At 36.0% G+C, this 72,089-nt stretch overlaps 2 protein-coding genes across 2 annotated transcripts in view; both read right to left on the bottom strand.

The window, feature by feature from the left end:
• Positions 1-16,073: 16,073 nt before the first annotated feature.
• Positions 16,074-17,834, bottom strand: LOC108994218 (pentatricopeptide repeat-containing protein PNM1, mitochondrial). The gene has a single exon (XM_018969350.2). The coding sequence runs from the start codon at positions 17,773-17,775 to the stop codon at positions 16,261-16,263; it is 1,515 nt and encodes a 504-aa protein (XP_018824895.1). The 5' UTR covers positions 17,776-17,834; the 3' UTR covers positions 16,074-16,260.
• Positions 17,835-69,542: 51,708 nt separating this feature from the next.
• The window catches only part of LOC108994220 (cytochrome P450 78A5), a 2,867-nt gene continuing 320 nt past the window's right edge, over positions 69,543-72,089 (bottom strand). Inside the window, exons 1-2 of the mRNA XM_018969352.2 lie at positions 71,182-72,089; positions 69,543-70,527 (exon numbers count right to left, since the gene is read on the bottom strand). The exon at positions 71,182-72,089 is cut by the window's right edge and continues 320 nt beyond it. Coding sequence (XP_018824897.1) covers positions 69,910-70,527; positions 71,182-72,089 — 1,526 coding nt within the window. The 3' untranslated portion in view covers positions 69,543-69,909. The remainder of the gene's footprint in view (positions 70,528-71,181) is intronic.

The following is a 72,089-nucleotide window of genomic DNA, read 5'->3' on the forward strand; positions in this document are numbered from 1 at the left end:
TTCTGAGATAACTTGAACATTTCTTTTTGTAACTTCTGCGAAGATAGTTGTGTCATCCGCAAATAGTAGGTGTGAGATGGGCGAACTGTTTCTATTAAGTTTTATCCCTTCAAGTGTACTTTGAGCTTCAGGTTTTAACAGAATTCTTGATAGTGCCTCTGTGACTAGTATGAAGAGGAAAGGCGAGAGCGAGTCTCCTTGTTTGAGTCATCGTTATGCTTTGAATAAGCCTCATGGTGAGCCATTGATGAGAATGGAGAAGATTGTTATTGTTACACATTCTCTTATCAGGTTTATCGATGCTTGATTGAACCTCAAAGCTTTCATTACCATGAAAAGAAAATCACAGATCGAAAGTCTCTTCCATGTCAAGTTTTATGGCCATCAACCAAATTTTCTCAATTTTTCTTTTGAGATGGTGGAATAGCTAATGTGCAATTATGGTATTTTCTTTTATATTGCGACCTGAGACAAAAGTCGTCTGAAGGGAGGAGATAATATTTAGTAACATGACTTTAAAGCGATTTGCCAATATCTTTGTAATGATTTTGTAGCTAACATTTGTGAGACTGATTGGGCGATATTGGCTTGGAAAATTCGGACTTGGGATCTTTGGAATGAGAGTTATGTTAGTATGATTCATCTACTTCAAGAGTTTGCCGCTTCTGAAAAAATTCTGAAATGCTTGGACGACCTCTTTATTTATGATGTTCCAATAATGTTTATAGAAGAGAGTCGTCATGCCATCTGGACCTAGCGGTTTGTAGATTGGGATTTGTTTTAGAGCTCCTAATATTTCTTCTTCACTTGGTATCGCGTTGAGTAACTCATTGTCATGTTTCGAAATTTGTTTGTCAAAAATATTTTCAAGTTGCTCCGGGATTTACAGATTAGAAGAAGAGTATATTGATCTGAAATGATTTATAAATGATGATTCAATAACGAGAGGGTCCATTGACCAGTTACCTAGTCCCAATTTGATGGAGTCTATGACGTTTCTTGTCCTTCGAATTGTTGTTATAAGATGGTAGAATTTTGTGTTGAGATCCGTGGAGGTGAGCTAGGTGATCCGTGATTTTTGACACCATAGTATTTCTGCATTTTCTCTTTGCTCGTGTAGTTTATGTTGCAGGGATCTTTCTTTTTCTTGATTGTGAGATGTCATTTGGCAGCTTTGAACTTCAAGTAACTCTCTTTCTAGATCTTGGACATTCTTCTGAATTTGCCCAAAGTGTATTTTGTTCCATAGTTTGAGTGCGCCTTTGGCTGCTTTGATTTTCTTGCAGAGAATGTAGGCTGGATTGACTTGATAGCTTTTACACCATGTTTCTTTTATTATTTGGTGGCTGAGCGGCTCTCGAATCCAAAATTCTTCAATTTTAAAAGATGAGACTTGACGAAGATTTGCTGGATGATCAATGATGGCTTGATGATGATGAGGCTAGATGTTGCAATGTTGCAATGATTTGCTATTCCCATATCTTTTATTTGACCATATAAATTTCGGACTCGTGAAACCAATGTCAATGAGATCGTTTCTACCCATGAGGGCTTTGAGGCCTTTGTTTGAGTTAATGATGGTTGGGCACCCATTGTGCTTCTCAGACTAGTCAATGAGATCATTAAAGTCGCCCATACATACCCAAGGGCCCAGAAAAACTTGGTATATTGAGTCTAGATGTTTCCAAAAATTAGCTTTGTAGTTCCATTGGGCTGGTGCATATACATAAGTAATTAACCATGGACGATGAGGAGGATCTGAGTAGACTAAAACTGAAATAACATTCATATTAATTTGTACATGTTCTAATTCTGCACTCGAATGCCATAAAAGTAAAAGGCCCCATTTTTTACAAGCTATTGGAAAATGAACAAAATGGTGAAAACCTAAACTATTTATTATAGATATGGTGCGTTCATCTAACACTAAGGTTTCCGACAAAAGATTACGTCTGGGTTATAAGTCCTAATATTAGTCATTAAGTTTCTGATTGTCTTGGATTGGGCTAGGCCCTGCAATTCCAAGCCAGTATCTTTATTCTACTGGGGGAGGCATTTTGAAGCTTGTCTCGCTTGCTTGTTTGGACTTTCCTGGAGGTGGTGGTGATGGTCTGCCATAAAGGGATATTCAAGTTTTCTCTTTGAATTTTTTTTCTTTTCCCATGAAGCCGGACTGCATTTCCAATGATGACTCTTCCATTTGTGATGCATTGGCTGAGAGTTTATCAGATGTTTGCTACTATTTTCATTATGCATTGGGATTTTCTCTTTGAGGGGTTTTGTTGTTTGAGGAGGCGGAGTGGTTATTGGGGATGGAGTGTTTGTCATGAAAGCAGATGGTGGTCTGGGTTTGTGGGATTGTTTGTGGGTTGTTTAGTGGAGGTTGAAGTTGATTTTTGTGGTGAGGTTTGACAGGGGTCTAGATTGAAGTGAGGTGGTGGGCTTCTGGGGTCTTGCTTATTTCTTGGGGATTGCTTGAGTGGCTGATCGTGTATGAGGCCTTGGTTTGGGGTGCGTTGGGCATTTGATTGCATTGAGTTTGGGGTATTTCACTGGCCTTAATCAGTGGATTGATTTGGGTGGGCTTTGTAGAGGATTGGCTGGACTTTGGAGAGTGGTCAGCCTAGCTTTCAAGGAGTGGAGTGGGTAGGTTTTGTGGGCCGATGGTTGTGGGCTTGGTAGAGAAAATGTTTTCCTTTTGCTTATCAATGAAAATGGGCCTTTGTGTAATTAAATTAGGGGATTTAGACTTGGGCTCACCTAGATGGGTTGAAGAAATCATGGCCCCATGTTTGATTAGTTATGTTTTGTAACTCTGCATTGCCGAGTATATTTGTCTCCACTGTGCCTTCAAGGTGTATGTGTTCTAGTTGACACAGATGCGATTGGTGGTGTGACTCCTGAGAGATTCTATGGCTTTACGGTCATTCTTTCTGCTGTTTTAAATCCTGATATAGCTTATAAAAGGGAAAGTTGGCTATGGATTGGATTGGACTAATTTGATTTGAGGCAGTGGTTGGTTCCACAGTGAAGATATTATTTTCGTTGGTGGGAAATTGAATGCACTTGATTCATTGAAGCTGAACAGTGGTGAAGAGCTGGATGGCATCGTTAGCATGGAGCTTTCTTTGTGTTGCTGGGTAGTCAGAGACAGTGGGAAGAACTGAAGAAGCTTTGGAGTTTCCTTTGCAAAGGGATTTCTTTTACCTCGGGTAAGTAGATTTTGGTTTAGGAAAGCTATTCGATAGCTTCCTTCTTGTTGATTTTTTTAGAGATGTATTCTTTTCCCCTTGTTGTTTCTGTCGTGAGCCAAGGGAGGTTGAGCTGCAATTTTCGAAGGGTCCATTTCTGTATCTTACTTTCCTTCTATTTGTTGAGATGTCCGAGAGAAACTTGTGTTATTGAAATCCGCTCTAAGCCAAGGTTCATAGTTATGCTTCATGGGAATTGATTTTAGATAGTTTCAAAAGATTTGGGAGTGACCCAATCTTCTACATGCATAGCAAAAATCAAACAGACGTTCATATTTTATGAAAACCCATATTTCGTGATTGATGTACCTTGGCATTGCAAATCCTTGTTGAATGGGTTTAGTGACATTGATCTCAACATTTATCCTAATGTATTTTATGTAGGCTATCCCATAGATTGGATTTTCTTCCACTTTGATCAAATTGCCTAATGCTTTCCCAATGTTGGTTTCATTCCTTAGTGTCATGGGGTCAAGGGGTAGGTTTAAGACTTGTTGAGAGACCTGGGGGGGCATGGCATGAGGATTAATAGGTGTCATTTGAAGTTTCATGGTGCTTGGTTTAAGACTTTTAGCTTGTCCTGGGGAGACCGAAATGTGAAGATGAACATATTTATTTCCAGATCTTCTAAAAGGAATTTTTGGATGAAGTTCCCTGTTTTCTTGATACTACAATGAATTGCATATTTGTTGAGAGACTTGTTTGCTACCAATCTTTCTACTAAAACTGTGTCTGATATGGCTTTTGCTCATTCTAATGCAAGTTCAAGATTTAAATCTTGCCAAGAGAGAGCTTAAGTTCATATGATGAGTGAATCCAAATCCATTCGACGCTTCTAAGGTTTGAGGTGTTTGTTGTGAATGGTTGGAGGTTCTCAACTTGTGAGGAAAAGGAGATTGTTTTGTGGTGGTTGGAAGGAAAACACTACAGTTTGCAGAGGGACTCTAGTGAGAGAGTGGCTAGCTTTGTACTTTTACTTATCAGGCCACCAGCTTTGTTTGTTTTGGCCCTTTCTCTCGTTTCTATTTTATTAGTGGGCTTCTATACACATGGGCTAGACATGTTATATCTTAACTCCGACGTACTTCTTTATCTTAAACTTAAAAATAATGAGTCATTTATTTATTTATAAATTATTTATGGATAATTGAGATGTGAAATTGAAATGCATAATATATAATTTGCATTAACATTAGCTAGTATAAGGTCAAAATGGATGCGAGAAATTGCTACCTTAGCTCTTACCCCATAGTTTATTACTCTTACTTCGATTTAAGTGATCCTCAAATTAAAAGAAAAATTAGTTTTAATTTTAATTTTCAAGATTCAAATGATCTGTTAAATAATGATGATTTTTTCTTTAATATAAATAACACGGAAAGTGGATACACATTTTATTCATTTACTTTCATTTTCCCCATCATGCATGCACTTTATTAATTTGTTTTCAAGTCATGGTACTCAACTATTGGGTTGTATGTTGAGCCTAGTTCGTGAGCAGAAAAGGCATAATCTGTGAGCTCACTAGAATGTCGCTCAACCTAGCGCTTGAGTGAAGCTCAACCCTTGAGTTCTGATGTGAGCTCGATAGTGGACTCGAGCGAAACTCAAACCGTGAATTTGCTCGAGTCTCGCACGACAGTGGGCTTGAACGAGACACAAATCCTAGTGTTCGTTCGAGCTGTGCTTGATACACCACTCAAGCCAATGTTCATTGGTTGTTCGCTCGAGGTGCACTTGACACTCCGCTCAAGCGAATGACGTATTTTTTGCCAATTAGGGTTTCCAGTGCCATTTTTTATAAATATGTAATATTTTGATCTTTTGTACACGTTTTTCAGCAATTTTTTGTGATAACAAAAGAGGCAAAGTGTGAGTGCATATTGTGAGAGTGAAAAAGCCCTAGTGTGAGTGAGTTGATATTGTGTGATTGTAATATCTTCTGAATTAATAAAATCTCTGCAGCTCTATAGACTTAGGCAAGTTGCCGAACTACGTAAATTGTGTGTGTTGTGTGATCTTGATTGTTGCTCTTTTATTTATTTGTCATCGTTGATGTGTATTTTTCACAACAACTGATACAAGAGCCAAGGTTTGGGTTCTGAAGAAGAATGATGGTTAGAGAAAAATTGAAAGCACTCAGGATCGAGAAGTTCAACAGCACTGACTTCGAGTATTAGAAGATGTAGATCGAGGACTATCTCTAAAGGAAGAGCCTCCATCTTCTATTGTTAGGAAAAAAGCCAGAGAGAATGGATGATACTGAGTGGAATCTTTTAGATCGACATGTTTTGGGGGTTGTTCAGCTGACTTAATCCAGAACAGTGGCACACAATGTTATTAAGAAGAGAACCACGATGGATCTCATGACGGCTTTGTCAGGTATGTATGAAAAGTCATCGGCAAATAATAAAGTGCACCTGATGAAAAAGTTGTTCAACTTGACGATGTGAGAAGGTATGTTTATGGCCCAACACTTAAATGACTTTAATACAGTCATAAATCAATTGTCTTCTGTAGAGATTGAGTTTGATGATGTTGGCATTGCTGCCAAATAGTTGGGAAGCCATGAGGATGGCAGAGAGCAGTTCAACCAGCAAGATGAAACTAAACTACGATGATATACATGACATGATCCTTATTGAAGAGATACGTAAAAGAGACCCTGGTGAGTTCTCGAGTTCGAGATTGGCCTTGAACGTTGACAATTGGGACAAAAGACATGATAAGTCAAGCTCTAAAAGTAGGGGTAAGAGTAAGATGAGATCTGGGTAGCAGCTTACTTGCTGGAGTTGTGGCAAGTCGGGCTAAAGTTTTAAAAATCGTTCTGTTCCGGTTAGAATGACCATAACAGTAACCGGCACGGGGTAAGTACCTATTCTGTCTAGGGTCAATTTCTGCCGGAATGGTAATTCCTGTCCAAAATTAAGTTTAATGTTTGAATGAAGTTAAAATAATGGTCTTTTTGTAAACCAGTTGAAGAATGATGGATAAAATTGTATTTTTATAGCCCAGTCAACTACCCAATCTTCTTATATGCCCTTCTTGTGCGAGACTCTATCCAGAAATCCCTGCCAAAACACTTTTGGATGTTTGACTTGTCATCCATGTCTGACACCTAATTGGACCAATTCCATTTCTCGCCTAGTAAAAATTTATATGTGTGTTTTCAAAATTCTGACACAAGACTCTTGGCAGAAGAATCCAAAAATTCAAAATTGGAACAAAAGTTCAATTTATAATGCTTTTTCAAAATTCTGCATCATGCAAGCAAGTCGGTGTGTTTACTATGATTTTAAAAATAAAATAATATATCAATAAATATGTGTTTTACATATATGTGTGTTTTTAAGATTTATATTAAAAAGTATTATTAAGTTTCTCAGTTATGTATATTTTTAAGACTTGTATTGACGTTATTTTGGAATATAGTTTTTTATATATAATTTATCCATTTAATGTCTATCTCGAAACGATACATCGAAATGTATCGGTACCGAAATATTCAGTTCCAGTGCTTCAACTGGAACTGATTTCAAAACTTTGAGCTAGGCCACATCAAGAGAGACTGTCAGAATAAGGAAAGTGATGAGAATGATGTTGTGAATGAAGTGGCTGAAGAAATATAGGATGCCCTAATCCTTGTCGTGCACAATCCGATTGATGATCAGGTGTTGGATTTAGAAGTTTTGTTCCATAGCACCTCACATTGAGAGATCATGCAGAACTACATTGCTAGTGATTTTGGAAATATGTACGCGGCTGATGGAGAGACACTGGATGTAGCGGGAGTGGGTGAAGTGCGCATCACACTTCCGAACAGGGCGTGTGGACTTTACAATAAGTCAGCACATTCCAGATTTGAAGAAAAACCTAATTTTAGTGAGACAACTTGATGACAACAGTTATGCAGTAGCATTTTTTGGAGGAGTGGGGAAGATCACTCAGGGTGCGCTGGTCTTGGCGCATAGTAAGAAATCTAACTCTTTGTATTTGACATTAGTGCCTAGTGATGTACAGGAAGATACAGGAGTGCAAAAAGGCAGGTTTGGTTTCGCGAATCAGATGAGGAAGTAAAAGAGAGTCAGTTTTGCCATTCCTCATGTAAGCTTGGGGAAGTTGGCTAAGGTTGCCAAGATCGGTTCGAAACCGGATACTTCTAGTGCAGTGGGAGTTGTGAATCACCCAGTGGATGTCTTGACTGAGGGCAATGCACGTGAGAGACTAAAGTTGGGCTCAATTTCAGTGTGTCTTCTGGCTTAAAGACGGGAACTGTAGAGGTGATAGAGCTTAACTGGAAATAGTGGCTCGCATGTGGAGAACCAGTCTCCAAGTGAGAGATTGTTGGGTTGTATGTGGAGCTTGGTTCATGAGCAGAAAAGGCCCGTGAGTTCACTCGACTGTCACTCGACTTAGCGCTCGAGTGAAGCTCAACCCATGAGTTTGCTAGAGGTGCACTCGATAGTGGGCTCGAGTGGAGCTCAACCCGTGAGTTCGCTCAAGTCTCATGTAATAGTGGACTCAAGCGAGACACAAACCCTAGTGTTCGCTCGAGTTATGCTCGACACACAGCTCGAGCCAATGTTCATTGGTTGTTCGCTCGAAGCACGCTCGACATGCCACTCGAGCGAAGGATGTATTTTTGGCTAATTAGGATTTCCGGCACCGTTTTCTATAAATATGTAATATTTTGATCTCTTGTACACGTTTTTAGCAGTTTTCAGTGAGAACAAAAGAGGCAAAGTGTGAGTGCTTATTGTGAGAGAGAAAAAGCCCTAGTGTGAGTGAGTTGAGATTATGTGATTGTAATCTTCTCTGAATTAATAAAATCTCTGCAGCTCTATGGATGTAGGCATATTAGCCAACCACATAAATTGTGTATGTATCGTGTGATCTTGATCATTGCTCTTTTATTTATTTATCATCGTTGGTATGTGTTTTTCACAACACTAAACAAAGAAATTGACAACCTTTTTCGATAGAATGAACATTTTTTGTTTAGTTTTTCCCTTTTTCAAATCCTTCTATTGTTTAGAAGAAATATTAGTTAGAGGAACTCTTTTTTATTTGAGTAATGCTAGATATAGTTTTAGAATGTGCAAGTTCCGCGTATTCATTTTAAAAAAAAGTAGGATCCACTATTAAAAATTATTATTATTATTTTTTTTCATGTGGATCTCAGATTTTTCTACTTTTTTTAAAGGCATGCACGAAACTTGCACACCTTAGAACTGCAAAGATAATTTCTCATTAAGAAAAAAGAAACTCCATTGTTGTCTTTCTTTTTTAAAGAAGAGCCAAGGTTCACCTGTCCATAAGTGACCCCGTCCCAAATTTTGCTAATAAACCCTCACTTGTGACGGAGGAAAATCGTGGTTACAGACCGGCACCTGGTGTTACAAGATAAACAAGAAAGTTCCTAAACCAGGTGTCAAAATTACTGGAAGCCTCTAACCAAAAAAAAAAAAAAAAAAACAACATCAAGACAAGACATACTAAAATGCTTAGAAAGAAAACCATTTTTGTAAAAGAACCACAAACAACTTTAACTCAAAAGCATAAAATCATAAAATCTTACCAATTCAACAAAAATGCCACATGAATAATGACGCTAACAGCAACGCAAAGATGGCAAACCCAGTATATCCAAACGGATTAATCTTCGAAGCAACCTAGGCACATCCTTGAGAAATCTCCATTCAAAGTTCAGTCCAGTCGCACCACTCCGTGCCAACCAATCAGCAACCTTATTTCCTCCCTATAAACATGTCTAACTATGCACACCAAAGAACCATAAGTGCTAGAGTATCTTCCTAAAATTCTTCCAGGTACCACACCCCACACCTTCGCCTATTCCACCATGGGATCACTACTTGAGAATCTAATTCAATTTCTACAAAATTAATCCCCAGATCTTTACAGGCTTTGAGACCCTACAAAATAGCTAACAATTCAGCTCTATTATTTGAACCGAAACCAATATAAGAATTGAAGGCGTAAACCAGATGGCGTCGATCATTTCTAATAATACCACCCACTCCTGAATAACCTGGGTTACCAAGACTACTATCATCTGTATTCAACTTAAACCACTCTTAGGCTGGCTTTTGCCAAGCAACTAGCTTTAAATACTTCCTATCGGGAACCAACGCCGGAATATTCAATATCTGTATAATCTGTAAGTCATGTCTAGAATATCTACTAACCTTTTTCATATCTCAACTTACTAAACCCATCCAACTTCTAATAGAAAGCCAGACCGAACTAATAGACTGAGTACTACCATCCATGCGTGCAGTACATCTTCTACGCCAAAGGTGCCAAATAATTATGGAAGGTAGAAGCCCCACTATGAGCCCCACTTGAGATACTGAGAACGCACGTCGAAACCAAATTATTACCGTATCCCTCCAAGTAAGACCAAGAGGAAGACCAAAGATAGCTCTATAATAATGCCATAATTCCTTAGCAAACTCACATTCGAAAAGTACGTGGTTTTGGTCTTCATACTTACCTTCGTCACAACAATCATAACGAGAAACTATCGGGATTCCAATACGTCGAAGACAATCATCTACTCTCAAAGCCATGTTCCATGCTTTCCACATCAACACCGAAATCTTAAGTGGGAGCAACTTATGCCACATCCAAGAATGCCACTCCATACTAGAACCTTGTATACGAATGCAATCCCAAGCGGATTTAGTAGAAAAATTCCCACTCTCATGCTTCATCCAGATCAATACATCATGCCCTCTCTTACATTCGGCCAAAGTCTCAATAATTTCCTCCACATTATCTTGTCCGACTATTGTACTCAACAGCTCCACATCCCAACTATTGGACAACTTGCACTCTTTAACTTTAAGCATCGGATTACCCACTATCTGGACCTCATCAATTAACGGACCCCCATCTCTCCATTTATCATACCAAAATAAAATATTCCTATCTCTAACTCTCCACTTTGCATTATTAAGGACACTAGAAATACTTTTAATAATCATTTTCCTAAACCTCGTTCCTTTTTTCATATCAATGAGACACCAAGGAGAAGAGCCCCATATTTTCCTTTAAAGAACCTATCCCACAGAGACTCTCCTTGAATTAAGTTCCATGCAAACCGCATAGGCAATGCTTTTTGCATATCCTCCAAATTATGCAAACCCATTCCTCCCTCCTCTATTGGCTTAAAAATATTATCCCATGCCACCCACTTTTTTTTTCCTTTACCATTCACCTCACCCCAAAAAAATGTGCTCATCATTCGGTTTAATTCTTTAATAATTGATTGAGGGACCTGCAACACGGCAAATATATGTAAAGCCATACTAGAAAGCACATGCCGAAGAAGAATCAAATGACCTCCTGATGAAAGGATTTTCCTTTTCCAACCACTAATTTTGTTCCAGACTTTGTTAACCATCTCCTCCAGGTGCTCATGCTTAAGACGCCCCAAGACAATCGGAACCCCTAGATATTTAAAAGGAAACGAGCCTTCCGAGAACCTTGTCAGCCTTTTAAGAGCTCTCTTTCAGACCAACGAAATTTTTGGAGAATAAAATATTGCTGTTTTTTCTTTATTAATTTTCTGTCCTGACCAATGTTCATACTTTTCAAACACCCATAACAGTTCCCTCACCGACTTCTTTCCTCCATTCAGAAAAATCACAATGTCATTAGCGTACATAAGATGTGAAATATGAGGAGTGTCTCTAGCTTGGACAAATTTTCCAATTTTTTTGACCGTAAAGCTATGTTTTAAAAAGTCTAGAGAGTACCTCCTAAAGAATAATAAAGAGATAAGGCAAAAGGGGATCCCCTGGCGTAATCCCCGACCCCCTTGAAAAAATCCTTTCGTCGTCCCGTTTAGTATCACAGAGTACCATATAATCAAAATACAAGCATGAATTAGTTCACAAAAAGGAGGAGGGAAACCAAAACTCCTCAATACCTCCAGCAAAAAATTCCACTCCACCCGATCCAATGCTTTTGCCATGTCAACTTTAATGATAATATTACCACCTTGTGACGTTCTCTTCAATGAATGAACCATTTCCTAAGTAAGACTAATATTCTCATACTCCTCCCAGGTATAAAATCTCATTGCTCAAGAGATACCAATTTGGGAAGAACACCTGTCAGACGATTCACAATAATTTTCGAGCAAATTTTATAGAAGACTGAACAAAGGCTTATCGGCCTAAATTTATCAAACGTCGAAGGTACATCTACCTTTGGAATAAGCACAATGAAAGAAGCCGAATAAAATCTCGGAAGACTTTTAGATAGAAAAAATTTTGAGATAGCTCCCAAAACATCCATTTTTACCACCTCCCCCAGCAGCTCATAAAAAAACTCGCACCAAAACCATCTGACCCTGAAGAACTATTTATAGGAATAGACGAGAGAGCCTCTTTAACTTCATCCAACGAAGTGATACAAACTCCATTGTTGTCGTTACTTCCCGGTTGGTACTAAACGCTAGCTGTAGTTTGTTAATCGTATGTCCATTACAAGTTATGTCTAACATTTAAGACTGTTCATCCGGGTCGGATTTTTTCCAGGCCCGGTCTGGAACCCGGATAACCGGGTTCCGGCCCGGAATACACCCGGGCCGGTACCCGCTGTTTAAAAGCCGGGCCCATCCGGCCCGGATGCGGTTTTGACACCCGGATACCGGTTTTAAACCCGGTACCCGGGTTTACACATAAAAATTCTAAAACCATCGAAAAGAAAACCCTAGCGCCCCCTCTTCCGAATCACACTCAACTCTCTCTCTCTCTCTCTCTCTCTCTCTCTCTCTCTCTCTCTCTCTCTCTCTCTCTCTCCCCCTCCTCTGCGAAGAGCGATGCCCTACGCCTCCATCCCGATTCCTTTCTCTCATCTGCTCTCTCTCTCGCTCTGCTCTGTGCCTGCGTCTACGTCTGGGTCTGCGTCTGCGTCTGCTTCTGCGATGCCCTAGTCCCTCCCGAAATCACTCTCTCATCTGCTCTATCTCTCTCTCTGCTATCTATGATGTCAAACGGTGGAAGTGCTTGAGCTTGGGATCCAAGAGATTAGAACGGATTTCTGTTTGGGTATGTTTTCTTTCTCCTCCCCTCTGTTTTCTTCTCTGTTTTGTTGATTTTGGGTTTTTTTTTTTTTTGAGAATGTTTGAATGTTTGAGTATTTTTATGGTAGATCTGTTTGAATGTTTGAGGAGTATCTGTTTAGATCTATTTAGCTGCAAAATGCTAGAGCCGTGGGTTATTATTATTTGGAAGATCTGTTTTTGGTCTTGGCTTGATTTCTGCGATTGGGTTTTTGTTCTCGCTGTTGTTTTTGGGTTTATTTTGATGTGGATGTTTGAATGGAGTAATATTTGTGTAGTATTTTTATGGGTTAGATCTGGGTTTGTGAGATCTAGATCGTGGGCATAAGTTTTCTTATAACAGATTTGATACTAAACTCGTGTCCTAGTAAAAAGGTAGCCTTCTCAAACATTTGTTCTACTGTTGATTATATTATTTATCTATAATGGCTTCTCTTTGCTTTGATTGGATGGTGCAACATGTGGATTGGACATTGGAGAAGGCTAGCTGAGAAGCCAATTATATCTGGTTTTAGGTCATTAATGTTTTAGGTAATATTTATTATGTAATGCCTCGAGACATTCTAACTTAGCTACATAGAGTATTTTTCATTTTATAAAGTTAGTTATTCCTGTGCATTGTGTTGATTTACAGAAAGTTATAATATAATTCATCAACCATCTAGAGTCATGTCTTTAATACATTCAAATTCATCTAGACTTCAGTTTATTGAATTGCTGTGAGAATTAGGTCCCAACAAAACGATGTCAGTGTTCGCTTAGTTTTTCTTTTTCCCACTGGATTATTTCCTCCATATGTAATTTATTTTCTAATCTATTTTTTTGAAAACAATTCCTCTTATAATGCTAAGATGCTGCAATGGCTGCGTAGAGAAAGCCAATTTGAAGAAAAGGAAAAAAAAATTTGGGGGAGAAATAGGGAAAACAAATTCTGAATTTCAGCATGCTGAAAACCTGTATCAAGAAAACAATGGCTTCTTGGATTTCCTTCCATCTGTGATAGCTGCATCAGCTGTATTTCTTGCGAGATGGACGTTAGATCAATCTAGTCACCCATGAGTTTGCATTTTCTCCTTTATTTGTTTGTCTACTTTCTGTGTAGTAGATTAGCTCCTGAATATGAATTCATTCATGCATCTTGCAGAATCCAACTCTAGAACACTATATCTCTTACAAAGCATCAGATTTGAAGTACACAGTTCTTGCTATGCAAGATTTACAGTTGAACACTGACTGTTGTCCTCTGAGTGCTATACGCATCATTGACTATGTTGACTGTTGCCTTTGGACTTGCCTTTTTTACATGAGTATCATTGACTATGTTGAAGAATTAGCTTTAAACACATACATGGAAGAACACTTTTTGACTTGATTTTTTTTTTTTTTTTTGCAGGATCTCTCAGTCCAATCGCTTGAAGTTGCTGTTTGGTTTTAGATTAAATCATTCTTACTGATTTTGTACTTCATATATTGTAATTTTGTATTTTCCAATGTAATGTAATGTGTAAATAACAAAATAGTGTAATATATAGTGGATTGCATGCATTTTAGTTTTTCATTTTTATATATTTTTATTATTCTGGAAAATGTTAGTATTATGTTTTTTAATTATGACTCAGAAATGTTTTTCATAAATATATGCTTTTAGAAAAAATTATGATTTTCAACACTTTTTAAAAAATGTTTTAATAAATATAGAAGAATTATGCTTTTCAACATTTTAATTATAGGCTTTTATAAAAAAAAAATATGCTTCTAGCCCTTTATATATATATAAAATTAAAAAAAAAAAAAAACGGGTACAACCCAGAACCCGGATTTCCAGTTTCAAAAACCCGGATTCATTCGGGTTCCGGCCCGAGTCTGACCCAGATCAACCCGGTCCGGGTTCCGGCCCGGGTCTGACCCGGATCAACCCGGTCCGGGTTTCGGCCCGGATTTGAAACCCGGGTTCCGATCTGGGTATATCCGGGTTCCCGGGTTGGAACCCGGATGAACACCCCTACTAACATTGTCATTTCTTCTAATTATTCTTGTGAAAAAACTTTAAAAGTTATTTCGATTCAAATTATATATATATTTTTTAAATTGATTTTTTTTTAATGGCTGATAGACAAGATTTATAATTGAGCAACCATTTATTAATCAACCTTAGCACATGGATTATTCGTCAAGAAATTAGCATTGAGTGCGAATTTTAGGTAAGCGAAAACACAGAAGGTACCAAAAGTTCTTTAAAATACAAAACTCTTTAATATTATGAGCTTAGAAGGTATTCCTTTCATTCTAGAGATTTTAGTTGCAGTTTGGATAGTGAGATAAAATAAGATAATTTTAGATGAAAGTTGAATAAAATATTGTTAGAATATTATTTTTTAATATTATTATTATTTTAAGATTTGAAAAAGTTAAATTATTTATTATATCTTATATGAATTTAAAATTTTTTTATAATGATAAGATAAGATGAAATAAAATAAAATAAAATACTTTTACTATTCAAACGAGACGAATGTAGATGATACTTAAGTTTGTTAGACAGGAAAGGTGTAACCATTGGTGATACGATCCTAGTATCGCATCTTTTGATGAAATTATGACACTAAATAATGCCGAAGGCAGTAATCTAACGTATTAATAAGCCCATGTATTCTATTTATAAAAGTTTACCAAGATAGATAGGTTAAGATTGTGTTTGGTTGTTGAATTAAATTTAAGTCATTTCAAATTAATTATTAATAGAACACACTATTTTTTCAACTTCTCAGAAAAAAGTTAAATTCATCTCAACTTATTTTATACATTTCAACCTAAAAAGTTAAATCTATCTCAATTTAAAAAAGTTAAACTCATCTCAATAGAATCTACAAAATAATCCTATTCAAAATTCAACTCAACTCAACTTATCTCAACATCCAAACATAGCTTCATTCACAAAATGAGATAGGATGAGAAATATGTAAATAGTACTAAAATAATTTGAATTAAAATATTTTATTGAGTTTTAAAAATAGAGAAAGGAAAAATTGAATAAAAATATTATAAAATTAGAAGGATAATGGTACCTTGCTAAATATTATTAGAATTTAGTTTGAACCGTTTTATGTAAAAATTACTGATGACATAATTTTTATTTGAGTTTTTTTATTTATTTAAACAGCTTTAATAAGAAAAAAAATATTTTGCATCTTGCACATCCCGTCACACTTTACTCATTTCATTTATATCCATTTCTATTTCATGTTCATCAACTTGCCGTGAACAAACTTCGGAACAAAAAACGTATTGGTTTGAAAGTAAGGAAAGAGAGATACTGATCTGCAATCACATGACCAACCAAATTGGGTCAAAGTTGATAACAGATTAACAGCAGAGCTTTGTTGCATCTTTATGTTGCCTACCATCATCTTCAGGTTGAACCTAAGAACACACTTCTCAACTAAAAAACTCGTAAGACAGGAAAAATGATGAAAAACAGGAGATTTGCACCCCCCCACCTCATCCTGAACATGCCATGGAGAAGTACAGCTGAATAGAAACATCATCCAGTTTCAAAAGTCCAGTGCAAAACTTATTACTAACTGCATATAGGATCAACCAAAATATTGCATACACAGGCTACGAAGTTCTGTGTTTTAAGTAGGTTCCATAGATGAAGATTGTTAAAAGAAAGAAAGAAAGAAAGAATAGTTCTAACAAGCTTAGTATGCTGACAAGAAGAAAAAAAGTACGATTGCCCATGTTGCAAGAACTTTTATTTCTAGTGTCGCTAACCATAAGATTAAAACAGCAAGAGAAAATCAGAACAACGTAATAATCATCAGACAAATGATTCAAACCTCAAAAAAATAAAACCTGATCACCATTTTTATAACACTTGATAATCCCAACATAGTGTGCTAAAAACACATGAGATCAGTAAGCTCGCCGCATCATTCGTTTAGGTTTCTTCACAAAACTCAATCTAATTTGCTTTAGCCGTCTCCTCTTCCTTGCCATCTTCTCCGGCAGTGTCTCCCTCTTCTTCTGACTCTTCACAACCTTCACCTTCTTCTTCACATATCTTGGGTCCACCGCATATGCCGTAGGCTCCATGGCTATACCTCTTTTTCTAGCCTCATTAAACAGCGCATTCGCCCTATCGAGACGATTATGAGCACACAATTTACCCATCAACAAATCATAAGTCTTGATCCCGGGCTCACAGCCATCCTCCTTCATCTTCTTGAAAACACTCAAAGCATGATCAATCCTCTCAATGCCACACAAAATCTTCAAGAACCCATAATATACCTTTTTATCAAGCTTGCCACCGTACCCGGCAGACCTCATCCCATCAATCATTTCATCCCCTTCTCCCACCCTCGCCGCCTGATACAAACTCCTAATTAAAACAAGAAACGTAGTCTCATCCGGATAACAACCCCACTCTCCCATCCTATAAAACAATTTCATGGCGTCCTCAGTCTTCCTAATCTTGCATAAGTTTGTGATCAACACGTTGAAGGTCTCCACATTTCTTGGAACCCCATGAACATCCATTTGGACCAGCACCTTCTCGGCCTCCGAATGAAGCCGAAACGGGTCCTTCTCCCTACAAATCTTACAAACACAATCAAGAATCGCGTTGTACGCCATTGTCCCAATCTCGAACCCTCCTCTATACATCTCCTCAGCCAATCTCTTGGCCTCGTCAAGCTTCCCATCCACGCACCAACCTTTCACCAACAAATCGCAAATTCTCTCGTCGGGGAAAAACTCTTTTGCCAAGTTTTTCACCATTCGTTCGGCGTAACTCGCATACCCATTACCGCAAAGCTTCTCCACCACCAGCAAAAGCGATTCTTTGTCTCGCTTGAGCCCGTAATCGATCTCCATCCTCTGGAAAAACGACACCACATCAGTCGGTCTCCCGGCACGGACGAGCCTGTCAATGGCAGATTCCAGGGTTTTAGGCCCAGCGAGTCCAACTCCATTCACGAGGACTTCGTGGATCGCCTTGAAATCCTTGCGTCGGCCGAAGTAATCGACAAAGTAGGACAGGGTTTCATCGGTGTGAGTGAAACTAGTTTTAGAGATGAGCCAGTGATTAAACCCCAGGACCGTACGGCCGGCATCGGGGCAGAGATTGAGTGTGGAGAGGACCAAGGAAGGTATTGGATTGATGTGCGAAAAGCTTAGGTGGAGTCTTTGGGAGATTGGAAGCGGTTCCGAGTCAGGGTTTTTGAGTAGCTCAGAGGAGAGGGAGAGGGGAATGGGATCTGGTTCTTGCGGCGTGGAGGAGGACGGCGACGAAGCAAAAGTTCTCAACAGAGAGAGAGACTGAGAGCTTTGCGGGTATTTGAAATGGCGGCAGAGATGGGAGAAGAAGGAAATGGGTTTATTGGGCAAAAGAAGCTGTCTTACAACCCTAGAACTAGGGTTTGCCATGTGAAGAGAGTCTGTGAAGTTCAGACAGAGGAAGGAGAACTCAGGAAGGAAGAGAACGCGTGACCTACCTTCACTCCTTAGTCAACTTTTGCTTTGATGGGCTGGGTTCGGTGGGCTTCGTGGGCTCAGACGATGGGCTGTGATGGTACAGAGTTTTACTAAAATCATACTAAAGGCGTAGGCATACAGAGACACTGAGGGTGAGTTTGAATGTTGAAGTTATTTGAATTGAGTTGAGTTGAGATAATAAAATATTATTAGAATATTACTTTTTAATATTATTATTATTTTGAGATTTAAAAAAGTTGAATTGTTTATTATATTTTGTGTTGAGATTTAAAAAAATTATAATGATGAGTTGAGAGTAATTTATGTTCCAAACGCACTCTGAATGACTCTAAAGAAAGCCTAACAAATTAGGTCGAGGCCATCCCCACAAAGATAAAACACATGGATATATAAAATGGAAAAAATTACTTTGCCTTCCAAATTTATCGTTCAAATTGACTGCTTGATAATTTTTTTATATTTAATAATTAAGGAATCATAACAATAATGTCAAAATTATTTGATAATATTAATTCATCTCATCTAATCATTATAACTTTTTAAAGGAAAAATGATATTTACAGTCGTAAAATGAGCAAGCGTCATGCAGTCGTTTTAAAAAAATGAATAAATATAATATCCACATAGAAAGAAATTAATTTTTTAATAGTATACCTCATTTTTTTTTCAAAACGACTGTACGGTATTTGCGCATTCCACAACTGTATGTAGCATTACTCATTATTACAACTTTTTTAAATTCTCAAATAAAATAAAATAAACAAATCAATTTTTTCTAATCTCAAAATAAAAATAATATTAAAAAAATATATTTTAATAATATTTTATTCAACTTTTAACTTTAATTTTAATTCATCTCATTTGTCAAAATAAACTAGGCCTAAGTTTGGACGTGGATTCCATGAGGGTGAAGGGGGCTTGCGGTATGGTTATAGAGTAAAAAGGAGCAATGGTGGCTAGGGGTGTCAATATGTGACACGATAAAAGAGGGTTAGAGTTTACCCTTAACGGGTTCGGGTCAAAATGGGTTGACCCGTTATGACCCATTAAGAAAGTTAAAATTATAATTATTCCCTTATACCTAAAAAATAAAATTATTGAGATTTTAATTTCGATATTTTTATTGTTTAGATTATAATTTTGGACTTGTAGTTAGTTTTATATTTTTTATAGATATTGTGATTTTAACATTTATATAAAATTATGCTAAACTTAACTAGATTAAAGAGGTTAATTTTGGGTTTGTTTTAATCCATTTATATAAATAAGTCAAAACGGGTTGACACGACACGACTCGTTATGTTATTGGATCGTGTTAGGGTTTGAGATTTTGACACGATAAGTTTAACGGGTTGGATTAGGATTGACCTATATAGTATAATATATATATCTTGACACGACACGAATACGACCCGTTAACACGATTTGACACCCCTAAATTGGTGGCTACTCCTGAAGTGAAAACCCTAGGGCAACACTATGTTACGTGAGTGGATATTGAAACCAAGTGGCTGGGTGCTTTATAGCATGTTTTCGGATCCTGTATCTAGGCCATTCGGGTCAAGGTTTTCTATAATGGGTCGTGGGCAACTTTGGGCAAATGGGTCACAATTTTGGGCCCTTTTTCCATGGGTCATGATATTAGTTCCTATCAACGCATAAGTTTGGGCTCGACCTATGGGTCCTTATTTGTGTTCTAACAAATAAGTTGGCCCATTTAGTGAGTCCATCTATATTATAGGGCTTGCATACAATTTTATGGGCTAAGTCACTTAACAACTCTAACGGGTCTATTTTAAACTCTAAATGAGGCTAACTTGTCCCATAAATATTTTTGGGCTTTTAAATAATTTATTTGACCTATCAAATGGATAAGGGCCCATTTGCTTATAAATATTAAATAGACTTTATCCTAATTATTGAGACCAACAGAAGTTTCATAATTCATCATAATAAATTTTGAACTCATGACCTATTTAAAATTATCCAATAAATCCCAATTGGGCTTCCCAAGAATATTAACCAAAATCACTAAATCTTAACAGGCTTTAAAATAAACTTTTGGGCTTATAGCTCTAATAAAGAATTCCTAACCAACCTTAATAAATTATAGCTCGTAGGCGTATATAAAATAGCCCATTAAACCTAATTTATACCTAGTAAAATTATTCATATTTCATCCTTAATAATATTGGATCGGATAGTTATACGAGTCACTTGACTATATCACTGGGAGATCATGTGGTTTGTTAGTGAGTTCTCAGGGATTGTATGGTTGAGAATAGGGCTGCACCTCCCTGCAGACTTGGGTGATTTTTCACATGGCAGGGTGTGATCATGTGATATTGGGCATAGATTGGTTGATCCAATGTTAGACTTGTTTTGAGTGTTATAGGAAGGAAGTGATATAGAAGAAGCAGAGTTTCAATTCAATGCAGTGCGTACGTACGTACGTAGGAGCTCTTCACCATTATCGAATATCTCAGCACAAAGTGATCATGGGCATGATATAAGTCGGAAGATATCTCAATAGTGAGGGAGTTTGATCCGTATGTCTTTCTAGAGGACTTGCTAGGGCCACCTTTAGTGGAGTTGAAAGAACTTAAGCAATAATACTTAATATGAACTTAAGTATAAATCCAGTCTTTCCAAAAAGTTATTCATGATTCGAACTCGAGAGCTCAAATCAAGGTCAACTCGATCGATCGGTTTCTAATTTGTTTTAACTTTAGATTTCAGATCAAATATATATAGCTCGAATTTAATTAGTTAATAATATATTATTAATCGAGTCATGAAGTTTGAATCAGGTGCCCCAGAGCATGATGCATGATGAAGGCCGTAGCTAGCTAGCTCGATTGTGCTGCTTTCATTCAATTGTAGTGATTTAATATTCTTCTAATTGGTACTGCATGTGTGTGGTACTCATTGGCCCATCAGTGATTGTCATAGTCATCTGCATTATCATCACACATGATCATAAAAAGATGATTAATTAAGGAAGATTCCTTCATATATATATAATTAGACCGCGTAGATCATGTCCTGTAAATACCATCCAATTACAATATGTCAGGACAACTTTAATAAAGGCTGCATATATATATATAATTATATAATTACATGATGGACCTGGCTACTTTAATATGGAAGAAAAAGCATGATATATTCCACAACCACATGAAGTATGAATTAAACCTTTCACACGCACCAGATGATATATGATGATCAACAGTCGTCATTAATAATCCTACTTTAATTTTGTTCTCTACAACAGATCATGATCGATGCAGATGATCTAGCTGGGTGGTCTTGCTCCTACCTGGAATCATCAATACAAGTTGATTCACTGTTCCATCCATCAACCTCACAGATTTAATAATAACAATTAAATATACAACATCTTTTGGTTGAATATGAATTATAAGCATCTTAGCTAGCTAGTTGATCTTCACTTGAACAAAATTGTCACTACAAGAAAACTGTTTATTTGTGGCCATTTAATTCCAGCAAAATGATTATTTACAGTCAAAATGAGTCTATTTTAGTCACAAATAACCTTTTCGCCGTAATTAAATGGCCTCAAAAATCCATTTTTCTTGTAGTGTGTTTATTTGTTGAAAGTTGTTTTCTGTAAAAAAAGATTATTTTCTGTTAAAATGAATCTATTTTTATTTTAAATAATCATTCTCGTTGTAAATAATCTGTCTCAAATGTTTATTTTTGACGTAGTGAGATGCGCTGCTAGCCTAGCTAACTTGTCAAATGTCTAGTAGCCTAACTTGTAATTATGTTCTAGCTAGCTAGCTAACTTTATTGATATAAATTAATTACACAAACTAATGTTGGAGAAGCATCATACAGATCAAGAATATTATTATATATGATGATGGGCAAGCTAGCCCCTTGCTCATTGATTACTACTTAATAAATTTTGTGACTACTTTAATACGTACGCATGCAATATAATAAAGGAGCTGGGCGGCGGGAGTAGTACTGTGCTTTACATGAAATCTTCCCAAGTGACATTAATTATTATAATTAAAATTCTATTCAAAAGGCCTTAATGCATGGGGTATAATTGGTTGATGACGATGATCTTCTAGCTCCATCGATCCTTAATTCGAACCCTAGGCTAGCATTAAGGTAGCTTGCTAGGGGTACTACTGTTTTCAATTATTATCGAACATGATGAGTTGAACATTAATTATATTCACTACAAGAAAAACGAGTATTTGTGATCATTTGTTTGCGACGAAAAGATTATTTGTGATCAAAACAGACTCATTTTAACTGTAAATAATCATTTCGTTAGAATTAACTGGTTATAAATAAACAGTTTTCTTGTAATGATTAATGCAGGGTTTGTGATTATTTCTTATAACTTGACCTAGCTAGCTAGCTAGCTGCCATGGATGCATCCACCTATCTATAGCTATATTAATAAACATCGATCAATTGACACCTAGTCATTTATAACGTGAGAAGGGAAAAAAAAATAAAAAAACAATAAGAAAAAGATAGAGAAGATGAACCTAGGCATGCCAAAAAAGCTCAAAACAATAATATATATACTCCTAATTAATTAATAGATGATCCGGTACAAGTCTTTTTTACAAGCAAGCATATAGCGGGATTTGGACGTAAACAGTGAAAATCTCAATCTGGGGTATCTGTCAGTACTGCATAATTAAAGTGGTATAAGATCATCTTGAGGTATATATAAAGTCATGAAATCCCACATTTTGCGATCAAAAGAATAACCAACCATTAAATATCTTTCAGGAATATATACATATATATATATATATAGCTGTTTGGTATCAAATTAATAAGCTGACGACGTACGAATTTATTTAATTCCTTTGCAACTGATCATGATCATGATCACAATATTGTTAGTAGTCGATTCCATTGGATAATTAAATATATTTTGTGCAGATATGCAAATTGTCCGATTGACATCATTTTCAATGATCTGTAAGATCATATATGCATGCATGGCCATGCATTACCACATTGATTCTTGATGCACTTATAGCTAGCTCGTTAGCCGGGTATTAATTTAAGAGAAATTCTATTTACAATCTTGAATAGAAGACTGCGTGTACAGTCTTATTAATGAATGATGATAAAAAAGAGAAAAAATTTTATTTTAAAAAAGATATTATTAAAATTTTAATTTTTTTTAAACATAACTGTATGGACTTATAAGAACAGTCTCCATTTAAAAAATGTATGTAAACTAACTCTTAATTTAATTTATTTTTTCAATTAATTAGAGTAATAATTAGATCAATTGGGAGAGAGGAAAGGAATATATTTAGGTAGAGATCGATGGATCGATGATCATGGCTGGTAACTGATCCCACATGCATGCAACCAGCTTCGACTTCAAAGGTGATAAAAAGGAGCAAAGCTTTTCAGAAGCAATGCTCGATCCTTAAAAAAAAAAAAAAATATTCTTGGATGGATTTGGATCCCCCATCATGCACAAAAAAGAGTAGCTCTAGCTAGCTAGTGAGCCATATCACTGTCTTGCTTAGGTTCTTATTCCTCAATCATTTAAAGACTCTCCATGTCATGATGACGATGATATAATCAAAAGAGCCGCCGGGTAAAGAGATTTTTTTTTTATTATTTTATAGCCACTAATTAATTAATTAATTAGCTTAGGAATCTTAGTTTATTTTACCGATTTAATTACTTTTCTTTCTAATTTGATTGATAAGGAACTTTCTTTCCCGGCCTCATCTATAAACATATATATATATATATATATAAAATATATTTATAATAATGAATTGTGCAACCGTCATATAATTATTTAAAAAAATAAAAATAAAATATGAAATCTATATAAAAAAAATTAATTTTTTAATAATAAATTTTATTATTTTTTAAAATAATTACGTGATATTTACGTATTTTATAATTATATATAAAATTATTCATATATTAATGTGCTATGTATGAAAGAATGAAAGAATAAAGATCATAAAAAGGAAAAGAGGAGAATTAAGGAGATATATATAGATCATGTCATGACCATAATGACAACCGATTAATGGATCATGAGCTTGAGAAATTGATTATATATATTAATTAAGAAAAGTGAGATTTCAGGAAGCTAGCTAGGATTGATACCCAGCGCCCCTAGCTAGCTTCTTTTTTGAAACTATACCTCTGCTCATTGAACTATAACCTCATTACAAGATTTTTTCTTACAGATGATACTCTTAATACAATTAGGAATCTCTTCAATTCAAACTATATCTGTATGTAAAAGTAAAGCTTCATGAGCTAAAGCATGAGCTGCATCATTTGCTTCCCTATAAACAAAATTAACACTCCAGTTCTCTGTAGCTTTTAACAACTTTTTGGCATCTTCAATTACACTCACATAAGAAGAATAATCCTCATCTCCTTTATTGACAGCATTCATTATAACTTGGGCATCACCCTCGAATAAAACTCCGTTGAAATTGAGCTCTCTACACACTTCTATGACTTTCCACAGTGCAAGACATTCAGCTGTTGCAGAATCTGTTAAGAAATTTTTCTGTTCTCTTGTAGCAACCAAAATCTCCCCTAGCGCCCCTAGCTAGCTAGCTGGGTATAAATTAATTAGCAGTAAGGGTGGGTGCGATTTCTAGCTATTCAGAACTTGGACCATCGTACGTGCCTATATGCGTGCAATCAACTCCACTTTGTATTAATCTAGCTATAACAAATTAAAGAAATGATACCTCCAGAGTATACAAGTGCTATATAATTATTTTAAAAAATAAATAAATATAAGAAACATATAAAAAGAAATTAATTTTTTAATAATAGATTTTACTATTTTTTAAAATGATTGTACGACGTTTGTGCATTCCACAACTGTATATAGCATTATTAAAAAAAAATTAATGAATTATATTGTTCTAGAGTATTGTAATTGTATATTTTTTTTTTAAAAATGTGAATAAATCTGACATCTATATAAAAAAAAAAAAAACTCATATTTTTATGATAGGTTGTGCTTTTTTTCAACAAGAGTATATAAAGCTTGCAGATCCTATCATACTAACATTAATACTCTGTTTTTTGTTTTACAATAATACTCTTTATTATTACCATTCCAAATAGATTAGATCATGGCGATATTGATCATCGATCATGATCCCCATAATATACACTTTAATTCTTTAATTTAAACTTAATATTGATCGATAATTAATGGCGGCTAGTTAATTAATTTTCTTTACTACTGCCATAATTTTCTAATCAAATCTGCTACGGACAACCGTCATGTGGAATCGGGAGGTAATCGGCTGTACATAAACCTTACGTGGAATTAAAAACAAAAAAAACAAAAAACAAAAAGTAAAAGGCAAAGGACACATGCCACTCCCTCTTCATTTCTTCACTCTCGCCGCTCGATCCGAAGCAACCCAGGCCCCTGCAATCCCTCAACATCCCAACCTTTGAGGACCCATGCCAAAGCAAGAACAATGCCACCCTCCTCTGTGACTCCTCCAAGCCCTTCCACCACCTCCTTTTCCTCTCCCTCTCCAACTGCTCTGCAGACGACGTTGTTCTTTCCTTCACTGCCCTCAAATCCCTCTCTTCCTTCCATTCTCTCTCCTTCCTCAACTACCCCATCTCTCCCATTCGTTTCCTTTCTAAATGATGTTTTGCCGATAATGGGTGCAGGAGATGCAGTCAAAAGAGCAACAACAAGTTACTAACAATCAACCACGAGAGAGATAGAGAGAGATAACTCAATTGCATTTTTAATTCAATAAATGATATTCATTTGCATCAGGTAAGATCTACATAAGAGAATCATGTCCCCTCAACTAGATTATATCCCCATTTTCCACGAAACTCCAATAAATCCTTTATTTGACTTAGGCATGACAAGATTTTGGCTGCGCTGAATATTATATCCCCATTTGCCATGAAACTCCACAGCATTCACCTCATGCGCTGAAGATTCATTCTCTGCCTTGTCAGTTTTGCTCTCTGACCGTTTATTTTCCTCATCATTTTCATCTACCTCATTTGAAACTTTCACCTCACTAGCAGCCTCTGCAACCAAAAATACAAAAATCACAAATTATTACTCTGTGTTTGTTGACAACCCCGCAACTAAAACTCGAAGCCTCTGCTTTTTCTCCTCCCACGAAAACTTGACCCCGTGACCAAAAAAGGACTGGAAGAAATGGGGGAGGCAGAGGATCGAAGGGAGAGGTAGAGCTTTCAGGTTCGAAGGGAGTGGGAAGATTTCGGTTTCGAAGGGGAACTGAGGTTATAGATTTCGGTTTCGTGGGTCGTCTCAAAGATTTCTGCCTCGTCAGTTTTGCTATTCTCTTTTGTTAGTTTTACGCGACTTAAAAGATTTTTGAAGAACAGATAGAGATGAAGAGTGGAGCTGAACGAAATGAAGAGAGAGAAGTAGAAAACATAATATATATATATATATTTTTTTTATAAAAAGTGGGCTCGGTTATGCAAGGGTTTCCCCAGCCGGTTGTAAGAAGAGTTTTTCTTTTCTAATTTACTTGTGCCTTAGTTTTCATTTTTGCACGTTCACATGTATATTTCCAATATCCATGCATGTGATTAAGTTCTGAATGACTAAAACATAACTGTACCAAGTAAGTAATCAATTATCAGCTTCAAGACTATTATTTTTTTTCTTTTTTAATTTTTAATCCCACAGCCTAGTCTGGTCAGTACTAATTTGCTGGGCGGGCACTACAAGAAAATCGCCATTTTCCAGCGATTTTGTCAATGCCACAAAAAATTTCGCCTCTGTTATCATGTAATAGCGACGATTTTGGTGTCGTTGCAAAATTTTGTTGCTAATTACGCTAAAGAGGTTTCATGAGCAGTGCCTTCACTTATTAAGGCAATTTTTTGATATTTTGTGATGATCTTATCGTCACAAATTCTCTTGGTCTAGTGCGTCTAAAAATATCCAATGGAAATAATACTATTATGACAATAAAAATTATACGCGACAATAAACTTGTTATTAATCTTATTCTTCCAGCGACATTTTGGGTGTTTTCTCTTCTGATTTTCAACATCCCCTTCTCGATCTAACCCTTCCTCTGTTTGTTGACGTTTCCATTTCCCCCACCAAAAGCACTTACAGAACTTGCTTCTCCTTTCACAAGATCTTCACTTCAACGATAAGTCTCTCTCTCGCCTTTTTAATTGCGTTGGACAAGTTTGGGTAGTGGTTTATCTCAGACATTGAACTCGGTATTGATGTTGGTATTGCAGTGAATTTGTTTTTCAATGCCTTCGTATAATGGAGCAGGATCCAAAAGCGGGCAATGAAAGAGTAGCAGTCAATCTGTAGTTTGCTTTGACGAGGAGTTGGAATATTTTGCTTTTTATCTCGCCTAAAGATTTGAAAAAATAGTTTTTAAAGATAAATATTAACATAAAAGGAAATTATCCCAAGCATATCGGAATTATCTAAAATGGAAGATTCAGTAATATGCGACTTGAATTGTGGAGTTCGGGATGATTTGGTTGTCAATAGATTGATTGCGGAACTTGAAAGGGACCCATCGGGTAGATGCCATGTGCGCTGAATATAATTGGTAGGAAGGTCCTACGAGCGTGGAGGTCTCAAAGACCACACGACCCTCTCCTCGACTACTGAGTGGAAAGACTCCCGATCGAGATGAAAGACTCCTCTCATATTTTCTAGTTGTTGCCCATGATGTTTAAGTTGGTCGTTTAGACTAGTCTCCCAATCTAACTGCTTAGAGCCTTGTCGCCAAGTCTTCGCGCCTTCTGGTCGAGCCTTCTGGTCACAAGTGTCCTCGCCTATCGAGAGGTATGTCTTCTTGCATTTGGGCGAGAGAAATCTCTTTGTTGCTCACGGGACAAGGCTCCTAGCCCAAATCTCATCGGCTCTCTTCAGATCTCATTGCCTGTCATCGATATGGATCCGTAATCTCTTCTTTTGTATCAAAATGCTATCTTTTTGCACTAAATCTTTTCATTCCTTCAAATCCAAGAAAATAAATAAAAATATGTAGAAATAAAATAAAATCAATAGTATTGAAGGGAAAATGACACTTTTCATAAATAAAAGAGTGATAAAAATTACATAAAAATAACACTTATGAAAGAGCAACGACCAAATGATGGCATCGATATGAGGCATCCTGCTGATTCTAAGGTTTGGAAGTCATTTGATAAAGAACATGGTTGGTTTGCTTAGGATGTTCGCAATGTCCGGTTGAGTCTAGCAAGTGATGACTTCAACCCTGTCAATAATATGGCTAATTCTTATAGTATATGGCCAGTAATCCTTGTTCGGTATAACTTGCCTTCGTGGTTATGCATGAAAGAGGCATTCTTTATGACGTCTCATTATTCTTGGTCCAAAATCACCGGGGAATGTAATAGAAGTGCACTTGCAGCTTTTGGTAGATGAATTGAACGATCTTTGGGAAAATGGGGTTGCTACATATGATGCCACCACCAAGGAAACATTCTTGCTGCATGTTGCTTTGTTGTGGACAATCAATGACTTTCCAGTATATGGTAACTTTTTCGAGTGGTCAACTAAAGGAAAATTGGCATGTCTGACGTGCAACCTGGGTCTAGATTCTATGTGGTTAACCTACAGCCAAAAGCATACATATATGGGGAATCGTCGATTCTTACCACCGAATCACATATGGACAACTAAAAAAAGTGTGTTCAATGGTAAAGAAGATCATCGCTTACCACCACATTTTTGAACGGGACCAAAGGTTATCAAATAACTAACTTGTCTCCGAGATGTGCACTTTGGCAAGGGTTCGAAGATGCGCAAATGTACTCCAAAGGAAATGAATTGGACGAAAAGAAGCATATTCCTCACTTTACCATATTGGTCAACACTTAAGCTTAGACATAATCTGAATGTTATGCATACTAAGAAGAACATATGTGACAACATATTGGGCACGTTAATGAACATTCCCGAGAAAATAAAAGATAATATCAATTCATGCCATGACCTGTCCAATCTGGGTATAAGAAAGGAATTATATTTGATCCACGATGGTGAGCGGTGTAATTTTTGTGAGTGTCTGTCAAAAGTGAAATTTCCTGATGGATTCGCTAAGAATATCTCCAAATGCGTGTCTGCATGTGATTGCAAAATCTCAGAGTTGAAATATCATGATTGTCATGTTTTTATGCAAAGACTACTTCCTGTTGCAGTTGGTGGGTACTTAAGGAATGATATTAGCTTGGCATTGATTGAGCTTAGCAATTTCTTCAAAGAACTATGTCCAAGAACACTTGATGTGAACCTATTGACGCAGCTTAAGAGTGATATTATTGTCATTCTATGCAAGTTGGAGATGATCTTCCTCCTTCATTTTTCAATATTATGGTCTACCTAGCAGTTCATTTACCTCATGAAGCCTTACTTGCAGGCCTAGCTCAATATAGGTGGATGTACTAGTTCAATATAGGACCGGTCTAAGTCATGGGATCGATAGACCTAACAATGACAGTGGTGGCCACAAGGAAGGCGTCATTATGTTTTAAGAAACTAGGCCAATACTGCCCATGAGAACTTAGCCCATGAGCCTGGATAACGAGTGTGATAATGTATCTGCTCATCTTATTTATCATGGAATATTACTTACCTCAAATACAACCATTTCGCCTCCATCTATTTCTATCGTTCTTTCTTCCAACAGCAATGCTACTACGATTATTCATTGCCTCACTATTTAATACTGTGAACATCTATAATAGTTTCTAGGTAAGCTTCCTATTCACTTTTTTCTCATATTTATCTAATCTAGGGAGTGATATTCTAAACAGAAACTACAATGAATAGAAGTCCTATTTTTAAACTTCATCGTATAAGAAAATTTCCCCTGAACAAAAGGGAGCTAGCACTATATGTCCAGCGCACTGTAGGAAATTTATCTATTTCGTACAAAGTTTAGATTTTGCTTGATGGATGAACCTAGCTACTTGGTGTAATTATTTTTCAAGACCTACTCACTCACGGTTAAAGGGCTGGGGTATAATTTATGGGTCCTATGATTACTAGTGCGAGGATCAATGTAAAAAAACTACATGATACATTCAGGTTCGTATTTTGCATCTGTATTTTTCTGACATCAATTAATGGACGATTAATTAATTTTGCTTGATGCCCCATGCTTCTTTTCTTTTATATGGCCAATAGATCTCCTTATACAAGATTTTTTTTCATGGTTCTAGTGAGGGATTTTAGTGGGCATTGGTAGTATGTAATGTCTTTAGTCGGCATTTAAAGATACATGCCGAAGTGAGAATGCTACCTTACCTACACTGATGGATGGTCCATCATGAGGATGGCAACGACTATATTATCTATAGACAACAATGAATTTCTTCTGTCGGAGGCTAATGGAATTTCTGACGACTTGGCACTTTTTAGTTTTTCCATGCATTCTACAAATACATATAATTTGTCTTCTATTTTATTCAATTCATGCAAACTACTAATTGATGTCCATTCCATTTTTGAAGATGGACAAAAGTTGGATGAATTCTAATGATAGACTTAGATCAACTAAATATGCTGAAGGGGTTAAGCAGTTCCTCACATTGACACGAAACCACGTAATGGGAAGTGACTGTATACGGTGTCCATGCCGTGTTTGCGGTAATAATATTTGGTTACCTATAGGTGAGGTGGAAACTCACTTGTTCATTACAAGGATTAATCCTAACTACATCGACTGGATATTTCAAGGGGAGGAAGAAGTATGGAATGTCACTTATGTTGAGGACGATGTCGAGGTTAATGATGAAGCAGAATACAATGATGACATGGATGAGATGTTAGATGAATACAGGGTTGGGACGCTTGGTGATGTCGCCTCAGGCAGCCCTATGCATGATGTTGGGACTCCCATTCCTAAACTCAATCAAACTGATGTGTACAAGAAACTATTAAATGATGCCCAACAGCCACACTTTGATGGTTGTGCACAGTTTTCCCAACACTCGTTTATTGTGAAGTTGCTACATATTAAAACATTGGGGGTTGGTTAATAAAATCATTTGACATGTTACTTGAGTTGTTGAGGTCTGCATTTCCTAATACTATCTTGCCACACTCATCCGAGGAGTCACAATCATTGCATCTGGGTTTGGGCTTTAGTTACACCAAAATTCATGCTTGCCCTATCGACTGCATATTATTTTGGAGGGAACATTCCATGCTAAATGAGTGCTCTAAATGTAAGGCTTCACGGTGCATGTCAACCACACACGATAGCTGCCCAATCCCTAAAAAGGTCCTACGTTATTTCTCCTTGAAGTCGAGGTTACAACAATTATATATGTCACAAAAGATAGCTTCTAATATGAGATGGCATAAAGAGCAACGACCGAATGATGGCATCAATATGAGGCATCCTGCTGATTCTGAGGTCTGAAAGTCATTTGATAAAGAGCATAGTTGGTTTGCTAAGATGCTCGCAATGTCCGACTGGGTTTAGCAAGTGATTGCTTCAACCATTTCAATAATATGGCTAAACCTTATTATAGTATATGGCCAGTGATTCTCGTTCTGTATGACTTGCTTCTATGGTTATACATGAAAGAGGAATTATTTATGACGTCTCTCATTATTCCTAGTCCAAAATCACTGGGTAATGAAATAGATGTGTACTTGCAGCCTTTGGTAGATGAATTGAATGATCTTTGACAAAACGGGGTTGCTACATATGATGACTCCACCAAGGAAACATTCTTTCTGCATGTTGCTTTATTATGGACAATCAATGAATTCCTAACATATGCTAACCTTTTCGGGTAGTCAACTAAAGGGAAGTTGACATGTCCGACATGCAACCTAGGTACAGATTCTATGTGGTTGACCTATGACCAAAAGCATACATATATAGGGCATCATTGATTCTTATTGCTGAATCACATATGGAGAACTAAAAAAAGTGTGTTTAATGGTAAAGAAGATCATCGCTTACTGCCACATTTTTTTATTGGGACCAGAGGTTATCAATCAACTAACTAGTCTTTGAGATGTGCACTTTGGCAAGGGTTCGAAGAAGCACAAACATACTCCAGAGGAATTGAATTGGACGAGACAAAGCATATTCTTCACTTTACCATATTGGTCAACACTTAAACTTAGACATAATCTGGACGTTATGCACTTTGAGAAGAATATATGTGACAAGATTTTGGGCACGTTAATGAACATTCCTGGAAAAATAAAAGATAATATTAATTCATGCCGCGACCTGTCTAATCTGGGTATAAGAAAGGAATTACATTTGATCCAAGATGGTGAGCAGTGTACTATGCCACACACATGTTTCACATTATTTGGAGATGAGAGGAAAAGTTTTTGAGAGTGGATGTCAAAAGTGATTGCAAAATCTCAGAGTTGAAATCTTATAATTGTCATGTTTTTATGCAAAGACCACTTCCTGTTGCAGTTGGTGGGTACTTAAGGAATGATATTAATTGGTTGAGCTTAGCAACTTATTCAAAGAACTATGCACAAGAACACTTGATGTGAACCTATTGATGTAGCTTGAGAGTGATATTGTCATCATTCTATGCAAGTTGAAGATGATCTTCCCCCCTTTATTTTTTAATGTCATGGTCCACCTAGCAGATCATTTACTTCGTGAAGCCTTACTTGCAGGCCCAGTTCAATATAGGTGTATGTACCATTTTGAGAGGTATCTTGGCAAATTCAAGTGGTATGTCAAAAATAAGCCCACCCTAAAGGATCAATAGCAGAAGCATACATTCATGTAGAATGCTTGGCATTTTGCTCAATGTATCTCCATGATGTTGAGATGAGATTCAATTGAGAAGATCGCAATATTGATCAGTTAGAAGAGGAGAATAGAGATGTGTAACGACCCGATCCTATATTTTTAGGGATAAATTACGGGTAATTTTGTTAAGCTCAATAAATGAATTAAAGCCCATTAGAGAATTTATCGGATATATTATTTTTTTATTTTTATTTTTTAAATTAAGGCTCCATCATCATTATTATTATTATTATTGTTGTTGTTGTTGTTGTTGTTGTTGTTGTTGTTGTTGTTGTTGTTGTTGTTGTTGTTGTTGTTGTTGTTGTTGTTGTTATTATTATTATTATTATTATTATTATTTCTCCAAGCTCATGAGTCCAAACACTTTTACCATTATTATTTCCTTTTAACGATAAAACTCCTAACTACCAGATTTTATTCTATAAATTTCAAACACGCACAAAATCTAATCCAGTCCCATGCACGTACGTCTATTCTTTTTCTTCACTAAGGTTTCCCTTGGTCTATATATAAAACTTGTATATGATAGACGTAAATGTCTTCAACCTAGAGCTAGGGTTGCCGCAACAGCTCCATGGTTTTGCACCAAGCAACCGTTGCCCTGCCGTGAACCACCACATAAACCAAACCACCACCTCGCTGGAATCCACTGCAGAGTACGTCCAAACATTGGCCAGTTGCACCGCAGCCTTTGCCTAGAACTATCGAGAGACCACGTATGCCCAAACCGCCCACCACCTCATCACATGCAAATCCACACCGCTGTAAACCACATTAAGACAGCCTCCGTTCTATGTAACCAGCCACCCAACAAACCACCTGCACGGCAGAAACTGTACGTTAGCACTGCCCAGCCCCACGTAAAGCAGAAAATCACTTGGCCTCCTTCCATAAACCAGACCACCCACACGGCAACCACCAGGAAACGCCTCCACACCTCCCTGTCCAGAAACGCACATCACCCACGCACGACCAAGGCAACCACGTCCAGCGAAATCCGCCAACCCACTGCACAACCAACACACGGATAGGCTCTGTTTTCACCATAAAAAATAGGGAACTTTCTCCCCACTGTGAGCCACAACCCAGCCACTCCACGGCACCAACTCCCTACACGTCTTCACCACACTGCACAAAGAGTGCCGCCGGGCACCTCACGCCACCACAAGCCACCACCCTTACTCTATAAGTTCATGCCGACCCACTCCATGCATGGCCTTTTGGCATTTTCTTGTTCTTCCGTAAACTCTCTCTCACTCTTCGTCTCTCTCTCTCTCTCTCTCTCTCTCTCTCTCTCTCTCATAACTCTCTCTCTTAGTTGCATAGTTGCCCACTCGCCAGAGTTGCCACCGCGCACAGCCACCAGCCGTCGTACCATGTCGCTTCCTCTCGGTGAGTATCGCACGTCTCTCTCTCTCGCTCGAGCTTTCTATTTCTCTACAAATATAAGATGTATTTTAGGTTTCTGTAGGTTATTGATACAATTACAAAAATGCCCCTTTGTATTGTTTTCCCAAAATGCCCATGCCCAATATGGTGTTTTTCCAAAAATACCCATGTCTATTTAGGATTAAAAGATGAGAATATTTTAGTGTTAGGAAGAATCTAGGTTTAGGAAATATAGACTATTTTAGTAGTTTAGGTTTTAAATAAAGTCACGAGTTTAATTAGAAATTTATGAAAATTACGTGTTTATTTTTATAGGCGACCTACTACGCACTGAAAATAATGGATTAGCGTTGCAAGGTAAGTAATTTGATCATAAATTAGGATCATCACAGTTTAGCTTATATATAAGTATTTTTCAAGCCAATTCATTGACAACCATTATTTATGTACCACTTATGTCATATGCAAACATGTCATCCAGCATAGCATACGATCATGTCATTCCGCATCATGTTCAAATTCAGAAATTATAATTATGTATGTATTATGTCATGCATCTCATGTGTATAAGACTCGTAAGCTATCTTAAGTTCAAGTGTAAGATAAGATCATATCAGTTAATCAAATGGTCAACCTGATTTGAACTGCATGGTACCAATGCAATTCAAATCGGGGTGGATGTGCAAGTCACAAACTCAAGCGTGATCCACCATAGTATGCCAGAATACTATCAGCGGCTCCCCTTACGGCCGTAGGATGTGGGGTTGGTGCACAACCTTGCACATAGGGTTAAATGTGTTAGCTAGTCAGACCAGCCAGTTAAATCAGATAAGTCAGTTAAGTCAGATCAGTCAGTTAAATCAGATAAGTCAGTTAAGTCAGAACAGTTAGTTAATTTGGATCATCACAGTTTAACTTAGTTTGTTTTCATGTTTTTAAACCACCCATGTGATGACATTTATGAGGATGAGACTGCAGGACAGAACTTGACCCCGGGAGGCGAGGCAGAGGCCTAGACAAATTATGCTATGATTAGTTTTATGGTTTAAGGTTTAAATAAGTTATTTTGATAAGCACATGAGACTTTCGTATTTTTTTTAAATAAGTGCTTCCGCAGACTTTATTTTCGATTTTCAGTATTTATTGAAGTTTGCTTTATTTATGGAAATCTTTCACATCTGGCGCTTTGTTAAAAAGAAAAGCTATTAAGTTTAAGTTTAGTAGTAGCACACTAGCTCATCGAAAATTCTAAAATGTCTTTTTTGGAAGCGGGGTGTTACAAGATGGCTTCTCGATTTTCACCTAGAAAGTTCGTCCATACTGTATGTCAACTAGTCTCCAATTAGATGATAGGCTCTTCAAATTAGCCCGCTGGTACGTTCTCAACAACTATACAAAGATTGCACCCTACCTTGAGTATGCATCCTCTTACTCTGCAATTTGTAATAAGTTGCACTTTCCTCGCATCGTTGCATGGTAAACTTCTATGTTGTTGTTATGCTGTGAACACTACAATAATTGTAAGCTAAACAGCCCACATGCTGTCGATTGTACCCATGAGAAAATTTTTCCAAGATGGTTGAAGGAATGTGTATATTAACCTTTACTATATTGGCATAATATGGACGTTAACTTAGTTCCTTCAATCTAAGTAACGATTAGTAAGTTTCTTTATTGGTTTTGCTAGGTTCAAGAACATTGAACAACCGAACCTAGTGACATCTCTGATGATCTATATGCATTAGCGTACAGTCCTAACCCTTGAGTTGCATTGTATGCTGCTTGCATAGTAAATGGAAGAAGGTTCCACACAAAGCATCGTGAACAACGACGGCAAACTCAAAATTATGGAGTGTTTGTAAATGGTCAATATGAATCCAACATTGTAGACTTTTAAGGTGTTATAAATGATGTTGTGGAGTTACACTATATGGGATGTCGTTGTGTCTATTTATTCAAATATCATTAGTTTGACGTTGGTGATCGTAGACGAGGAATATGAGTGGATAACCATATTACCAGTGTCAATATAGACCGGACATGGTATGAGGATGAACCTTTTGTGTTGGCGTGCCAAGCTTCACAATGTTTTTATATCAAAGATCCAAGGGTGAAAGGTAGTTGGTATGTTGTACAGGAGTTCATAGATTGGAATGTAATATGACATTCCACCCGGGTCTATTTTTAAGGAGTATGATCCAGAACCAAGGGACAGTGATGCCTACTAGGAGGATGAGTCCCCTAATGTGTTGATGTTGGTGTGGCAATTCCACTACATAGGAGTGACATAAAACCAAGCCCCATTGATAACTCAATGATAATCACTGACATTAATCATGATGACCTAGCAGCGGACTTTATCAATGATGAAGATCTATTGTCTGGTTCAGAGGAAAGAGATGGAAGTGATGAAGATTCTGATGACGAGGATGTATCAATCGGTGATGATCTACTTTCAAACTAGACCAACTAATAACCACTTTAATGTGAGTTTATCCTCTTCTACCCTATAAGCACTTGCGGGTATAAATCCCTAAAGAATATTTCATGGATTTTTGACATGATGCTAGTGATCCTCAGGTATATACGTTGTTGTCCCCAACTTCAAGTCAATTTATATTGCTTTTGTGGTACATTATGCACATAGAGATGGAAATTGTACGATCTTCATGGTACATTATAAACTACATATTGGAGTGTCTAGTTTTTTTTTTTTTTTTTTTCCCACAATATATGAAATTCCTAACTCTTTCCAATACTGGTTGCCTATTCTTCTTTTTGGTTTGAGATCAAGTATTTGGGCTGTTGGGATATGTTGCTGGCTTGGTGTCGTTATTTTGTCTTTGAGATCAAGTACTCTGTCTTTGATAAAGTTTTTCTAATGCTTCCAATTTACTTGTAATGCTACTGTAGGTTTTAGGGAAGTCGCAGGAACTGGAGATCACACCTTTTTACACTAGTCATATTGCTCTAAAAATTGGCCTGAACCCTCTGATAATGTGTTTATAACTGGACTTAAAAGCATGGTGACTTCTTTATGCCGAGACTTGCAACCTTAGACAAACTTGCAAGTTGTTAATCTATCTACCTGAAACTTGTACAGAAGTGGGGATGTGCATGTTGTATGCAATGGTTAATCTCAACACTGAAGGATGCACATAACTTTATCAATTAATAAGACTATTCATGCTTGGGTTCAAACATGAAGATTCTCTATGAAGGTTGGTTAAATCGTACTGTTAAATGGGGTATCCAAGAAAATTTCTTGGATTATTGGACATGGCTTATACACATAATTAGATGAAAACTTGTTTAATAATTACTCACACTAACCGAATGACTACTCTATAAGTTGCATGCAAATAATATCAACAACTTTACGAAAGTATGAGCGGATTGAGCCTGAATGTTTATTGGACATGCTAGGGCACTTGACAATGTGTTAGTAAACAAATAATGTTTGAATTTGCCTTTCCTCCCAATACGAGTATCCTATGCAAAAATATCGAGTATAATGGTTGAAGGCACTACAATAAATTAGGTTTGGTCATCTAATGTTGTTAATGATGGATTGGGTAGACATGATGACAAAGGACTGATTTAATACAACAGAAGAATGCCAAATATACAAGGGCGGGAGAGCTTGGAGCCTAGGAGGTAAATTAAAGGATAAAATTGTAACTTGAATAATATTTTAGCCCTTAAATTAATAGCAAGGTGCTTTAGTGAAATGACATTCAGGCAGCAGAGCTAGCGGAGGCTCATTTTACTTTTTAAATAATCTCACGAAAGACAACCATTTCTCTGCGTAGGCTGAAATTTAGAAGGAGACTTCCTTTCCTTAAGGGTGTGTTATGGGTCGCATGGTGTTGGAGATAGATCAGCTTTGTAGCTTCTAGATTTAAGAAGCTTAGGGTTGAGAACCTTCCACCAGGGCTGGGTTCTTCACTGTTTTAGCCAAGCTGAAAGTGAGCATAATCTCTACCAAGGTGCTGAGAACCTAAGGAGCAGTTGGTGTTCCTACCCAAGTGGTAGGTTAAATTTCTGTTGCTATTACATTTTGTTTTCTTTCTTATGAATATAATAGTGATTGTCCATGTGAGTTTCTGGTGGAATTTTTGCATGTCTTTCAAGTTCTATACTTTTCATTTGTTTCTTCCCTTCAGTTTTTGGCCAGGGCACTATGTTCTATGTGATTAAGTCGTCTTAGAACGTAAGCTTATCATGTTTCTTGAAGTGGTTAAATTGTTATTTCAGTGTTTTCATTGTACAGGTTACCAACTTGTAAAATGTTAAGCTTAACTACATAGACTAATTTTACCTCTTGTCTATGTCATAGGGTAGCTTTATATCCATTTCAACAGTATTTTATTATGTAATGCTTACTTTTTGCAATATTGTGAAGGCAAATATTGACGTGTCTAAGGGCATTTATTATTATTATTGAAGTTAATGTATAAAAATTTCTTTTGATATCGAGGACACGTTAGACTATCAAAAGATGGCGCGAGGTGGACGAGGAAAAGGGAAAGGACAAGGTGGAGGTAGTAGATGTGTTGGGGCTACAAAAATTAGAAGACGACCACCACAACGTTGTCCAGAACTTGGTTCATGGACCCTTAGAGATGACAGTGATTATAACTCCGATGACTAGACGCAACCACCAGACATGGTATTGAACACTTTTTTGGACAATCTGCAAGTCGATGCACAACCTAATATGGATGATGATGGTAAGCCAAATATATCAGTTTTTATAATTTGTTTGGTTTTATCAACTTACAGAATTATAGTTTGGGTTGTTAGTACCTTATAAGATTGATGGAAGAACCATCGGTGATACCTCCCAATAAACATGGACTCGGACCCATGAAGTGCACCGAGCTTGATATGCTGCAAAAGCATGGGAAGATTTCTTTGAAGATCAATGATGGACAAACAACACCATGTTGCAAGAATACAACCATGTTTACCACAAGGGTGACATGGATATTGAAGTATCATGCAGACATGAGTTATGCTCAATGGACTAATGTACCCGAGCACAAGAATGATGAGCTGATTGACCGTGTCTGAGTAAGAGAAGCTAAGTCCATAATACATTTGCTAAATGTGTAATTGTTTCATGAAAATGTACCATTGCATACATAGGGTGACTGCATATTCGATTGAGATTTGGACAATCATCGCAAATTGTTTGAAAACAGCTTCGTAAATGATTTAATGCCTTCCACCATTAGTTACACAAAAAATATTTGGGGTATGCAAGTCATGAAGAAGCATTGGCCAATGGGTGTGAATTGGTGGAACCTTTGGTTTAGGTTAAATTATATGGGAGATGGGGAAGCGAAGCATTCAAGGTATTATTGGTTCCTTCCACGTCATATATGTGATCTCCACTATTTTAATTTTGATTATTTATATCCTAAAATATAAATTGACTTGCATATTATTTTGTGATGGCAGAAACTATCAATGCAAAAGAATAGAAAGAGGTTAACTACTAATTACATAGTAGGAAGAAAGTCGTTTGTGAGAATACTAGAAGAGAAGGTATATATAATTTTTTACGATTTTTGATATCTAGAGACAAATCTGGATAGTAATGTTGAGATATCTGAATAAGTTGAATATTACTTTTAACTTTATATGCATATTATAAGTTTTTTCTCAATGGTCCAATGCAGCATTCAATTACAGCGAACTTGGTGCTGTGTTGATTATTATAGTTATTGCAGCAAAAAGTGTAGTGTCGCAAAAAGATCTATAGCGTTCAACTACAGTTTAAAAGTTTTTGTAAAAAGTCGTCATAAAAAGGTTAAGCAATGGTCCAACTATAGAGTTCAACTATAGTTTAAAAGTCGTTGTAAAAAGGTTTAGGCAATGATTGTCATGTCATCAGGCCACTTTATTGTGTCGATTGTTATAGTTATTGCAACAAAAAGTGTAGTGTCACAAAAAGATCTATTATTGACGTTTTTTGATTTTTGTTGGAAAAAAGTAATTGTATCCCGACTTTGGTATCCAACGAGTAGCGAAGCCGGTTTTAACGGGGAAATGTTTTTTGCGTTGAAAAAGGGCACTTTTTGTGGTGAATTGAGGTGCTGGAAAAGGTGGTTTTCCTTGTAGTGGGGCCAATATATATTGATGTTATAATGCAATTCATGATCACTAGCTAATCTTATACTAGTAATGTTTGATATAGTTCTATGGTATGCAAGTCTCGTACATTTTCTTTTGAGAAAAAGTACATGAGATTCATTATTAAAAAAATAATTTTTTTTATATGAGTTTTAGATGATTTACCCATGCACTCTTTTCAAAAGGAGTAGGCAAGACTTGCACATCCTACTAGCACAACAAATATCATTTATCATATTATACAATAGTACCACTCAAAGTGATTAATATACGTTCTCCTTATTTTTTTTAAAAAAAATGTCTCTGTGCATTTATACACACGTAATTAATATATAGATATATATATTCCATTTAGAACAATGTTGGTATAACTTTAGTTATATATTTGAAAAGAATAAACTTATTGTTTTAGATATAAGAAATGTTCTAGCTAGTTATAAAAATATATGGTAAAAGCAAATTCACAATGAAGTAGTTTAATGTGGAACCACTACAACACAATTTGTCTTTTGTGATAGAGAAAACTGTCACAAAAAATTTCCAAAATGTCACTAAAGATATTTGGTGACGGTTTGAAGCCGTCACCATGACTATCACCTAATGTGCGTCACAGAACATAATTGGTGACAGTTTACTGTTGCGTATCATATTATTTTTGAACATTTATGCGTCTGAACGTTAATTGCAATAAACGTTCAAATTTTCGTTCAAACGTTAATGGACCAATGTTCAAACGTAAAGGGTTTAACATTCGGATGTTATTTCGAATGTTAACGAAGAAGTGTTCGAACGCAAGTACGCTTGGAGGTTTGTTTGAATGTTAATCGTTTAATCATTTGAACGTTTTGTTCATTTGAGGGTGAGTACGTTCAAACGTTGAGGCCTACGTTTGAATGTTACTAAATAATTTTGTGTATTCATGTTCGAACGTTGGTTTGAATGTGAACCAATGTTCGAACGTTTTTAATTTACATTCGAACGTACAGATTAGAAATACTAATTTCATAAAATTAAAAAAATATACGAATTGTATCGTATTACACATCATCAATTAACAACTAACAATGTCTTATAAAATTTCAAAATTAGATATTAAAATTAGTTATATACCCTGATAAAATTGATAAAATTCATTTATTCTTTTTTCCTCGCCCACTGCGATTCTGTTGCAACGACATAACACGCTTCATTTGCACCATCATCTCTCGCTGAACTTGCTCTAGGACTTCCCTGCGTATTCTTTCATCCTGGTCTCTTGATTGGTTCTGCAAACGTGTCTCTAAATGAGACTGTCGCTCTAAGAGAGACTCTAATTCTTGCTGTCTCGACCTTATATACTTATTCTCGGGTTGTGCAGCTTCTAAATCTTTGATAAAATTATTAATTTGTGAAATCGACGAGGTTGAGGAGGATGAACATCTATGCTTGAAAGATCATCCCAAACCTCTTGCAATACTAGACTGAGGTCCAAGCACTTGCGTGAATATGTCTATGTCACTGGCAGAGGATTCCCCAAAAGCTGACTGCACCTCCATAATTTTTTCCTGCAATTTGAAATAAAACACATCGTTAATAAGTAACGTATTAAAAGAAATAGAAATAAAAAATAAATTATTCACATGTTGCATAATTTATTTAACAAAATTAACACTGCTTACATAATTATCTATAGCGGCAGGATCTATTAACTCACTACGCTCATTAGTGTGAGTAGCAGCATAGACATGAATGAGGGAAAAGTTTTAGGATCATCACGTTTCTAACAAAGTGACATTAGCAATTTTAAAAAGATAATGTTAGTACTTAGATAAAAGAATATCAAAAAAATAAATGAATTATATAATTTTTTAATTACCATTTTTTCAACAAGACGGTGGAATGAACTTAAACCGGTACGATGGTGGACAGTCAGAGCGAATCTATTCTATGCATTTGTAGAACTCAAGTGCTACAAAATTAATTAAGAATGTTAATTGTAATATATATACATATAATACATAGTTCTCAAATCCTCGCTATAGCCAAAGTCGAGGTCGAATTCATCCTAATAAATAAATCAGGTAAAAAATATGATATACTAATTTGGGTGAGAAAAATGTACTCTCAAAGTAAACTCACCAGCACACGACTTCAACTGTGCTCCTTAATCTCATTCTGAACATCTCGCCATAAGCGCACATAAAATTAAGCATAAACTCGAACTACTGTGTCAATATTGGAGAAAAGCATTACTGCACTATCATCCACTCCTCCAGTAGAATTATCAAGAATGATGATCTTGAGTTTTCTGTGCCTTCTATTTTTCTCAAGAGAGATGCCACGTGTATAGCTACGACCGTGACGTGCAGATGCATCAATTATATGATAATAGTATAATTATAGTTATATAGCTATTGAGACAAAAGTATTAGCTATATAATTAATTATCAACGATATTTCCTTACTGGTAGGTGTCGACTGACTGTTGTTCTCTTATATGTTAACTTGATCTTTAGGAGCGAATTCCTTGGGTGAGGAGTCCTCAATGAGTTCGGGACTTGGACTTGGCAGAGGCACATTTCTTCGTTGTCGTTTTGGCAACATCTTTAAAAATGATTAATTATATCAAAGAAAATTAATTAGAAGAAATTACGAAAAGTATAATATTTTATAGTCACATATGAATAAAATATTTAGTACTTTTATTCTTCATCTTCAGATGTATTTGCCATGCTTGTTTAAGAATCTCTCTCAATAACATCTTCATCATCATCATCAACCTCTTCTTCATCCTCCTTATCCACCTCCTGCTCGAATTCTGATTCGTCTTCTTCTTTTGACTCTTCTTCTTCTTCTTCCTCCTCACTTACTTGAATTGAATGACCATTTAATACGGACGGGTCGAGATGGACGGGTGGGACGTCATCTCTATACAAGGGGAATAACTAGAGTGCACATAGGTCAACAAACAAGTTAATACCCTCTCCATCTTACCTGATATGCCTCTACAATCGGAGTGTCATCTTCATCTCCATTATTCTCGTAATCTGCACTCGTTCCTACTTCATATATATTTCGAGGGATAAATTTTTGTATGACTCGTCAAGTTATTTCTCCACTATCTTCATCAACGCTTTTCATTAGATCAATCAAGTAATAGACTTGGGTAGCTTGACAAGCCAATACAAATGGATCATCTTCGTACCATTTAGATCCAGTATTGATACTCATAAAGTGATTATCCCTATGTATCGAAACCCGACCATCGCCTAGATCCCACCAATCACATTTAAAGACATATGTTACAGACCCACCCAGATATTTCAATCCAATAATATCACATGCGACACCATAATAGTTAATATCATCTGTTACATGACTCCCCTCGACCAACACACAACAATTTTGAGTCTTTCTATTACGTTCACGGTCTAGAGTATGAAATTTATAATCTCGAACCATGCATGCAGTGTATCTAAGTGTTCTATTTGAGGGACCACGGGCCAATGCATACAATTCAGGAGAAATTGATCTGAGATCACGAGCACGTTCTTCCAAAATCTAACAATTGAAATAGTATATATTTATTAAAATTTACCCAAAGTAAAAAGTTTCAAAATGTAACATATATATAATTTTAGTTCATACACGTTCTTCAAACCATATGGAAAATTCTTCATTGTTTCTTGCCTCTATATTCTCTACGCCTTTGATCCTAAGTTTGTCCATATACAGTGCAAAAGAAGTATATTTTGAGCACAATAGTTATAGTTAAATTTCAAGAAACTAGAATTATTCGAATCATGCAACGACATACCTGAGATAGTCATCAATCTCTCGACAATTATTTAGCACATACCAGCGAACTTTACCCAACTGTCCATCAATTAAATCGTAACCCGTTTGTGCACCCAAGGTCGTACATATTGGGAAAACACTAATAGCTAATGAGGAGGTAGAGCAGCAAGATCAACATTTCGCTCTTGATGATTAAATCGTGTCTCAACACTACGAAGATATAGAGAGCAAAATGTTAACCATTCATCGTGTATATAGGCCTTTACAATTGAACCCTCAGCTCTGGCTTTATTCCCAACAGTGCGCTTTAGTCGACCCAAATATCTTTCAACTAGATACATCCAACGGAACTGCACCAGTCCACCAACAGTACCTCTCGAGGTAAATGTATTGCTAAATGCACCATGACATCAAAAAATGATGGTGGAAAGATCTGCTCGAATTTACATAGTATAGTAGCAATATCTTCTTCCAGTTTTCGCAAAATATATCGGTTTACTACCCGAGCGCACAAATCCTTAAAAAACATACATAGTTCGGATATGGCGACACGTACATAAGATGTCAGCTTCCCACAAATTCCCATAGATAATAACTTCTACAAAAATACGTAACAATCATGACTTTTCAATCCACTAATTTTCCAGTCATCAGGGCTCACGCATCTACCAATATTCGAAGTATAACCATCTGTCAACTTCACACCTTGCAATAATTTGCAGAAGTTCATCCTTTCCTCCCTCGTCATCGTAAAACATGTATGCGGCATGACCACCCTATTGCCTTCCACCCGCAAATATAGATTATGTTTAATTCTCATTCTCTCAAGATATTTCCTCATCTTGATCGTGTTCTTTGTCTTTTTGTTAATGCTCATCAATGTACCAGTATATTCTCATAGATATTTTTCTTTATGTGCATTACATCCAAACTATGTCGCAACATGTAGGACGACCAATACGGCAAGTCAAAAAAAATATTACGCTTTGTCCAATTCAATTTTGCTGCATCTCGTTTTCTCTTATTCTTTCCTCGACCTTTGCCAAAATTGTTCGCTCTAACATGTACCAGTTGTTCCACTATCTCTTCCTCAGACAACTCATTTGGTGTAATTTTGTCCTCTACTCTCCCATCAAACTTAGCACATTCTTTTCTCCATGCATGATTTGTTGGTAGATAACGTCGACGACCCATGAAACACAACTTCTAAGAATAGTTTAACCACTCACTAGCAGTTTCTTTATTACACGTCGGACACACTAACTTCCCTTTCGTACTCCAGCCTGAAAGATTCACATTTGCCGGAAAGTCATTTATCGTCCACATTACTATAGCATACATCTGAAAAGATGTCGATGTGGATGCATCATAAGTTCTGACGCTTGCTTCCCATAACTCTTTAAGCTCTTCAATCAACGGTTGCATGAAAACGTCAATGTCATTCCCAGGTGATCTCGGGCCGGGGATAAGTAAAGTTAACAAAATTTGGGTGCCTTCATGCACCTCTGTGGTGGAAGATTGTACAGAATCAACACTACGGGCCAAGTGCTATAAGTGCTATAAGTTGTACTCATATTCCCAAAAGGGTTTAATCCATCGATTGTGAGTCCCAGGCGCACGTTCCGAGCTTTATCCCAAACTTTGTGTATTGATTATCGAAAGATTGCCACACAAGTGAGTCAGATGGGTGCCTCATATATGCGTCATCCTTAACTCTTTTCTTCTCGTACCACCTCATATCGTGAGCTGTTTTCTTACACATATATAGTCTTTGCAACCTAGGTCTCAAGGAAAAATATCGCAACACCTTAACCGGCACATTTTTCTTACCTTTCCACCTCGACTCTCCGCATACAGGACATGCTTGTTTCTCCTCATTTTCCTTTCATAACAAAACACAATCATTCTTGCATGCATGTATGGACTTGTACTCAAATCCTAATCCATTTCTCAACTGTTTCGCTTCATAAAAGTTCTTCAGCAATGCAGACCTTTCGGGAAGCAACTTATTAAATTAGTCCAATACCATGTTTATTGCTTTCGTCGATATCTCACACAATGACTTATTATGTTATATATTATAACATTATACCGTATAATATATTAGTATAGTATTAGTTTAATATTATATGTTATATACTAATAGCATTACGATATAGTATTACTATACTAATAACAACAATATACTATATATAGTAGATAGCATTATATATAATACTATATATATAGTATAGTATATAAAATATTATATATATATATATATATATTATATATTGTATTCTATATATATAGTATACATTATAATATATACTATAAAATATAATATTTTATATTATATATTAACTATATATAATATACAATATAATACATTATATATATAATGCACTATATATATACTAGTATATAGTATATATATTATAATATAATGTTAGATTACGTTCGGGATATGTTATAGTATACGTTATAATATATAACATATATTAATAATAAAATATATTATTAATATATTTTTGAGAATTAAATCACCAAATGCTCGAACATGACTTAGAATGACGTTTGAACGTTTCGTGTATATAAGCCCAAAATCGAAACGAAAAATGTCATTTTCAGAACTAAACCGTTATCTCTCCACCGTTGCACGCCGTCGTCAAACCGTCTTCTCCGCCGTCAAACCTTGCTACAACCATCACAAAAAGGTAGGCATCCCTTTTTTGTCCTCTTTCATGTTTTTTTTTTTTTTTTAAGATTTAGTAGGATTTTGTGTAAACCGAATGTTGCCAAATTTTCAACTCCATTTTTCGGCCACCACGGGTTGCCATTGGCCTAATGGTCACTGTAGAAAAGTTTCTTGAAGTATATACTTTAATGTAGAGCATTTTAAAAGTAATACGAAAGATACATCAATAGTACTAATAATTTTTTTTTTCTATTTTCAGGATATGACTCATCCTTTGCATACTTGAAAACGGGGGAGGAAAGGAGCCACTTCGGACACTGCTCGGATTGGGGCTCGTACTGTTATGGTGGAGCGAGAGGTCCTGATCAATGAGTTCGACAAGCTCAGATGGGAGCAGACGAACCTCATAGATGTGTTTATTAGTAGAGGCTGGGGAAATATATGCGCATTGAGGGGGAAGGTATACCCCTCAATGGTTCGGGAGTTCTATATGGGTATGTGCTCCATGTCTCAGGACGCATCCTCTCACACTGTGACTATACGCGGTGTGTCGTTTGAGATTTCACCTGGTGTGATTACAGAGCTACTCGGGATTCATCGAGTAGTTGAGACATCGACTACAGTTGACTCTTAGATTGGCGACACAGCCATCGTTCGCACATTTACATCTACACACGACACACTCAATGCAGATGGAGGCACTTCTGCATCATCTACTGGTCTAACTGGGCCAATAGTTGATGCCAGAGATTCAGACCGGTTTGAGGCTGAGGGTACTGACCATAAGGCTCGGGATGATGACCGAGACGAGGATTTCTACATCCTCACCGGGAGAGACGGCACACAGATCGAGAGAAAGAACGCCTTCAACCAAATACATCTACTACCTTTCTTTTGTATGTTGTAACTTATTGTTGCAACAAACCTAGATCCTATGGCACATAAGACCACATTTAGTAGGACTCGGGCATAGTTTTTTATATGAGTGGCACATGGAGTTCCCATCGATTTGCCACTGCGCATCTTTGGGCCGATTCGTTACGAGGCGAGTATCATCTCCACGGACAACCTACCATACAGTGTCATCATCAGCCGACTATTACTTGCTCGGAGAGTGCCACTTCAGCCGGAGGAGAGGGTCGCAGATCAGATGAGCCCCCTCGACATGAGCACTCGTCGACGTAGCTTTGGAATGCGAGGGGGTTATCCTCTACGTCAGCCACCCCTATAGCAGATCTAGCTCCTTCGACGTAGACCAGGCCCGATGTGGGGAGTAGTAGTCAGCAGCCAACAAGTACGTCTGCGGGAGATGCGCGACCTGTTTGGGTTGATGCGGTGATCTCACAGTTGACTACACATATCAATTGACAGATTGTGGCTGTAGAGGAGTCTGTCACCGAGATAGCCCATCGCGTAGGTATCCTCAACGAGAATGTTGATTGCTTGACTGAGGAGATACGGAGTACGATTAATTTCGTGAACAACGCATTCACGTGAGTGTTGTTTACGAAATTCTATCATATTTTGTATTTTTCTTTTAATATATCTAAGGAACAATATTATTTAATATATCTATTGTTTTTTAATTTCAATTCTCAATCTTTTTTAATGTTAGATTTTTCAACTTTAATACTAAATCACTGCACTTCAAATATATATAAACATACATACATAAATATATATTTATATATATATATATAAACATAAATATTTTTATACATATAAATATATAATTATATTTTACAAATTGTGTGTATATAAATATATATTACAATTTTTTAGATTTGTTCACAAACTATGCACTATAAAAGTCACATTATTTTTAAATTAGAGTCATATTTAATTTAAATTTACAATTAAAGTTCAAACGTTACTTACTAACGTTCAAACGTTGGCGTCAAAAAATTTCACGTTCGCATGTAGGTAGCCACAGTGTTCGAACGTATATGTGACGTTCGAACGTAAATTTGCTCTTCATTCGAACGTAAGAAAAAACTCATTTGTCTTTAGTGATGGTTTCCAAAAACCGTCACAGAAAATACTTTTTAGTGACGGTTTGGGGACTATCACAATTTCTCAATCGTCACTAAAAAGTAATTATATTGTAGTGTACGTTAGATTAGATTATAAAACTATTTTTATTATAAAATATATTTAATGTATCATATAAAATCATGTTAACTTATGTATTTATTTTTATAAGATAATCTTTGTAGCAATTATTTATATACAAAATTTCACTTGAGCAAGCTGGTTCGTAGGCCGAAGTTTGTGAACAAAAGTGGACGGCGCTTCTTCAAGTTTTTATATATATATATATATATATATATATATATATATATATATATATATATACGTGCGCGCGCGCGCGCGCGCATGCAGTAGCAGTGATCCAACCACTTCGATAGGCATATTGATCATTTGCCAAAAATGACAAAACAACCTCCTCGATTCGTACGTGATTGCTAATTTAATTAATATGCATGGGACGTCGTACCCTCATCACGACATGATTTAATTTGAATATTCCAACTAAAACTTCAAAAAGACTTGTATATATATACACATATATATTAGACGTACGTACATGCACTACTCATTGTTGCCTAGCTACTTATATATATGACAGCATGCATGCTGACAAGAACTCGATCAAACGTAGAGAGTTTGAAAACAGATGAAAAGAAAATGAATTCTGAATTATATTGAAGAGTAAAATGAAAAGAAGTAGTGAACTAAGTCTCACTACAACACAATTGCTTTTTAGTGACGGTTGGGAAATTGTGACAGTCCCTAGACCGTCACTAAAAGGCATTTTCTGTGACAGTTTTTGGAAACCGTCACTAAAGATAGAATGAGATTTTTTTACATTCGAACGTATGGGAAATATGCGTTCGAACGTCACATATACGTTCGAACGTTATGTCTGTTTACGTTGGAACGTAAAATGTTTTGGCGCAATCGTTCGAATGTTATTAATTTTATGTTCGAACGTAAAATGTTTGCACCAATGTTCGAACGTTAAGTAATAACATTCGAACGTTCATTGTAAATTTAAATTAAATGACTTTAATTTAAAAATTATGTGATTTTTATTGTGCATAATTTGTGAACAAGTCTAAAAAATTGAATTGTATATATTTATATATACACACTTTGTAATATATAAATATATATTATTGATTTATATATATTTGAAATGCAGTGATTTAGTATTAAAGTTGAAAATTATAACATCAAAGAAGATTAAAAATTGAAATGAAAAAACGATAAAAATATTCCATAATATTTTTCGTTACAAATATTAAAAATAAAATACAAAAATTGATAGAACGTAGTAAACAACAGTCAGATGATAACGTTATCCGCAAAAGTCGAACTCCGTACTTCCTCAGTCAAGGTATCAACCTTGTCGTTGAGGATAGTTACACGATGGGTGAGTTCGGCAACAGACGCCGATATAGCCTCGAGCGATCGATCGATCTTATGATCAATATGCGCAGTCAGCTGTGAGATGACCGCATCAACCCAAGCAGGCCGCACATCTCCTGCAGATGTACTCGGCGTATGCTGACTACTACTCCCGACATGACCTGGCTCAGGCTGCGTCGGAGGAACTAGATCCTCTACAGGGGGTGGCTGACGTCCCCTCGCCTGTCCAATGCTACGCCGATGCGTGGTCATGTCGAGGGGGCTCATCTGATCTTTGACCCGCTCCTCTGGCTGGGTCGGCACTCCCCGTGCAAGTAATAGTCGGCTGATGAGGACACCATATGGGAGATTATCCGTGGAGACGATGCTCGCCTCGTAACGGATCCTCTCAAAAATGTGCAGTGGCAAATCTATAGGATCTCCACGTGCCACTCGTATCAAAAATTGTGCCCGAAGCCGACTAAATGTGGTTTTATGAGCCACAGGATCGACATTTGTTGCAACAATAAGGTGCAACATGCGGAAGAAATGCAGCAGATGGTTCTGGTTGAAGGCGTTCTTCCGCTCGATCTGCATGCGATCCCTCCCGGTGAGGATGTAGAAATCCTCGTCTCGGTCATCATCCCGAGCCTCGACGCCAGTATCCTCAGCCTCTGACTGGCCTGCATCATCGGCTGATGCTGGCTCACATCCCCGGCCAGTAGATGATGCAGAAGTGCCTACATCCTCACGGGGTGTTGAGTGTGTAAATGTCTGAGCACCTCGATGAATCCCGATGTGCTCGCCGATGACATCTGCCGATACCTCAATGGAAACACCGCGTACAGTCACGGTGTGAGAGGATGCATCCGGAGGCATGTCACACATCCCCATATAGAATTCTTGAACCATTGAGGGGTATACCTTCCCCCTCAATGTGCAGATATTTCCCCAGCCTCTACTGAGGAAAACATCTCTTAGGTTCGTCTGCTGCCAACAGAGTTCGTCGAACTCATTAATTAAGACCTCTCTCTCTACCATAACAGTACGAGCTCCGATACGGGCAGTGTCCGACGTGGCTCCTTCCCTCCCTCGTTTTCGTGTATGCAGTGGAAGAGCCATATCCTGAAAATAGAAAAGGAAAAAAAAATTATTTACAATAATGCATTTTTTTGTATTAATTTTAAGATGCTCTGAATTAACGTTCGAACGTTTTATCTTTAACGTTCGAACGTTAAAGATAAAAACGTTCGGACGTTAATTTATACGTTCGCACGTAAAATAATGTAAATAAATTTACGTTCAAACGTAAAACAAATACGTTCGAATGTACAGATGTACGTTCGAACATAAGCAGTAAACAAATACGTTCGAATTTAAGTTCGAACGTATTTGTTTTACGTGTGAACGTAAATATGAACGTCCGAACGTCGAAGCATGAATAATGTAGAAAATCACTACGTTCGGATGTTATAATTAAACGTCCGACCGTATGTGATTTACGTGCGAAAGTAAATATTCACGTTCGAACGTATGTCGTTTAATAATATTCACGTCCGAATGTAAGACGATTAACGTTCGAACGTGGAAGCCGTAACGGCTCGGTAATTTAAACGTCGTACGTTCGAATGTCTTGGTGAAACGTTCGAACGTTTCGACGCAGAATGGCTGAGTCGACTCAGCCATTATTGAAATCTCGAAAATTTCTCTACAAGGGTCTAAATGCCGAAATGTCACCATGTAAATGAAGTATACACTTCAAGAAACATTTCTACGGTGACTATTCGGCCAATGACTGGTCGTGGTGGCCGGAAAATGAAGTTGAAAATCCGGTAATATTTATCCGGTTTTAAACCAAACTCAATCCAAATGTCAATCTAAATCTCAATAAAATACATGTTATTTGCATAAAAGATGAATGCCTACCTTTTAGTGACGGTTGTGGCGGAGTTGACGGCGGCGGTGACGGCGGCGTGGCGGCAAATAACGGAGAAGACGATGGATACGGGCAGGGAAATGCGTTTCGACGTTCGGTTTTGGCCTTATATACATAGAACGTTCGAACGTACTTATTATTACGTTCGAACATTTGTCAATATAATATATTATATTATAAATGTTTAAGTTATATATTAGGATGTTATATAATATTATTGACAATTAGATTATTGGTTTTTTTGTGAGTGCTTCTTATATTTATAAAGTTTAGCAATATGTTTATACATGTTGTTAGGGCTGAGCACCGACACTTTCGGAGTCGGAGGGCCCAACCTCCGACTCCGACTCCGACTTTGTCGGAGGTCGAATCCGACCTTCGACTCCGACTCCGAAACATATAAAATCCGCTCCGACTCCGACTCCGACTCCGACTTACTAAATTTGTATGGATTTCTGTCCAAGGAGGAGGATTGGAAAGAAGTCGTTTAAACAAAGGATGACATTGTTTCCTCATATCCTTGTAGAAATCAACAACATAATTGAGAGATCCTAAGAACCTCTGCAATTGTTTTTTATCAAGAATGACATCAGGAAATTTGTCAGCAAATTCGATGGCTCTTTGAATTGGCCTGATTTTGCCTTCAGAGATGTCATAACCAAGGAATCTAATCTTGATTTGAAACAATTTAATTTTTGTTGCCGAAACAACAAGACCATTGAATCTAATGATGTCAAGAAACGTTTGCAAATGTTTCCAATGTTCATCAATAGATTTGGAAAAAACAAGGACATCATCGATATAAACGATGGTGAAAGTAGAGAACGAATTGAAAATATCATTCATGATGTTTTGGAATTCACTGGGAGCGTTTTTAAGGCCGAAAGGCATGACGTTCCACTCGAAATGACCAAAAGGGGTAACGAAAGCAGTCTTATACCTATCTGACTCGGCTATTTGGATTTGCCAAAAACCGGACTTAAGGTCAAATTGAGAAAAGACTACAGCATCACTCAACCTATGAATTAAGTCTTGTTTATTGGGAATAGGGTTTGTAATTGATAACTAGACGAGGGGTACCACGTTCTAGTTCTGCATTTTTCTGGACATAAAAAGCAGGACAAGACCATGGTGACTTGCTATTCCTGATAATGCCTTTATTCTGAAGATCTTTTATCTCCTTTTGACAATATTCCAGCGTTTTGCTATTCATCTGAATAGAATTAGCTTTTGTTGGAATATTGGCTTCATTAAACCCTTTGATGTATGGGAGAGAAACTATGTGTTTCTTCCTATACCAAAAAGCATTGGGTAAATCAGAACAAACATCTGTTATTAAACGTTTGTTAAAAGCATCAATTTTGGAAATCAAAATGGAATTGGATAACTGTTCAGAAATCTTTTTGTATTTGATTTCCTGTTGGAGGAAATTCAGGTGTTTTTGTTTTGCTAAAAACAAAGATTTCTTGCTCTTATCCGAATCAATTTCAAAACGAGAAGCAAAATGAAATTTTACTTTCTGACCAAAAGGGTCGGTAGTGATACCGTCTTTTTCAGTCATGAAAGGATATAAAGAAGAGATAAAAGGGATTCCCAAAATTACTTTGTCGGACATGTTTTTGACTAAAACAGAGGGAATCCGAAAACAAATATTATCCTGGCAAACATGAGCATTATTGAGCTCATAATTAATGGTCATCTTTGAGCCATTTGCCGAGAATAATCTTTCGGTTGATTTTTCAAAATACTTGCTAGGAATGAGTCCTTCTTGAATGCAATTCAAGTCTGATCCGAAATCAATCATAGCAACAACAGAGAATTGATAATCATGAGCAATAATAATATTAACTCGAGAAAACCATTTAGGAGGAATAGTATGACGAATTAAACAAATCTGGTTGTCAGCAGGTGAATCCTGTTGACTAGAACTAGCCTCAGTTTGCTCATTGTCAGAGGGAATGTCTTGATCAAGTTGTTTGTCAATCTTGATTAATAAAAATTCTTGTCTTAAAACTTCGTTCTCAGATTTGAGGTTATTTATTTCAGATCTGAGATCTAGAATTTCTTTTTTGACAGAATTTATTTCAAATTGTAAATCAGAAACAGAAATATCCTTGGGTTTTTTCTTTGAAAATCTTTCCAAGGTTTCTTGAAAATTAACCCTTTGATCAGAAGGCTTTGGATCTTTACGAACCATTACTTTCTTTAGCTTTAGGAGATATTCTTCCTTAAGCTCAGGGTTAGTAATTTGAGAAATTAAGGTTAGCAAAAGATTTTATTGTTCTTCATCCTTAGTTAAGACATTGATTGTCTTACTAGGAGGTTTACAACAAGTAGAATTACAATTGCAACCTAGCTTTAAGTCAGAGGGATCAGGAGTTGTAACTTCAGAGTGATATTCAGAATCACTAGAGCTATACTCAAGAATCTCCGATGATGAAGACGAATCAGTTTCTAAGAGTCGAAACAGTTCTTCTCTATCATTGGGATTAATATCCATCTGGCTAAGCTTCTTTTTAAAAGCTTTGGCTTTCTTGGGACATTTGTCAGCAAAATGCCCAGTCTTGCCACATTTAAAACATTTTCCAGAAGAATCATTTTTGGAATTTTTGAAATTCCTTTTCTTAGAAAATGGTTTTTTATAAGTTTTCTTATAAAATTCATCACGGGGTTTTCTCCTGAAACCACCATGAGGTTTAGAAATTTGTGCTTTCTTTTAGATGGAGCAATACTAGGAAGACCGAATTGTTCACAGAATGTGCCCATTTCATATTTGGCCTTCTTACTATTTCTCATCTGTTCGCGAAGCATTCTTTGATCATGACACATACTAATGCCAAGTTTCTTAACAATACTGAAGATGTCACCATAGGTGTATTCTTCATAGTTAAGTAATCCATCAGCACCAGTAAGTTCTTCCTTGACTTTGTAAGCAAATAGACGAGGTAATCCATCAATAAATTTCTCCTCCCAATAAGGCTTTTGACTGTCGTCACGAAGCATTACTCGAGAAATAAAAACATCTTGGTACCATCTATAATCTGACATCTGATGACATATGAGATTATTCAACTGATCGCTTACGCGACTAGTTATATTAGATGGTGTTCCAATAAAGTGTTTTAAAATAGTAAAAATCAAAGTGTTGATACTATCAGGCTGAGCCATCCCAATAGTCTCATAAAAAATAGGTAAACCTTCCTTATTGCATTTTACTGCATGTTGGATAGCTTCTCTAGCGTCATTGGTAAGATACTTATCCCACCAATTTATTAAAACACCGGTAAAACCTTGTGTTAAAATTATAACAATATCTGGTTGTCTAATGTTATTGTTGATATAAGCATTAGCAACCATTGACATTTTACTCATGGTATTGATGATTTCTTGTTCAGAGAATCCATCAATATTCCATTCGTAAACTTTGTCAGCAGAGTAAGAAGATTGGTTTTGAAAAACTTTTTCTTCAAACTGTAAATCAGGGGGTGTGGGTCTGGAGTACCAATTCTTCGTCAGACTCATTGGCTTGGGTCCTTTTGAAGAGAATCTGGCAATTTCCAGGTTTTGAAAATTCTTTTCAATTAAATCAATATCATTGTCTTCAGAGGATTCTTCGCAAGAAGATTCTTCTGAAGTTTCTTCAAGAACAAATCCATCACCATTACTGTTAAGAGTACTGGTAGAAGGTTGTTCTTTCTTTAGATCAGCAAGCAGTTGATCAATTTTATCTAAAGTTTTGGCCTGAGGGTTTCTAAATTCGATTTTTGGCCTATCTTCAGGTAAACTAATAAAAGGTTTTTCAATCTTTTTCTTTGGCTGATCTTTAGAAAAGATCAAAGGATAATCATTTTTAAAAACAGGAGGAGAAGTAAAAACAGGCTTCTCAACCTTTTCTTCAATCCGATCCAATTGTTCTCTGATCGTATGAAGAGCAAGATTCGCAAAATTATTTTGGGAAATAATCTTTTTTGCTTCTTTCAGAATCTTGTCTTTTCTAGATCTTTTGAAACAATAGTATCAGATAGTTTAAAAGGTGAAGCAATTACTTCCGATCCTTTAAAAGGAATAACAACAGTCTCCAAAGGAGGATGGCTGGATTGGATCACAGTCCTTCCTTCTTCTTTGACAAATTCATTTTTAACAACATTCAACGTGTTTTTTGAAATATAAGTATTTTCTGCAAAATCTAGAAGAGAAATATGCTGCTGGAGCCTATTCATTTCTTCTTTCCATTTGCGTTTGACACGTTGTTTTTCTAAATCTGAAAATTTTGCAACATAGGCTTTTCGCCTTTGTTTGTTTTTAGAAGAAACAAAATCTTTTAATAAAGCGGGTAAATCAATTTCAAAAGATTTGCTCAAAACATTTAAACTGTGATGAACAGGTGGGAAAACAGGTGCAACAGGGGCTTGCATATCTGAAGCAGTTGGCGACATAGAAGATGTATCTTCTTTGTCTGCTTCTTCATTTATGTTCTGGTTTTGTGAAGAACCAGTTTCTCCTTTTGCAGAATAAAAGGCAGAAGTAACTTGAGAGGAAGTGGAAATTCCTTTCATTTTTAAAGCAGGTTTAACAACAGGTTGGGCTGTTCTTACAGAATCTTCAAGAAATTGATGGAAATTGATATCCTTTCTTGGATTATTCTGAACAGGGCCAACAAAACTAGATCTGGAACCAGCAAAAGAATTTCTTTTTTACTACTGGAGGTTTCAGATTTGTCAAAAGAAATTTTAACATCTCCATTGAGATATTGCCGGATGATGTCAACATCAGCACCCGTAGGAATATTTCTTGGAGGCATGGGCATTTCTTGTTCCAAAATCCATTCATTAGGAAGAGAAATCTCATCCCAATAAATCCTTTTCGGAATCTTAATATCCATATCTGAAGAACTACTATGGATCAGGAGAGTATGCTTTCCAGAAGGTTTTGCAATGGCTTTTGGGTCTAAATTCGTTTTTAAAAGACGATAATAAATCCTGAAAATTAAAGCAAGAGGTTTACTTCCTTCAATCATATTATATCCAGAAGTTAAAATGTTTAAAATTAAACATTTCAAAATATGTTTGTCTGTCAGAGACAAAGTAATATTAGGAAAACAATCAAAATGGACTGGTCCTTCTGATAAAGAAGACTGGACCATTCCGAGAATGCTATCCTCAAACCCGAGGAATCTGTCATCTCTTAAACAAAAAAGAACAGAAGCATTGATGCCTAACCTTGTTAAAGGCTTAGCAGCAATCTGTACAGAACCTATGTGAATATATTTAAATCCCTCTTTAATAAAACTTTCAATCTCCTTACCATTAAGAAGATAACATTTTTCTTGGGATTTAGATATACTATAGGTTTGTTCGACTGTTCGAACATTCAAAGTATTTAAAAAAGTATTCTTTAACCAAGTGGTTTTATAAATAGAAGATGGTTTAATATCTGGGATATTCCAAGATCCTAGATTAGGAGATAGCTCTTCTCCATAAGAGCAATCTTCTTCATTAACAATGTCAGGAGGCAAAGTCGACCTGGAACTAATTGAGGAATTACTCCTCCTCATCCTAACAGGTTTTGATCCTAATCTACAGGGAAGGTTGCATCTCAAAGAGGCTGCGAACTTTACCTAGTGTGATAGCTACTTCAACCCAGTATGCCCTAACGCCTACCTCGGCTTGAATGGGTCTTACAAGGGTTCCCTTAGTTTCTCACACTCAATACAGAACCACCTAGTGCAGAAACTCCCGCACCCGGTAGAAGATGATCAAAACAAGATAGAAAAAAGAAGAATAGTATGCAACAATTAGGTACCAGATTGGCTCTGATACCAAGACAGCGGAATGGAGATGACAAGGACTGAAGAAGAAGGAGGATATGGAAGGATATGGAAGAATATAACAAAGCAAATAAATATGCACAATTAAAAGCAGGCGGTTGAACCGACCATATGCATGGATGCGATGCAGAATAAAGAAATTAAAACAGATAGTATTAATACTATATCACTATTATAGTGATTAATATAACTATATTAGTATTAGTTATAGTGATTTAGTATAACTATATAATATATTAGTATAAGTTATAATACTATAAGTTATAACTATAGTCTATATTAGTATTAGTATTAGTTATAGCGATTAGCATAACTATATATTAATATTTGCTATAGTGATTTTAATTTAGTATAACTATATAATAGTATTAGTATAAATATTATTATATTACACTAGCTATATCACTGATAGTATTAGTATACTAATGTCTAATACTAATATATCACTATAGTTAATAGTATCACATAGTAATATAGTATTAGTAATTAATACTATAGTGCTTTATATAGTAATTTATATATAGGCTTAAAGTGGTTTACTAATAGTATTAGTATTAGGCCATAAATCTAATTATTATACTAATGTATATTAGAATTACTAATATATTTATCAAAATGAATATGTTGAGAATTTATTAGGTCAAAAAATATAATTAATACAAGATATTGTTATATAAAATTGATATGAATAATACTTTAGTTATTATACATTAGTATTATATGTTATTATAAATTTATAGATTAGTGTTTATCCATTAGTATATGTATTACAATATTACATGTTGATGTTATTATGCATCTTAGTGTTTATAGTATATTATATATACATTAGTATTACATGCTATTATATTTATACATTAGTAATTTAGAACAACATGGTAGTAATATTGTAAATTTTTAGTAGTATGATATTTACATATAGTCATATACTAAACTATTATTAGTAAATTTAGTCTATATATTATAGTATAAATATATTATTTAACTAGTATATTATTGAGTTTAACTAATTATATAAGATATAGTTGTATAAAATTTAAATAATTAATATATAGAAAAACACATATATAGTAATTTAGAAAAACACATATTTTGTGCATAATATATAAATTATATTATGCACAAAATACTATACAATGTAGTATATATATTATACTATAAGTTAAGTATAGTAGGAATCTTACGTTCGAACGTTTGAAGTTAACGTTCGAACGTTAAACTAAGAGGCGGGAATTTTCCCGCTCGATTAAGGTATCTGTGTGATTATTCAGACGTAAGGACGTTTATACTATACGTTCGAACATCAAATCCGTCAACGTTCGAACGTTAGTTAAATTAGTGCGGGAGATTTCCCGCTCAAATATGGTAACACTTTCATGAAATGTACGTTCGGACGTTTAAGTAGTATGTTCGAACGTTTATCTATAAATCTACGAACGTTCGAACGAAAAATTGTGATACATTCGAACATATATGAGGAAAGTGCGGGAACTTTCCCGCTAGATTTCATGTTATATCATAAGAAGGGTACGTTCGAACGTGTATTTTAAACGTCCGAACGTTCTGGGCGGGAATAATTTTAGAATTAACGTTCGGACGTTTGAAGTTAACGTTCGAACGTTTAAACTAATAATTTTAGAACTTAATCAGTACGCGCACGGGAGGATGCCCATTATTTCTTCTTCTCCCGTGCGCGCAACAGAAAGAGAGAGAGAGAGAGAGAGAGAGAGAGAGAGAGAGAGAGAGAGAGAGTTAGAGTGAGAGAGAGTTGAGTTAGAGAGTGAGAGAGAGTTGAGTTTTGGTAAGATAATATTTTTATTTCTTGTCTTTATTTAAATTTTATGATATTTATAGAATGTGTTTTTGTTATAGAATATTTCTAATAAGTTTGTGTTGTATTTTTTTGAAGGATTGCTTGTTTTGGGAAGTTTGAAGATTTTGATTTGTAAGAGGATATTGTGAGTGCTAGGTATATTTCTAAACTTTATCAATATGTTGTTGTGATTTGATGCTTACTCTTTATCATATTGTGATTATTGTTTGTATAGTTTGTAAATAGTTTGTGAGTTATTCTAAATATGTTGTGATATAAATTTGAAATATTGTGTTTATTATTAAAAATATATTGTCATTAGGCTTTGTTTCCCTACATGTTTATTGCTTACTCAAGTTTAGAAATATGTTAATACATGTGGCATGTTATTTTGTGAATATATTGTGAGTTATTGTGATATGGACTTGAAATATTTAAATTATTATTTGTGAATGATATGAATGAATATGTTTACATTGTTACAAATATATTGTCCTTAAGCTTTGTTAATACATGTGGCATGTTATTTTAAAGTAACTCTTTTTATCATATTGTGATTATTGTTTGTATAGTTTGTAAATAATTTGTGAGTTATTTTAAATATGTTGTGATATAAATTTGAAATATTGTGTTTATTATTAGAAATATATTGTCATTAGGCTTTATTAATACATGTTTATTGCTTACTCAACTTTAGAAATATGTTAATACATGTGGCATGTTATTTTGTGAATATATTGTGAGTTATTGTGAATATGTTGTGATATGAATTTGAAAAATTGTGATAATAATATTTGAAATTAAGTAATAACAAGCATAAAAGTAACTCTTTAAGAATTATAATAATTAAAATTATTGTATAACCATCGAAATTTAAGTATGATAATTAAATATTTATAATAATATTTGAAATTAAGTAATAACAAGCATAAAAGTAACTCTTTAAGAATTATAATAATTAAAATTATTGTATAACCATTGAAATTTAAGTATGATAATTAAATATTTATAATAATATTTAATATATAAGTAATAACAAGCATAAAAGTAACTCTTTAAGAATTATAATAATTAAAATTATTGTATAACCATTGAAATTTAAGTATGATAATTAAATATTTATAATAATATTTGAAATTAAGTAATAACAAGCATAAAAGTAACTCTTTAAGAATTATAATAATTAAAATTATTGTATAACCATTGAAATTTAAGTATGATAATTAAATATTTATAATAATATTTAATTTTAAGTAATAACAAATAAAAGTGTTATTTTAAGAATTATAATAATTAAAATTATTGTATAACCATTGAAATTTAAGTATGATAATTAAATATTTATAATAATAATTAATATATAAGTAATAACAAGCATAAAAGTAACTCTTTAAGAATTATAATAATTAAAATTATAGTATAACCTTTGAAATTAAGTATAACAATTAAAATTATACTTTAAGAATAATGATCTTGTACACAACGAGGGAATATAATCTTGAAGAAATGTTGAAATTTCAATTTAATTGCTTGACTGTCATAGTCTCTTCGGCCTTGAGAGTTGTCAAGGTCGGACAGTTTGTGACGGTTAAGTAATTAGACTAAAATTTAAACATTTCTTCAAGATTATTCTCCCTCGTTGTGTACAAGACACGAAACGTAGGGTCACATAATCTTCCATCCCTCTTTAGTTTAACAATATAACACTACTTGAAGGTGACATTGTGATTGGTGGGATCTAGGCGGTGGTCGGGTTTCGATACATAGGGATAATCACTTTACGAGTGTCAATACTGCATCTAAATGGTACGAAGATGATCCATTCGTATTGGCTTGTCAAGCTACCCAAGTCTATTACTTGATTGATCCAATGAAAAGTGCTGATGAAGATAGTGGGGAGATAACTTGGCGAGTCGTACAAAAATTTGTTCCTCGAAATATATATGAAGCAGGAACGAGTGCAGATTACGAGAATAGTGGAGATGAAGATGACAATCCGATTGTTGAGGCATACCAGGAAGATGGAGAGGGTATTAACTTGTTTGTTGACCTCGGTGCACTCGAGTTGCTCCCCTTGTGTAGAGATGATGTCCCACCCGTACATCTCGACCCGTCTGTATTAAATGATCATTCAATTCAAGTCAGTTTGGAGGAAGATGAAGAAGACGAGTCAGAAGATGAATACGAATCAGAATCCGGGCAGGAGGTGGATAATGATGATGAAGATGTTATTGATGGAGATTCTGAAACAACTATGGAAAATTCATCTGAAGAGTAAAAGTACTAAATATTTTATTTATATAGGTGACTATAAAATATCTTAAATTTTCATAATTTCTTCTAATTAATTTTCTTTGATATAATTAATTATTTTAAAGAATGCCGCCAAAACGACAACGAAGAAATATGCCTCCGCCAAGTCCAAGTCCTGAATCCATTGAGGACTCCCCACTCGAGGAATCCATTCCTGAAGATCAAGCTAACACAGAAGAGAACAACAGCCAGTCGACACCTACCAGTAAGGAAATATTGTCGTTGATAATTATATATATAGTTAATACTTTTTTCTCAATAACTATATAATTATAATTATAGTATATCTATTATTATCATGTAGTTGATGCATCTGCACGTCGCGGTCGTGGCTATACACGTGGAATCTCTCTTGAAAAAAATAGAAGGCACGGTAAACTGAAGGTCACAATTCCTGATAATTCCACTGGAGGAGTGGATGATAGTGCAGCAGCGCTTTCCTCCTATATTGGCACAGTAGTTCGAGCTTATGCTCCATTTTATGTGCGCTCATGGCGAGATGTTCCGAATGAGATTAAGGAGCACATTCGAAGTCGTGTGCTGGTGAGTTTACTTTTCAGTACATTTTTTTCACTTAGATTAATATATTATATTTTTTACCTGATTCCCTTGTTAGGATGAATTCGACCTCGACTTTGGCCGTAGCGAGGATTTGAGAACCGTGAATGAGTTGATGGCTACACTATTCCGACGTCACAAAGGACGATGTCATGACCACTTCAAGAAGTTTGAGACGTTGGAAGAGGCTGCGCAGTCTCCTTTTCAGCAGATGAAGTTAGATGATTGGAGAAAGTGTTGTGATCTTTTCGCATCTCCAGATTATCAGGTATTTTACATTTATATCTTTTAATTATTTACATTCATATTCGTTTTATACATTATATGTATACATATTACAATTAACATTTTTAATATATTTTGTAGCACTTGAGTTCTACAAATGCACAGAATAGATCCGTTCTGACTGTCCACCATCGTGCCGGTTCAAGGTCATTCCACCGTCTTGCTGAAAAAATGGTAATTAAAAAATTATAGAATTCATTTATTTTCCTGATATTCTTTCTGATAAGTACTAACATTATCTTTTTAAAATTGCTAATATTGTCGCTTTGTTAGAAACGTGATGATCCTGAAAACTTTTCCCTCATTCATGTCTATGCTGCTGCTCACACTAATGAGCATAGTGAGTGGATGGATCCTGTCGCTGCAGATAATTATGTAAGCAGTGTTAATTTTGTTAAATAAATTTTTTATAGAACATTTTAATAGTTTATTTCTTATTTCTATTTCTTTTAATACGTTACTAATTATTTACGATCATTACCTTTTAAATTACAGAACAAAATGTTGGAGATGCAGTCGACTTCTGCGGAATCCTCTCCTAGTGACATAGACATATTCACCTAAGTGCTCGGGCCGCAGTCTAGTATGGCAAGAGGTTTGGGACGATCTATCAAGCATAAATGTTCATCCTCCTCAACCTCATTGGCTTCACAAATTAATAATCTTACAGCAGATTTAGAAGCTGCACGGCGTGAGAATGAGTATATGAGGTCGAGACAACAAGAGTTAGAGTCTCTCTTAGAACGACAGTCTCATTTAGAGACGCGTTTGCAGGACCAACATAGAGACCATGAGGAAAGAATACGCAGTGAAGTGCAAGAGCAAGTGCAACGAGAGATGATGGTGCAAATGGAGCGTGTTATGTCGTTGCAACAGAATCCCCGTGGGCGAGGGAAAAAGAAGAAATAAATTTTATCAATATTTCTGACTAGTTTTAATATCTAATTTTGTACTTTTATAAGACATTGTTACTTGTTAATTGGGTATGTAATATGATACCATTGGTATTTTGTTTTTAAATTTTATGAAATTAGTATTTCTGATCTGTACGTTCGAATGTAAATAAAAATCGTTCGAACGTTGGTTCACACTGTAACAAACGTTCGAACGTAAATACAATTGAATCGTTCGAACGTTAAACCGACTAACGTTCGAACAAAGAACTTGCATTCGGACGCTCCTTCGTTTACATTCGAAATAACGTCCGAACATTAAACGCGCTACGTTTGAACATTTACGTTTACGTTCGAACAAATATTCGAACGTTTATTGTAATTAACGTTCGGACGCATTAACATGCGAACGTAAATATGATACGTTCGAACGATATACAACAAACGTCAACTTCTCTCATTCGAACGCCAATCGGGTCGGGTATAACGTCCGAACGTTTAATTTTACGTCCGAACGTGATTTTCTGTGACAGTTCATAACCGTCACAAAAAAAGGAACGTTCGAACGTTGTACCGAACGGAACACTTCTAACCGTCACTAAAAATATTTTTTGTGACGGTTGAACAGTAAACCGTCACCAAATGTTTTCTGTGACGCACTTTACGTGACGGTCATGGTGACGGTTTCAAACCGTCACCAAATATGTTTAGTGACGGTTTGCCATTTTTTTGTGACAGTTTCCTCTGTCACAAAATACACATTCTGTTGTAGTGTCTGCTATTACATCATATTTATATTGAAAATGTAAACTAACAGATTTAACTAATTTCATTGTATTGACTATTTTAAAATTAGCCTTTTTCTACTTTGGACTTTAGTTCCATATTATCTATATGTGATGCTATACTCTAACACCCCCCCTCAAGATGAACATGAATGTTAAGAATGTTCATCTTGCGAAGAGTGTGGTGCAAAGGCAATGATCCAAGTGGCTTCGTGAGTATGTCTGCCAACTGTAGCCGAGAGGGAATGTAAAACCACTTGATGAGCTTTTCCTACAGGTTCTCTCGAATTCATCTTCAATTTGTATGTGCTTGGTTCTCTCATATTGTACTAGGTTTGTGGCAATGGACATTGCAGATTTGCTGTCTGTATACAAGAGTGTTGGTTGAGAGGGATAAATTTGCAAGTCTTGTAGTGCATAGATTAACCATTGTATTTCACAAGTTGTAGTTGCAAGAGCTCTGTACTCTGCTTCAGCAGAGGATCGACTAATGGTGGCCTGCTTTTTAGATTTCCATGAGATCAAAGAATTTTCCAAGAACACTGCAAAACCTGTTATGCTTTTCCTGGTATTGATGTAGCCTGCCTAGTCATTATCTGAGAAGGCTTTCAACTGAAGTTCTGAGGATGAAGGGAAGAATAAACCTTATCCAGGAGTAGCCTTTAAGTATCTGAGTACCCTCACTGCTGCTTTGTGATGATTGACTGTCGGTTTTGCCGGAAATTGTCTCAAAACTTGGACAGAATAGGCAAGGTCTGGTCTGGTCTGGTAATTGTTAAGTATAACAATCTGCCAACCAGTTTTCTATAAGCTGATGGATCTTCATATGGTTCTGAATCATCAATAGTCAGTTTAAGATTGGATTCCATAGGAAATGCTGCAGGTTTGAAACTAATGAGGCCAGTATCTTGTAGCATGTCTAGTGCATATTTTCATTGGCAAGGAGATATCCCAGTGTGAGATCTTGCTACCTCTAGTCTAAGAAAATATTTCAATGACCACAAGTCTTTAATTGTAAAATTGATCATTCAGAAACTTCTTTAATAGTTCAATATCTTGTAAACTATCACTGGCTAATAATACATCATCGACATATACTATCAATGCCATAAAGGATGCTACTGACTTTTTGATGAATAATGAACAATTAGAGCTTCCTTGAGAAAAGCTATAATTGATGAGAGAGGTAGACAGTTTTTCAAACCACTGTCTAGAGGCCTACTTAAGACCATTGAGACTTTTTAAAAGTTTGAAAACTTTGTTTTTTTGATTTGGCAGTCCAGGAGGCAAATCCATGTAAACCTCTTCATGTAGTTCACCATGTAAAAATGCATTGTTCACATTTAATTGATGAATATGCCAATTTTTAATTGCAACAACAGCAAGTAGAAGTCTAATAGAAGTAATCTTATCAACAGGTGAGAAGGTGTCAAAAAAATCTAAATCTTCTTATTAAGTGTAACCTTTTGCCACTAATCTTGCTTTATGTCTCTCTATTGTTCCATCAGGTTTGTATTTGATTCTAAACACCCATTTACAACCAATGACCTGTTTATGTTTAGGTAAAGTAACAAGCTCCCATGTTTTGTTTAACTCTAAAGCATCGAGTTCATTTTTCATAACCTTTTGCCATTCTGGAAATTGAGCAGCCAGTTATATGTTTTGGATTCTAATGAAGTTGTGATAGAAGCAAGGAGGGCTTTATAAGATAATGAAAGTCTATTTGCAGAAAGAAAAGGGGAAATGGAGTAAAAATTACATTTTCTAGAACCATCAGCAGAAGAAATTGAAGGAGCTGCATTTGAAGAAACTTGACTACAATTATAGTTCTGCAGATAATGAGGTGCTTGTCTAACTCAAGTGGATTTTATGAGTTGTTGAGGATTATTGGAGATCTGATTGTTCTGAGGTATAGGAGGATTTTGATGGTTATCATCAATATGTGAAGTTGATGACACAGGTTGATTAGTAACTGGATGACTATGGAAAATATCACTGCTGTATGGATTTTCTGATGGAGAGAATAGAAAAGTGTGATTTTGAGGATCAGTTAGTACATCTGTAAAAGGAAGAATATTTTCATGAACTATAATATTTCTAGAAATGAAGACTTTCTTAATATGGAGATCCATTACTTTATAGCCTTTTATATCAGAGGGATGCCCGAGAAATATGCATTTGACAGCTCTGGGATCAAAGTTTTGTTTATGATGTTGAAGTGTTGAAGCAAAGCAAAGACAACCAAATACTTTTAGATTAGCAAGCTTTGGTATTTTATTGAAAAGCATTTCATAGGGAGTTTTATTTTTAAGAAGAGGGGTAGGAATCCTATTGATAATATGAGCTGCTGTGAGGACACAGTCACTTCAAAAAGATAATGGAATATTTGCTTAAAACATCAAAGCCCTAGCTGCACTGAGCAAATGTTGATGTTTTCTTTCAATTGTGCCATTTTGCTGTGGTGTTTCTACACAACTTCTTTGGTGTAAAATTCCATTTTTATGGTAGAAATCTGTGAGAATGAACTCAGGTCCATTATCTGATCTTATAACTTTGACAGCAATGTCAAACTGTGTTTTAATCATTTTACAGAAACTTTTAAGTAGGAATGGAACTTCAGATTTTGTTTTAAGCATATAAACCAAAGTACAATGTCTAAAATCATCTACAATTGTTAAGAAAAATCTATAACCTGAGTAAGAAATGGTTCCAAATGGACCCCATATGTCACAATGAATCAAATCAAACATTTTATTAGACTTGCTATGTGATACAGGAAATGTTAGTTTTCTTTGCTTTGCTAAGGGAAAAATGTAACATACATTTTGACAATCCATAGAGATAGAGGAATCAAGATGTTTAAGAGAAGAAAGTCAAGAAAGGGACACATGGCCTAATCTGTAATGCCATAAGTCCAATGAATTTTGAGTGGGATTAGTCTTAAAATTTGCATAAGCAGGATTGAAGTAATGTAAGTCTTGTTTCTCAAATGCAATCCCAATCATGATCTTCTTTATTGATTGGTCTTGTAAAAGACAATGAGTATGAAAGAAAGACAAGGAAATATTAGAATATTTGGTTAGCTTAGAAATAGATAAAAGATTAAAGGTAAATAATGGTACACATAAGACATTTTGCAAGAAGTGATTATTAGAAATGCAAGTTGTTCCTATGTGTGTAGCTGGTATAATCTGTCCATTGGGCAGAGTTATAGATGCATGTAGTGGTTTAGGAGGAAAACAATGGAATAGGGGTGGACAGATCATATGATCTGTTGCACTAGTATCTAAGGATTTTGAAGTAGAAGAAACTAAGTTGCAAGAGGAATTACTAGAAAATTGAGAGGAAGTAACAAGATTGCAAGCTAATGTATTATGGGTGTTTGAGGGATTTTGAGATGACTGAGAGGAATTGGCAATAGCTAGTAGTTTATTGAAATCTTCAGTAGTCAAAGAACCATGTGACGCTCATTTACTATTTTGATTATAGACTTCATCAATTGCAATTGCAGCATGGGCAACATAATGAGTTCTTTTTCCTTTCGGGCTAGTCCACCCAGGAGGGTATCCATGAAGCTGGAAGCACTTCTCCACCGTATGTCCATTATACCACAGTGTGTACGATGAAGGGTAGATTTCTTGGATCTTTCTTTTGAAAATCTATATTGGTTTGCTATAGGATTCGACTGTTTAACCATCAGTGCATGAGTTTCAGTAGGAACTGAGTTGGTTAGTTGTCTCTGGCTTTCTTCTTGGAGTAATAAGCAAAAAACCTTGGTCATAGGTGGTAATGGAATTGAAAGAAGCAACTGACTTCTTATGGATGCAAAAGAATCATTTAAACCAACTAGAAACTTTAGAACATAATCTGCTTGTTGCCTTTGTAGCAGAAAAGAGAAAATATCACATGTACATCTTGACATTTTCCACAAGTACATGTTGGTAAGGGATGAAAACTGACATATTCATCTCATAATGTCTTGAAGGCACTGAAATACTCAGTGATAGAGGAAGAACCCTGGTTGATGCAACTCAAAGATTTTTCAAGGTGAAAAACCCTTGGTCCATCACTTCTTAAGTACCGAGTATTTAATTCATTCCAAAGATCAAGAGATGAATTTACATATAGCAGGCTGTTTCGAATATCTTTGGAAATAGAGTTTATAAGCCAAGAAAGTACCAAGTTATTAGCCCTCGACCAAGCTGTGTGAAGAACAGATTCAGAGATGTTTGGAGGTCGAATTGAACCATCGATAAACGCCACTTTATTCTTGACAAATAAAGCAATAGTGATCGAGCGTCTCCAAGCAACATAATTATCTCCAGTAAAGATCTCTGAGATGAGAAGAGCACCAAGGTTATCACTTGGATGCAGATAGTATGGACTTGATGAAATATCTGATGGATTTGTGGTGACAGAATCGATAGAACTTTCAGAAGCCATTTCAAGAAAGAAAGATTAAGAATCACAAACTTCGAGAGAGATAAAGCTGTGTAGAAAAAATATCTTGAAGAAATTTTAACACAGAGAAGAAAAGAAATATAAAGAAAATGATTAAAAGATGAAAGACGATGGATCGAATTCCAAAAAATCAATGTGCGGAATTTTCTAATTTGATACCATGACAAGAACTTGATCAAATGTATAGAGAGTTTGAAAACTAATAAAAAGGAAAGGAATTCTGAATTGTATTGAAGAGTAAAATGAAAAGAAGTAGCGAACTAAGTCTGTTATTACATCATATTTATACCAAAAATGTAAACTAACAGAATTAACCAAATACATTGTATTGACTATTTTAACCATAGCCTTTTTGACTTTGGACTTTAATTCCATATTATCTATATATATGTGATGCAATACTCCAACACATGCAATAAATATGTCTAAAATTAAGCCTACGATCGAGCAAAATGTAAATATATATTCACATCAAAATATGAAAATTCAAAACTCAAAATATCACTGACAAATGGAGAGATATTATTAATAGGCATATATAGAAAAACTCTGCTTCCAAGCACAATTAATTAATAATATTGTAACATTAACAAACTGATAATATTTAAGGCAATAATATTGATTCATTACAAAATGTGTACAAGCTGTAGGGCATGAAAGTTCCATGCCTACCCACATGATATCCTGATCATTTAGAATCAAACCCTTAATTCATGCAAATACATTTTTTTTTTTCTTTTTTTGAACATAACCAAAACCCAGATCAAAACCCTACCCTATAACAAAAACCTAATTAATTAATACGAAACAAAGATCAGAACATCATGGAAAGTAAACAAACTTATTTGATCCTTAATTTCCGGCCGCCTAGATAGATCATATGTTGGCCGGAAATCATGGAAATTATGACATCACGCTCATGTAATTAACAACAAATTAAGCTAGCCCACCATCATTATATAATTTCAAGCAACCCTAGGCGCCCTAGGGATTGCCCCGCAGACCAAGGAGTGCTTCATCTCCAATGAAAGCTTTAGACATTCCGACAAAACAACACCACGTGATGAATGTTCAGAAGGCACCCATTTGAAATTCTGGAGTAATTGCGCAAGCCAGAGCTCAACAGTGGCCATTCCCATGGCCTTTCCAGGACAGACCCTTCTTCCAGATCCAAATGGAGCCAACCTAAGATCTGACCCCAGAATGGCTACATCTTCCTGCATGAAACGCTCTGGCTTGAACTTGCTGGGCTCGGACCAGACATTCTCGTCATGAGTGATCGCCCACATGTTAACCATGGCAACCGTGCCGGCAGGGATGAAGTGCTGGCCTACGTTGGTGTCGTGGATGGCAAGCCTTGCCCAGGAGAGGAGGGGACCTGGTGGGTGCATTCTCAAGGTTTCTTTTACGATTCCATGGAGGTATGGGAGGTTGGGGAGGTCTGAATCTGACACTGATCTCATGCCAACCATGTTGTCGATCTCGGTTTGGGCTTTGGCTTGGATATCTGGGTGTAATACCATTCTCGCAAGAATCCACTCTAGGAGGATTGCCACTGTGTCTGTCCCTCTGAAGATCATTTCCTGAGATTAATATAGAAAAATCTTTAAGACAAGGGTTGGAATTTCAGTTATATAGATGAGGAAAAAATAGCGACTATATGGACGGAAAGGAAACCTCGAGAAATCTTTACCGTAAAGCATCAGAAGCAAGACAAGAAAAAGGAATAAGAGGTACAATATTGTTGCCAAGAAAAGAGAAGAAAAAAGAAAAGTATTCGGATTCTCAATATCATTGGATACCTAGAGAGAGAGAGAGAGAGAGAGAGAGACCTTATCCTTATTCAAGCATATGATTTTCATGAAACTAACAAGACAGAAAAGATGAAAAACCAAAGCAAAAAGGACCAAGTAGATGCATCAAAACAATCAAAGCTACCATACGAAAATATTCACAAATAAAGATGAGATCTGTTTTAGCAAGTAAATAAATAAAGATGTGCTCGAGTACAAGGGGAAAGAACAGCAGAATTTACCAGGCAGTGTTTGCATGGAAAAGAAAGTATATAACAGAAAATATAGCATGTATATGCAATCCAAATAATGAGAAGAGTATATCCAGAAAATTTTTCTCAGTCGAAACCCTAAATGAGTTAGTATTAATAATTAATTGTATTACAATGACTTTACCGTACAAGTTTAAAGAGAGAATAATGAAAGGAAATGAAAGATACATACCCATAAAACAGCAATCATGTCAGAGTCACTGAGCCTATTCTCTTTCTCCAGAGCAAGCAGCACATCAACAAAATCAGCCGAGCTCTCATCATGATCCCCAGAAATTACTCCCTTCCTCTCAACCCTCGTCCTGTGCTCCTCTATAATCCTCCCAACAAAAACATTCACCTTTGCCACTAAATTCCTGCACCTTTTCCTCACCCCTTGCAAATCCAACCAACCCAATAGAGGAAAATGGTCACTCCAATTAAAAATCCCTAGTAACTCATACCCTTCCCTGACCAAACCCCTGAGCTCACACCCATCATTCCCACACCCCTCACCAAACTCATAACTCCTTCCAAACACACTCATCATGACGTTATTCAAGGACCCAAAATGCAAAACTTTCCTCATCTCAACTTCACCATTCCTGTCCATCGAAGCCCTTATCTCATTCACCATTTTGAGCCCGATCCTTGTGCGAAACTCCCCGAAATAAGCGATTCTCTTTGGACTGAACAAATGGGTCGCTGAGATTCTCCTCAGATTCCTCCAGTACTCGCCGAAGGGAGCGAAACCCATTGCCCTGTGAAAGAGAAGTTCATAAGCCGACTCCTTAACGGGCCGGTTAGCAAAAGCCGAGCTGTTCAAAATCTCTTTAGCCGTGTCTGGATGGCTTGAGATAATGAACCGAGTTAACCCTACTGAAAATGCCATCAATGGCTTGGCTTTGAAAGCCTCAGCAAGCTTACTGAGAACTCTATGTGTCAAGGACCCTGTGAAAGAGAGAACCATTCCAAGAAAAGGGAGACCAGAAGGGCCAGGAATGGCGGTTTGATTTTGGACACCGACACGAGTTTTAGACACCGCCCAAGAAAGACCACCGGGTGAGAGCCAGAAAGCAAAAACAGCGACAAAGAGAAACA

The sequence above is a fragment of the Juglans regia genome, chromosome 2, assembly GCF_001411555.2.
Source record: "Juglans regia cultivar Chandler chromosome 2, Walnut 2.0, whole genome shotgun sequence".
NCBI classification, from domain to species: Eukaryota; Viridiplantae; Streptophyta; class Magnoliopsida; order Fagales; family Juglandaceae; genus Juglans; species Juglans regia.

Excerpts from the sequence above, each read along its gene's own strand:
- LOC108994218 (XM_018969350.2), bottom strand. The coding sequence starts at position 17,775 with ATGGCAAACCCTAGTTCTAGGGTTGTAAGACAGCTTCTTTTGCCCAAT.